General features: G+C 35.3%; 5 protein-coding genes across 7 annotated transcripts in view; 3 read left to right on the top strand and 2 right to left on the bottom strand.

Moving 5' to 3' along the window:
- Nucleotides 1-23,304: 23,304 nt before the first annotated feature.
- On the bottom strand, nt 23,305-26,238 carry LOC132316503 (E3 ubiquitin-protein ligase RMA1H1-like). The gene is made up of 2 exons (XM_059814979.1): nt 26,116-26,238; nt 23,305-24,149 (listed from the first exon to the last, which is right to left on the bottom strand). The coding sequence occupies exon 2, from the start codon at nt 24,103-24,105 to the stop codon at nt 23,422-23,424; it is 684 nt and encodes a 227-aa protein (XP_059670962.1). The 5' UTR covers nt 24,106-24,149; nt 26,116-26,238; the 3' UTR covers nt 23,305-23,421.
- A 9,065-nt stretch (nt 26,239-35,303) lies between these two features.
- Nucleotides 35,304-39,283, top strand: LOC132269498 (uncharacterized). The gene is made up of 8 exons (XM_059770743.1): nt 35,304-35,838; nt 35,941-36,030; nt 37,039-37,098; nt 37,203-37,242; nt 37,334-37,427; nt 37,880-37,939; nt 38,020-38,111; nt 38,202-39,283. Exons 1-8 carry the CDS (start codon nt 35,726-35,728, stop codon nt 38,286-38,288), a joined length of 636 nt encoding a protein of 211 aa, XP_059626726.1. The 5' UTR covers nt 35,304-35,725; the 3' UTR covers nt 38,289-39,283.
- A 9,355-nt stretch (nt 39,284-48,638) lies between these two features.
- On the bottom strand, nt 48,639-52,074 carry LOC132316490 (early nodulin-75-like). 2 transcript variants are annotated; one of them, XR_009483929.1, is made up of 4 exons: nt 51,498-52,074; nt 50,882-50,979; nt 49,812-49,921; nt 48,639-48,870 (listed from the first exon to the last, which is right to left on the bottom strand). XR_009483929.1 is itself a non-coding variant. In XM_059814965.1 (4 exons), exons 1-4 carry the CDS (start codon nt 52,030-52,032, stop codon nt 48,799-48,801), a joined length of 825 nt encoding a protein of 274 aa, XP_059670948.1. In that variant the 5' UTR covers nt 52,033-52,071; the 3' UTR covers nt 48,639-48,798. The 2 variants fall into 2 exon arrangements, 1 of the variants encoding a protein (XP_059670948.1); XM_059814965.1 differs by having other exon boundaries at nt 50,872-50,979; nt 51,498-52,071.
- A 1,349-nt stretch (nt 52,075-53,423) lies between these two features.
- Nucleotides 53,424-54,928, top strand: LOC132269424 (CASP-like protein 1C1). Its single transcript, XM_059770640.1, has 3 exons — nt 53,424-53,709; nt 53,825-53,927; nt 54,029-54,928. Exons 1-3 carry the CDS (start codon nt 53,555-53,557, stop codon nt 54,257-54,259), a joined length of 489 nt encoding a protein of 162 aa, XP_059626623.1. The 5' UTR covers nt 53,424-53,554; the 3' UTR covers nt 54,260-54,928.
- Nucleotides 54,929-60,775: 5,847 nt separating this feature from the next.
- Nucleotides 60,776-72,089, top strand: part of LOC132316476 (protein transport protein SEC24 A) — a 12,909-nt gene continuing 1,595 nt past the window's right edge. Inside the window, exons 1-13 of one of the 2 annotated variants that reach the window (XM_059814956.1) lie at nt 60,776-60,925; nt 61,196-62,354; nt 62,454-62,592; nt 64,612-64,802; nt 65,859-65,966; nt 66,067-66,270; nt 66,470-66,701; nt 67,448-67,597; nt 67,725-67,881; nt 68,445-68,572; nt 68,695-69,017; nt 69,111-69,299; nt 70,975-71,215. In XM_059814956.1, the coding sequence (XP_059670939.1) occupies nt 61,248-62,354; nt 62,454-62,592; nt 64,612-64,802; nt 65,859-65,966; nt 66,067-66,270; nt 66,470-66,701; nt 67,448-67,597; nt 67,725-67,881; nt 68,445-68,572; nt 68,695-69,017; nt 69,111-69,299; nt 70,975-71,208 (3,162 nt within the window). In that variant the 5' untranslated portion in view covers nt 60,776-60,925; nt 61,196-61,247 and the 3' untranslated portion in view covers nt 71,209-71,215. The remainder of the gene's footprint in view (nt 60,926-61,195; nt 62,355-62,453; nt 62,593-64,611; nt 64,803-65,858; nt 65,967-66,066; nt 66,271-66,469; nt 66,702-67,447; nt 67,598-67,724; nt 67,882-68,444; nt 68,573-68,694; nt 69,018-69,110; nt 69,300-70,974; nt 71,216-72,089) is intronic. The other variant, XM_059814950.1, reaches the window with a different exon arrangement.

The following is a 72,089-nucleotide window of genomic DNA, read 5'->3' as shown; positions in this document are numbered from 1 at the left end:
AACTCGGGAATCCACCTAGTGGACCTCTAATTCCAAATCTTTAAATAAATTTACAGAGTTTAAAAACCAAAACCAAAATAAAAAGGAAATCCTATGTAACCGGAAGAATGAGTGTCTGTATCTGCATCAACACGATCAACCTCTAAGCCTGGTACTGGCGAATACCTGAAAAATAGGAGTGGGTCAGGCCCACATGCAAGTTCCAATCTACTACAATCCGTACATAAACCCGATACGCAGATACATCCTAGATAGCTCAACAATAACTAAAGTAGTTCATATAGATATAAGTACACACTATAGGATGCTCACCAGCCTACATAATCATGTTGTCCTAAGGATTTTATCTAAAGGTCAATCTTATATTTTGATGATTACAAACCATTAATGATGTTTATGTAATAATATTTTCATTGAGTGATATATAGTTGATTAACATTCAATCCTCAATGATGAGCTAAAAGATCCATTCCAAGCATTCCAAAGCATTCCAAACATTCAAGCAATGGATTCAAGAAAGCATCAAAATTGCAAGAAATCAAAGAAAAACTCAGACTTCAAAGATCACACAAACCATTTCAAAGAAAGAAAGCAAGTCTTCATCAAGCCTAAACGATCATGGTCAAAGAATGAAGAAAATGGTGGATAGGACGGTGAGAGCTTAAGATTCAATGTCAAAGTATATTTGAATGTTTTTTGAAGCTCAAAATTATAGGACCATGCATATCATATATCATTCATATGCTCCTATGACCATTAGCAATAGACTATGAACTTCATTTATATAAATTGTCATACGAAATCTTTGCTAAGAAAGAGTTAGTCAAGCTTGATAAGCTTTGAAAGAACTCATTTTTTGAGCTAGAAATTCTAGGACCATGCACATTAATCATTATATTTATTTTGGTCTCTAAAAAGAAAAGAAAAAGGCATTGAATTAATTTTTCATCTTTAAAGCCTTTGTTGCCAAAATTTGGTAAATGACTCTAGGACACAATGCACTTGAAATTTATCATCTTCATATGTCCCTAGACTCTTAGAAACAGACCTTGAACTTAATTGAATCATTCATCAAAGTCCTAGGTGCTAGAAAGATGGATATCTCAAAAGAAGCTATTTTCAGCCTTGAAAATTTCAGACCAGCTTGCACTAAAACTACTATAACTATTTGTGTAGTTGGAATTTTTACACAAGGCCAGTGGCATTGGAAAGATGACTTCGAGCCATTGAGTTTAGACTCAAATTTCACCTAAATTGGATTAAAAATGACTGAGATTTGAGCTTCACAAAATACCTGATTTTGCTCTGCGAAAATTCTGACCAGGTTGCACTTAAATAGCCATAACTTTTTCTATGGTTAGAAATTTAGAGCAAGGAAGGTGGCTTTAGATAGCTGACTTCAAGACAATAAATTTAGACTCAAATTTCACCTCATTTGGAGTTTCATGGACTGAGTTATGTCCATTTGAAGTCATGCACTTTTTTCTGTCCAATTTAGCAGCAACCTTCAAGAAGCAAGAGCAGCCTCTATAAGAAATAGAGCCAGCTCTCTCAAAGAATAGAGAAGGCTCTACATAATTAGAGACGGCTCAGGAAAGTATAGAAGGCTCAATGAAAAACTAGAGAAGGCTCTACCAAAATTAGAGAAGGCTCAGGAAAGTAGAGAAGGCTTTACAAAACTAGAGAAGGCTCCAATTTTCTATTGAGCCATCTCCATTTCAGAAAAAGAGCCTACTCCACTTTTTTAATGGAGCCGCCTCCATTTGAAATTGAGCCGCCTCCACTTTTGCAAAGAGACGGATCCTTTGAGGGTTTTGAATTACAACGGCAATTTTTCTGCATTTATTTCCTCTAACCACTTCTAACAGCTATATTGAGCTATGAATTTCTTTATATATACAGAGGGCTTATCTGAAAAGAATATACGATTTTAAGAGACATCATATTACATTGCAAAGAGAGCTTTTGTTCTCAATCTTCTTATCATCTCTCTCATTTCACTCTTATTCTATCTTGAGAGATTCCAGTAAAGATTAAAAGGGCAGTTGCTCTTGTTTTAATCTTCATAGAGTTTTTGCTCTATTATACTACTTGAAAGAGCATTCAAGAACATTCATTCAAGTGCATCAAAGAGAGCTTTTGGCTCTACCATTATACAGAGCTTTTGTTCTGGTTATACTCACTCATAGAGCCTCTGTTCAGACATCGATCTTTATCTCATATACAAGTTTCCATAGTTGAATCAGAGTGAACTTTAGAGAGCATTTAGTGAGCCTTTGCTGAACTTTTGTTCTAATATTTCATCAGAGCTTTTGTTCTGTATTTTCCTCATCATCTCTCATACATTTCATACTTAGAGTTTGAGCTTCACTTGATTTCATATATACTCTATTGTGAGGTTTGATTTGTATCAATTCTTGAGAGGATTTCTTATACTACAAATTCTATCTACAAATCTGCTGTAAGCCTAGGAGGAAGAGTTTCTCTTAATAAAGAAATTGTAAGGGCTGGTGTGGCCTATGTAAAATTAAGAGAGGTGGTCTCTTAGCAAGGATACTGTAAAGGGTTGGTGTGACCCAAAAGGAAGCCTAGGAGAAGGGTGTTCTCCTAACAAGAAAGAGAAGCAAGGTCTTGCTTCAATTGAAGGTTTGCTCTCCACCATTAAGGAGAAGCTCTAAGGAATTTGGGAAGTCTCAAGAGGGATCTTGAGCCGAGGAGTAGAAGTTTCCGAACCTCGCAAAAATCGCCGTGTTATTGTTTGCAATTTCTCTTCCCTTATCTCTTTTACAGTTATGCTAAATTGATTACTTTCATATCTTGTTTATTACATAATTGGTTATATTGTTGATTAGAAATTGTACTTCTATAATTTGCGAAAATTAGCCATTGACTCTATTCACCCCACCCTCTAGAGTCAATTCTTGGGTAACAAATCCGTCTCAACCCGAGTAAAACAACCAGGGAAACATCATCAGGCCTAGTTATCAATCCTAGGCGATATACGCACCCTAACCGTGATCAGGAAACTCAAGCTCGCATCACGGTACCATAAATATATATATAAATTCCCATTCAAAACCAATGTTGTGCCGGTCAACAATTCGTCGCCAAGACACGACATATAATTAGGATTTAAATATTTTAATTAAATCCCTATCCTTCCAAGTGCAGATAAATAACAAACATCCGTTATGTCGTTCAACTTGTTTTAGTTGACAGGACATGCATCCATATAGGATTTAATTGTTTTAGTTAATCCATTTCGTATGGATAAAGGGGTAGGACTTAGCTTTTTGATCTAATCCATCCCTGATATGTCACCGTCCCATACCGGTACATATAATGCAAATGATCCACAAGTGATGCACATTTATTAGAACATCAAGTATATCCATGAACCAGCATAATAGAAAATAGGTATTATTAAGATCCTATTATGCATCCAGTATATGATTATAATCATAAAACTCCTGTTAAATTGTTATAGTACTGTTAAACAATTTAAATTATCCACATCCATCCAATTGACAAAACAGAAAACTAAATCAGTTCATCAATTAACAACCATAGCAGGGTATAATGATTATAAGAATTATGAACTGAGCACAATATACCATTCAACCCAAACCATACCCTCATACTAGTTCATTTAAATCATTAAAACAAAGACTACTAATGCAAACTTCCTTAACCCCTGACGGCATAAAAAATTATGTTTGCATCACATGACGTCCTTTTAATCCTCCAACTTAAAACCTGTGCTTGATATAGTATAACACAGAGAAGTCCAACTGTACCTCATATAAGTCCCCAATGGTACAATATACTAACCCATTTAACTGGTGAAAACAACCCAGTAGTTAGAACTTCCTCAACTCCTTACAGCATGCAACTATATATATTTAAAATTACATGTCGACCACAACCACAACCCAACCAACTCTCTTGAGACTCATATATATACTAGATATCATTGCTATAAAATCCCAACAATATCCGTTATATCAGTTCATTGAATTTGCGAAAACAACTAGCCTTTCCGTCTCCCTTCATTTCTTCCGAATAGCATACACATTACTAATGTTTATGTTCATGATGCCCCTTAGAATTAAAGCATAAACCAACTATTTAAAGGTTCCAATAGGTAAATTTTTAAGTATGTAGAACCCCCCTTTACTTTCCAGAAACTCTGTTGAAGACCCTAAGGTCAAAATAAATACCGAAAATACCCCCGAAAGGGTATCTGTTCAAAGGAGCCGGCTCTCCCTCATAGAGAGACGGCTCTACTTTAATGGGAGCCGGCTCCCTCACTTAGGGAGCCGGCTCTCTCCCCCTTAGAGCTGTCTCTGCTCCATGCGTCTTCTCTGCTTCGTCCGGTTGCTTCTGCACTTCCGGCGAAGCTTCCAGTCACTATCCCAACACTTTTAACATTCTTAGGGTCTAATCTAAATCTAAACAGTCCTAGAAACTCCTCACATTCCATTAGGAATTAAATTACAGAAGTTCAATACATAATCAAAACAGTTTATGCGTGAACCGATTTCAGTTATTTAAAACCGGCAAAATTCCAAGTCTCTGTCCGAATTGTTTTTAAACTTCTTGGGGTCTACTTTAAATCCAAACAGTCCTAGAAACTCTTTAAAACCCTTATGAATTTATTAACAAAAACTTAACACACTCGGAATAGTTTTAAGACCAAACTAGTTACAGTTTAAACAAAGGCAAACAACAGATTACAGTTTGATTTAATTATGCATAACACATCCACTTTTAATGTTTAATTAATGTCCTGGAGTCTATTTAGAATGCACAGAACACAAGTTTACAGGAAAGAGATAGACTGAAACTTGCCTTTAGGTTTCAGTTTGAAACCTTCAACCTTCGTCTGTAAATTCCGGCAAACCTAAGACCTTCCCTTCCTCCTGTTGTCATTGCCCCTTTTACCTCTGTTTTTCCTTCTCAAAACTAATACGTGCATAGGGTTTTCTAACCCTAGCAGACTTATTTTGTTCAATATATATAGGCCTTCATTCTATATTTAACCTACTTTTAATTTCGACTAATTTACAAGTCGGCTAAATACTCTCCATAAAAGAAAACCCTAACCCTAATCTATATCCACGACCATTTAAGATATAGACCAAATGAGTCACCCAAGCATAACTGTAAATAAAGCAAAGAAATTAAATAAACAATTGACAAATAAATTATATAGACTAACCAACAATACACGTCAATTAAATCATACTAATCAAATAATTAAATTAAACCACACATAAACAATTCGACAATTAAATTAAATACACATAATAGTAATTAAGCAATTTAAATTAAACACACACAACCAATAATTAAACAACAGAGCAAATACACATAAAATAAATTTCTCAAATAAAACAATCAATTTAAACAACTAAGTCATATAATCAAATAAAAATGAAATAAAAATCAAAATGCAAAATTAAATTCCCATTTTGTCCTTTTGAAAACTAGGGGTATTACATTCCTCCCCCCTAACAAAAGGAATTCCGTCCTCGGAATTCACGAAACTCTGAATTAATTACTGCGCAAAATTCATTTCCGTTTTCGTGTGGCACAGCCGTTTATATGAGCTCCACCAAAGTCTTAACATAACCAACAACATACTAAGTTTCTATGTAAAAGAAAAATAGTATAAATGTACAACTCCTAGGTTGTATCTATCAACACTCCAATCGTACCCAAAATGAAGTGAAGGGTAGCGATCCCTGTTCCTCCATGTTCAACAGAACAGACGCATAAAAGTTCGATGCATCCAGCGCTTAACAAGTTGGTAACGCTATAGTAACTGCCTAACTCAATTAACAAAATCCGTGAAAAGTCAGTGTAATGCGCAAAACCGACCTTCCTCCAAAACACATTGCTTCCTATATAGAAATCCTCCCAAATAACCATTTCCTGATAGAAAACTCATATGTATGAGTTCAACTATCTACTACCTCCGACTGCTGCCCTTTAACCCGCGCGCAATCCGTACCAAAAGAGAGTATTTTTCTCCGATGTATCCTTAAAGAAAACAAGGTCTTATTATATAACCTCGCTTCCATGCCAGACCAACCAGTGAGAGATCTGTACAACATACTATCCAAAATCCCAAACATTGTCGCACTAACCTCCTTGTGCCAACAACAGCACAGATAATAACTGAAAAGCTAAGTAACGCTTTCAATTACCCATGCCAACCTAGGATATATATCCTAAGCATATTTTCCATGATCCAATATTATATTGTGATTAAATTTCCCATTTAGAGATGCGAAGTATAGTTGTTGCTCCAACACGTTCAAAGACTCCGTTGCCATAGCAGTGTTTAACCCTTATAAGAGATAACCACCTACTATAACTCCGTTATCAGTGCAATGTAGAACTGACATAGCACGCCAAAACAAACACCACTAACAGTGATGTCCACCATCAAACTTGCTTATCCACAACTCTTAATCCATATAAAATTAAAATTCCAACCAAATGTCGGTACTTTCTACCAACCATCCACCTCCAGATTAGCCCTACTTCCCTGTTGATATAGGAAGTGGCTAAAACCTCTTTCAGTTCCCTAAACTCATCTGAGTAAAGTACGATCTCCTGTGGGGTCAGCTCAAATATTCTAAGTTGACCGCCTCCATTTTCCCGGTAACAGCAATTGTTAGTATTTCCACATGCTAAACTCAACTGACTCCAAAATAACCACCAAAGGCTTAATTACCATAGCGGTTAGTAAAGTCATCCTCCTCCCTATTACCTCCACTATGTCCCTCCTCTGACCTACCTCCAAACATCTGCTTCCCTCTGTGAAGCATCATATTTCCTCCAGAACAAATAAAGACCAAGAGTTACGAACCTCAGTCTTTACATCCTCCTTCCAATTCATCTAACGAAAGTATCATTAGTCTGGTAGCACCAGCTTCCATATTTAGATGTTCAGTCTCACCTTCAATTCTGTGCCATCCTACTTCTCTAACTCAAGTAAGTGTCGATTAGACTTCCTGTCTAACTTCAAAAGAATATGGAATCTTTCCATTCTCCAAATAGTCCACAATTCCCAGCAACAACTATTTGTTACGAACTGGGACCTAAATAAAAAAAAAAAAAAAATTCTATATTATTTGTGCAAATGAAGAGACTTGCTTCCGCCTTGATATGCAACTCCAGCAATGCCTCCTAATGACACCCCCTCATGAACCAAATTCTTGATCAAGGATTTACTGATGACTAGTTAGTTCGTCTACTATTCTCAGTCGGTGCCATTCTAATAAGTACTTAAACCAGTACAAAATCCTCCTATTGACTTGGAAACACCTGTTTAAAATTTTTTTTTTTGAGAAAATAATCAGCCACGTCAGTTCCTCCGATAAACCATCGTGACATTACAGTTTATCAAATGAATTTATATCATTTGACTCGAACTGCTGGTTTACTCACCCCATCCTGAAAGCGTACTATAACCTCACATGTCTAGGTTCATCAGAGTGGCTAAAAGTTGATATACCCACAAAATCCCATGACCACATGCCCAAAATCCTAGCGTAATTAACGTTATTCCTCCAAAATGGTAGTTGACTGTTCACCCTCTTATGTCCCCAACCAAACCGTATTCCCGATCCTGAATTATTAACTAAAAGGAAACACACAAAGCACACACAATAAAATATAATAAAACACGATAGAACCCTATGTAAAACATCGTTCCTCCTAGCAAAGAAAATCTTATTTTAGAAATCAACTTTACCTGATTGGTTCACAATCTCCCTTTTACAGTTTCAGAGGAAATCATCCAACCTCGAAACATAAGCTCAAATCATAGCTCAACACAATCCATTTGCTTCAGCAAATTCCAAAGGCTTAACCTTCACCCTCCTTATCCCCAGAATGCAAACCATCTAATGTAGCTTTGTAAAGCAACTTAGAACGTCCCAACCTAATCCCCATACTCCTCAAAACGTGATATAAAATCATCGCTTCGTTCAGAGAAGAACTCCATCCGATCCTAAACTCCTGAAGAGTTCTCTTTCTCTACCTCGTGTAAAGGTAATACAAAAGGTTAACTACATGTAGGTTGATCCACACCAAATCTACAAGTATCATTCACTATACTATTAGCGAACAAAATCACCCTCGCACGATCTTTGATTTTCAAGAATTCAATACCCTCCTTCTTGGGTATACTAAAATTTCCTCCACTAGAATCCCCTTCGGACTCCTAATCCTCGTTTGTCTCCTTTATGAGAACAACTAAAATCGTGTTGGTCCCTTTATACGGTGACCTAAACCACACTCCTAAATTCTTGCCTGGCTTATACTTCTAGAAGTAGCGTCAACCGGAACTAAACCTTCGATCCCAAGTTCTGCTTCTGATAGAGAACTCGATAACATACTCTTCTACTCCTTTGGGTCTGATTCGCCGTCGCCTTGGACCCCATCCTCCTTCTAGTGTCAATCATTCCATAATTATGAAACATAATTGACATATGTTCCTCCTAACATAGCTCTAAGTTTTTAAGAAACGCAACGCGGAAGACTTCTAACGAAAGACACTCTTAAGGACACTAGAACCTGGAGTGCTCTAATACCAACTGTGATACCCCTCGATTCTAGAGCCATGAGTGATCAAGTCCGAGCACAGATCCGAGAGATATCAGACAATCAATATGCAAACAAGTAGGAAAAAAAAACTTGATTAATAATAAAAGAATAATTCGCTGAAAGAAAACTAAAATGAAAATCCTCGAACCTTAAATAATAAATTAATATAATTTAAATCCATACAACCCGGGAATCCACCTAGTGGACCCCTAATTCCAAATCTTTAAATAAATTTACAGAGTTTAAAAACCAAAACCAAAATAAAAAGGAAATCCTATGTAACTAGAAGAGTGAGTGTCTGTATCTGCATCAACAAGATCAACCTTTAAGCCTGGTACTGGCGAATACCTAAAAAATAGGAATGGGTCAGGCCCACATGCAAGTTCCAATCTACTACAATCCGTACATAAACCCGATACGCAGATACATCCTAGATAGCTTAACAATAACTAAAGTAGTCCATATAGATATAAGTACACACTATAGGACGTTCACCAGCCCACATAATCCGTCTCAACCCGAGTAAAACAACCAGGGAAACATCATCAGGCCTAGTTATCAATCCTAGGCGATATACGCACCCTAACCGTGATCAGGAGACTCGAGCTCGCATCACGGTACCATAAATATATATATAAATTCCCATTCAAAACCAATGTTGTGCCGGTCAACAATTCGTCGCCAAGACACGACATATAATTAGGATTTAAATATTTTAATTAAATCCCTATCCTTCCAAGTGCAGATAAATAACAAACATCCGTTATGTCGTTCAACTTGTTTTAGTTGACAGGACATGCATCCATATAGGATTTAATTGTTTTAGTTAATCCATTTCGTATGGATAAAGGGGTAGGACTTAGCTTTTTGATCTAATCCATCCCTGATATGTCACCGTCCCATACCGGTACATATAATGCAAATGATCCACAAGTGATGCACATTTATTAGAACATCAAGTATATCCATGAACCAGCAAAATAGAAAATAGGTATTATTAAGATCCTATTATGCATCCAGTATATGATTATAATCATAAAACTCCTGTTAAATTGTTATAGTACTGTTAAACAATTTAAATTATCCACATCCATCCAATTGACAAAACAGAAAACTAAATCAGTTCATCAATTAACAACCATAGCAGGGTATAATGATTATAAGAATTATGAACTGAGCACAATATACCATTCAACCCAAACCATACCCTCATACTAGTTCATTTAAATCATTAAAACAAAGACTACTAATGCAAACTTCCTTAACCCCTGACGGCATAAAAATTTATGTTTGCATCACATGACGTCCTTTTAATCCTCCAACTTAAAACCTGTGCTTGATATAGTATAACACAGAGAAGTCCAACTGTACCTCATATAAGTCCCCAATGGTACAATATACTAACCCATTTAACTGGTGAAAACAACCCAGTAGTTAGAACTTCCTCAACTCCTTACAGCATGCAACTATATATATTTAAAATTACATGTCAACCACAACCACAACCCAACCAACCCTCTTGAGACTCATATATATACTAGATATCATTGTTATAAAATCCCAACAATATCCGTTATATCAGTTCATTGAATTTGCGAAAACAACTAGCCTTTCCGTCTCTCTTCCTTTCTTCCGAATAGCATACACATTACTAATGTTTATGTTCATGATGCCCCTTAGAATTAAACCCTAGCATAAACCAACTATTTAAAGGTTCCAATAGGTAAATTTTTAAGTATGTAGAACCCCCCTTTTACTTTCCAGAAACTCTGTTTAAGGCCTTAAGGTCAAAATAAATACCGAAAATACCCCCAAAAGGGTATCTGTTCAAGGGAGCCGGCTCTCCCTCATAGAGAGACGGCTCTACTTTAATGGGAGCTAGCTCTCTCCCCCTTAGAGCCGTCTCTGCTCCATGCGTCTTCTCTGCTTCGTCCTGTTGCTTCTACGCTTCCGGCTAAGCTTCCAGTCACTGTCCCAACACTTTTAACATTCTTAGGGTCTAATCTAAATCTAAACAGTCCTAGAAACTCCTCACATTCCATTAGGAATTAAATTACAGAAGTTCAATACATAATCAAAATAGTTTATGCGTGAACCGATTTCAGTTATTTAAAACCGGCAAAATTCCAAGTCTCTGTCCGAATTGTTTTTAAACTTCTTAGGGTCTACTTTAAATCCAAACAGTCCTAGAAACTCTTTAAAACCCTTATGAATTTATTAACAAAAACTTAACACACTCGGAACGGTTTTAAGACCAAACCAGTTACAGTTTAAACAAAGGCAAACAACAGATTACAGTTTGATTTAATTATGCATAACACATCCACTTTTAATGTTTAATTAATGTCCTGGAGTCTATTTAGAATGCACTGAACACAAGTTTACAGGAAAGAGATAGACTGAAACTTGCCTTTAGGTTTCAGTTTGAAACCTTCAACCTTCGTCTGCGAATTCCGACAAACCTAAGACCTTCCCTTCCTCCTCTGGTCATTGCCCCTTTTACCTCTGTTTTTCCTTCTCAAAACTAATTCGTGCATAGGGTTTTCTAACCCTAGCACACTTATTTTGTTCAATATATATAGGCCTTCATTCTATACTTAACCTACTTTTAATTTCGACTAATTTACAAGTCGGCTAAATACTCTCCATAAAAGAAAACCCTAACCCTAATCTATATCCACGACCATTTAAGATATAAACCAAATGAGTCACCCAAGCATAACTGTAAATAAAGCAAAGAAATTAAATAAACAATTGACAAATAAATTATATAGACTAACCAATAATACATGTCAATTAAATCATACTAATCAAATAATTAAATTAAACCACACATAAACAATTCGACAATTAAATTAAATACACATAATAGTAATTAAGCAATTTAAATTAAACACACACAATTAATAATTAAGCAACTAAGCAAATACACATAAAATAAATTTCTCAAATAAAACAATCAATTTAAACAACTAAGTCATATAATCAAATAAAAATGAAATAAAAATCAAAAAGCAAAATTAAATTTCCATTTTGTCCTTTTGAAAACTAGGGGTATTACACGATGTCAAGCCAGTGTATAGATCAGGCCAAGCATGACAGGTGCATAGAATTGAAAATGGCTTGAAAACCAAAAGCATCAAGCATGAAAGAATATGCACCATTTAGTCAAAAATACTATGTTAGACACATTTGTATCTACCCATAGAGAGATGTGTAAGTCAGTCAACCTGACCAGCTCAGCAAGATGGTTAGGAGAAGTCGTTTTCAGCTTACAACCAATTAATTTCTAGATAAACGGTTTGAAAGAGATAACACTAGATGAAGGCTTCTATAAATACCCACTCAGGGCTTACAAGGAGGGGTCCAAGACCATTTTCTAAAGTTTAACCATTAGCATTCATATCACTTAGCACTTAGCTTTTATTTCATCAAGTTCAACTTAGCATTATCAGTTTAGTACTTAGTTCATCTTTCAGCATTCAATACTTTAGTTTCCATTTCAATCAAGAGTTTGTAATTCATTCATCATTGTAATCAGTCAAGTTCAATGAAGAAGGGTTTGCAGATTCAGGTATATTTATTGTTCAATTAAGTTGCTTCTAATTGATATTTATCTTGAATGTTTAAAGTCCTTTCTTAAAGGCAATAACAACCTTAAGAAGAGGGTCATTCCTACTGTCCAACTTTCGCCTGAATCATCTTAGGTAGGTGACCCGACCCAATAGGAATAGTTTGGCAAGAAATATTCGAATCCATCAGGACTCTGGCACGCCTGCGTTCCAGGTCAGCCATTCATTGGCTAGCAACCTCAGACCACTTTGTGAGCCAAACAACAATATTATCATTTTTCATAAATATAGATCAAGCAATCATTTAAGCCAAACAATCCAATCAAAGTGTGTGATTTGCTCCTACAAAGGAGCCTAATGTATGTGCAAATGATTTTGAGGGTGACTACTCTATTTTGATTTATTCATTAATTTTTTCGTTATAGTGATTCCTCTAATGAATTTGCTCAATATACATCGATTTACTGTGTAGTCACGAGTCACACAACTTAGGAGAGGCTAAGAATCCGGTGAAAGTTCGTCACTATCTTTTTCTTTGATAAACCATATCATATTATAACAAGTTAAAATTATCATCCAGCTTTATTTTGATTTTCAATTGTGACATTTATTTTGACAGCAAAAAATGAAAAAGTTGACATTTTTTTTGAGTAGCATGTTACTTTTTTGTAAAATTTAATAAAAGTAAATTTTTGGTTTTTTTTTTTTTTAATTAAAATTTTAAAAACCATTTAACAAAAGTAATGATTTAGTTATAATTTTAAAATCATTGTCTAAAAAAATAAACAAAAAATATTTGCATGGAGCAAATTTTTGGTTCTAGTTTATAAATATGCAATTTATATTATTTTGCGTCGACCATGCTTTCAATTGATTTTGTTTATTTTTTATATATGTCCGATGGATTTTGTTACGATTCTTCTGCATTAATGTTCTTAAGGAATTTGGAAGTCCATGTTTTGAGTGTTATATGAAACCAAAAAGCAAAGCAAATGTGCATTTTAAAACGACTAACTTCACCACATGGTATGATACTGTCCGCTTTGAACCTGAGTCCGCACGGTTTTGCTCTTGAGCTTTACCTCAAAAGACCTCATACCAATTGGAGATAACACCACTACATCTAAGCACGTCACATTTCCCTTACCCAAGCGATGTGGCATTGTGCACCCGCAACTCGCCCAGTGTGGTAGCATGCCAGTATCTCGCACCCGCCCACAGAGTCATCACAATCCACCCTTTTTGGAGGCTCGACGTCCTTGTCGGCACACTTTCAGCTGGATCAGGCTCTGATATCATTTTTATATACCCACTCCACCATATGGTATGATATTGTCCGCTTTGACCTGAGCCCGCACGGTTTTGCTTTTGGGTTTTGTCCCAAGAAGCCTCAGATCAATTGGAGATAACACCACCACATATAAACACTTCACATTTCTCTTACCCAGGCGATGTGGGATTGTGTACTAGTAGCTCGCCCGGTTTGGTAGCCTACTAGTGTCTCGCACTCGCCCACGGCACACTCGTGCATAAGGTCACTACAATAGAGTGGGTCGTTATAAATGGTATCAGAGCCTGATCCAGCCGGAAGTGTACTGACGAGGATGTCGGGCCTTTAAGGGGGATGGATTATGATGACTCTGTGGGTGGGTGTGCCGTGGGCGGGTGCGAGACACTGGCATGCTACCACACTGAGTGAGTTATAGGTGCACAATGTCACATCACCTGGGTAAGGGAAATGTGAAGTGCTTATTTGTGGTGGTGTTATTGTGATACCCCTCGGATCCGAGACACAGGTTGATCAGGCCCAGGCCCAAACCCGAGGGAAATATCAAACAATTAATATGTTATAACGAACTGAATTTAAGAAATAAAGTTTAAGCTGAAAGAAACTAAAATAAAATCCTCAAATAATAAAGATTAAATAATCCAACTCCAAAACCTCCAAGGGTACAACTCGGAAATCCATCTCTAATGGACCCCTAATAAAAATCCCAAACTGAACGAAAATAAAGAACTGAAGACACAATCCAAATCTAATATCTGAAAAGAAGTCCTACGTCGTCGGTAGAATGGAAGATCGTCTTTGCTCAGCCCGAACAAGCCCAAAGACTAGAATCGTCTGATACCTGAAAAATGATAAGTGGGTCAGGCCTACTAGCAAGTTCTATAGTACTACAACCCAAGCAGAGACCCGATACGCATGTACATCCTAACCAATCCAACAATAACTAAATAGTCCGTAGATATATATATATATATAATCACACTACAGGACTCTCACTGGACTACAGACCCGTCTTAACCTGACTAGTAGGCACCATGCAAAACACACCTGAGGTGGCCATGACTACCTAGACCTAGCAGGGTACACATCTAATCATCATAGCCAGCTATGCATCCCAATGCATATACGCTCCCTAGCCAACGACTCTGAGACTCAGGCTCATATCGTGGCACCATAAAAATATATTTAAATTCCGTTCCAAACCAGAAGTGTCACTCAACTATTTAGTGATCTGACACAACACACAGGTAGGACTTAACCTTTATAGTTAATCCATCCCTCAATCCAGAGTAAGTAGGACTTAGCATTTTTGAGCTAATCCCCCTAGTATGACACCGTCCCATACCGGTGCATACAATCCATCCATCCAGTTGATAATATAAGTGACAGTAAATATCAACATATCCAATCTAAGCATAACAAGAATGTGTAAATAGCATGCTTGTTTAATACATCCAGTATATGATTCCCTGACAAGTTTTAAATACAAAGAATAAATATAACCATCCTGTAACTCACAAGAAGCATAATAACAATATTAACAGTAATTGCATGCTTCCTTGTAATACTTCACAACATCCCACAAGTTGACATAAACAATTCTTGGTCACCATCAACTAGTTCCGTATTAAGCATTAAGTGAAATTATATTAGTCGACAAGCTTAATCCCATAACACTGTTTCATGATTTAAACATAAACTTCTTAATTCAATTGCTAAGCTTAAAAACAAGCAACTTGAATTGTCTGCAAGAAAGTCGTCACACAAACTTCCTGAAGTGTTGTAAACATCAATTAATTCCCCGTTAAGCATAGCTGACATTATATAATTTGAGATGCTTAATCCAATACCACGGTCATATGATTTACACATAAAATTCCTAATTCAATTGCTGCCTTTAAAACAAGCAACTTGAATTATCCACATCAACGTAAAACTAATCACTTCCTAAGAGTCTCCGGCTATTCCTTGTTTAGCTTCTTATGGTATATTATGAGTTACCATGCCTTCTTAGAATTTATCAAGAGTTTATTCATTACAAAACACCCCTAGAACCATTCCTAAAACCTTCTGGAACTTCAAAATTCCAAATACAGTAGCCTAGATTCGTAGGGAAAACAAAGAAAATAATAAATAAAAAAAAAAAACTGAAAACCTTGGAGGAGCCGGCTCCACACAAAGTGGAGCCGCCTCCACTAAATCCTAGAGCTGGCTCCACTTAAGGTGGAGCCTACTCTACGTTGTGGTGCATCTGTTCCTCCTCTGCGCGTTGTCTCCTTCCCCTCTGGCAGTATTAGACTGTTTTGTTCCACCAAACCAACCTCTTTACTGGTTAAAACTAAGTCCCAAGATGCTCTAAAGTTATATAAATTCATTACTTGCCAACCAAAAACAATTAGAACAAGAATTTACAAAAGCAGTCCAAAACAGAAGGGAAAACATATGTAAGAACAGAGACTGTTATGAGACAATATATTTGTGCAACCAAATTAATTTAACTTAAATTCTTCCTGGAACTGAATTAGGGATGTAAAGAACACAGGCCAAAGAAATTGAGTAAATATAAAACTTGCCTGTGAGATTTGGTTCAAAAATCTCAACGTCTTTCCTCTAAGTGTTTCCAGAAATCCTTCAGTTTTGTCCCAGACTTCTCTCTACGTTTCTTGTTTCCAGTATGCCGTGAATAGGGTTTTTAAAAAAAACCCTAGGCAGATGCTCATTACATATATTTATAGGTTTTCACAAAACCCTAATCCATGTCTAATTCAGCCAATAAGTAAACCTAGGATATACAATGTCGGCTGCCTATGAAAACTATAAACCCCATGAAAATATATTCACGTTGCCAACTAACTAAAACGAACTAAATGTAATTTAACTAATCTAATTTAATTTAATTTTAACTTAACACAATTAAATCCATAAGTAAGACAATTAAATAAATTAACTCAATTACATGCAAGTAACCTAAACCAGTAATCAAATGAAACAATTAAATCCATCACCAATCCAATTAAATTAAAACAAAACAAATTTATTAAACAATTAAAGCCAAAATAAAAACCTAATTAATAAAGTCAAATAATACAAATAATTCAAGTAAGTCAATAAAGAATTAAAAATTCAATTTAAAACAATAAATTAAATACCAAGACTATCCTTTTGAAATTAGGGGTATTACAGTTATCTCCAATTGGTATGAAACCTTTTAGGGTAAAGCCCAAAAGCAAAATCGTTGGGACTTAGGTCCAAAGCAGACAATATAATACCATGTAGTGAAGTGGGTCGTTACAAATGGTATCAAAGCCTGACCCAGTCGGAAGTGTGGTCAACGAGAACGTTGGGCCCTGAAGGGGGTGATTGTGGCTACTTTGTGGGCGGGTGTGCCGTGGGCGGGTGCGAGGCACTGGCAGGCTACCACACTAGGTGAGGTACGGGTGTATAATCCCACATCGCCTGAGTAAGAAAGGTGAAGTGCTTATATGTGATGGAGTTATCTTTAATTGGTGTAAGGCCTTTTGGATTAAAGCCCAAGAGCAAAATCGTGCGGGCTCTGGCCCAAAGTATATAATATCATTCCATGTGGTGGAGAGGGTCGTTACAAATGGTATCAGAGCCTGACCCAGCCGGAAGTGTGGCCAACGAGAACATTGGGCCCAAAGGGCGGTGATTGTGGTGACCTTGTGGGAGGGTGTGTGTGAGCGTGTGTAGGTGGTATTAGTAAGCTACCACACTGGGCGAGCTATAGGTTCACAATCTCACATTGCCTGGGTGTGGATGGGGCAAGTACTATTTGTAGATTCAATACCCTTCTATGACATAACGCGTTTTAAAGCTGTGATGGCCATGAACTGTAACGACCCAAACCGGGGTCCGAATCGCTATCCGAGTCTTTAACCAAACCCGAGGACACACTAGGGGTAAAATGATCATTTTACAATATAAGAGGTTAATCCATCCTTAAACTAATCAAATGCAGTTTAAAATAATCATTCTAGTCATCCCATGATACTCGATGAGGTTCTACGGTCATCGGTTATGAATTCCAAAAAGTACCCTTACTTGGTTCAAGGGGAATTCCAACACTGTTCTACTAAAACAATCATAACTCTCAACATGAATAGAATTTGAAGATGAGGTTGCTCTCATTGGAAATCTAACTAAAAATTCTTGAAAATGGACTCAAGAATGACCCTATTTGGGTTTGAAACGAAGAAGTTATGACCACACGAAGTCAGGTGATTCAAGCTGACAAAACTGTGAAAGCCAAAAAGTGCACCGGAGGACTTGAACCGGTTCCCAAATCCTGGTACCGATTCCACATGGGCAGAATGCCCAGACATGAACCACTAACACCCTTGAACCGGTTCCATAAAAGTTGAACCGGTTCCAAAAGACAAGAACCTTAAAATCAGCCCAGAAAAGCCTAAAACTGAGTACTTGTGAACATGAACACCCCTTTAGTCCCTTGGTGATCCTATTTAAAGTCTAATCATGTTCCCAAACAACCATAAACATAAATGCCTTAATAAGATAACATTTGTTTATCAATTTCGGAAATAAATTGTATCATTGACACATCAATGGTGATCCGGTTACATCTTTAAATAATTCAAAAGTTCAAAGTGGGTTTGAGATCACAATGTGATCGTAGGAGATGGAAAAATGGCTTTAAAACCTTCTACAACCAAATATACATATAACTGGTCCTCAATTACAAATTATAGCCAAATTGTGCATCATTGAAACACATTTTGCCACATACATTAAATTTTACATGCTTCAAATTAAGTTAAACATCTAATCGACGAAAGAAGTCCTCAATGCATCAAAATAGGGTGGTGAATCATCTGTTTCTCCTTTTTTGTTTCCTGAAAAAAATAATAAGTAGAGGAGTGAGCATAACGTCTAAGTGAGATTGCCTAAGTGGCATCTCCTCAAGCTAGGTAAGTAATCATATGCCTTACACACAATTAATAGAATTAAGAGCAAAGGATCATGCAAGGGTATCCGATTTTTATAACCATCATTTATATTTATATGCAATAAATTGTATAAAATGCTCAATGCACCAATCCACCAGATCCATGCCCTCGTATACCCCTCCACCACATCCACACAACCCTCATACCCAAGAACAACATCATGTCATGCGTATAGAAATGTCTAAATTCAATTATTCAATTATTATCATACTTTCGTAATACAATTGACATTTCTAAAGCCTCAACAAGATAATTTGACAATTTTTTTTGCCATACTTCAACATTCAAGTATTCTTTAGCATGTATATAATAAAAAACATCATAACAACCACATGAGGGGAATTAAATAAACCATCTTATAGAAACTCAACAACATATCACTTGCAATTTAAACACAAGATAAACACCTAATCACTTAAAACACCTCAATTCACAAATTCTTGTGCAAATCAAAAACCCTAAAATTAAATCATGCATTTTAACTTCAAATTGACAAGCTATAGAAGGGAAAAAACATCCAATTAGCTACCACAACTAAGGAATTTGACAATTGAACAAACTCTACCTTATTTTGAAGCAAAAGCCCCAATTCAAGCCCTAATTTTTTAAATTCCAAGGGTGCCCAAATGATGATTTGCTCCACTCAAAATGTAGATCTCAACAAGCTATCCGATTTGCCACAAACGACACCAACAAATTTCAAAAGATGAGAGAGTAATTGAAATTTGAAGTTTGTTAAGAAAAGAAAAAGAAAAAAGGAAAATGAGAGGGAGGAAGAGAGAGTGCCGGGTAGAGAGAGAGAGAATGAGGCCACAATGGCCTCTTGGCCACTAAAATGAACAAGTGGAAAGTGGGTCCCACTACTTAAAAAAAATCTCACTTTTTCTTTTAATTTTTCCACCACAAAATATAATACAATCATACAATATAACACAATACCATTAAAATATGGACCAAATAATTATGCATGGTATGCCATGGACCCGTGATACAATTCCCGTACACAAAAATTCTAGTAGCGAGTCCCACCCGGGACCGTCCAGCTTGAAAAACAGAAAAATATCGAAATGGTAACCATTGCATTTGTAAGAGTCCTGAACTCAAAAAAATGCCCCAACCAACTCTCGGATACACCCGACACACCCCCACGATGTCTAACACACAAAACAAGAAAAAACAAAAATACTCTCGAAAAATTGAAAAATTCCAGAAAATAAAAAATAACGAAAATTAGAAACATTACATGAACCTACCAGAACTCCAGAGTTAAGCGTGCTTAACCTGGAGTAGTATTAGGATGGGTGACTCCCTGAGAAGTCTCTGGTTCGAGGGAGCCAAAAGCAAACAATATTGTGTCTGGTTAGGGTGAAAGTCATTACACATTCTCAACAACCATGAAGATGAATCCTAAATGAAATTTCTATTTAGTTTTGTATCTCATAAATGTATTTGTAATAATGAACCGCGATCTCAAAAGATATATCTTACATGTATATATAAATTTTTGGTGCCCACAAGAATAGACCTAGGATATTGAGTAAGGGGCAAAAGTGAATTTTTTTTTTTTAAATTTCAAGCGGAGCAATAGTAAAATTTCAAAAGTATATAACTGAAAATAAATTAAAAAAAATTACAAGTACTTAATGCTAAATAATAATAATAATAATAATAATAATTAGGGGGCAATTGCCCCCCTCTTTCCTTTGTAGGTCCGTCCCTGGTGTCCATAATGCTGTTAGGAGACTCCGACTCTCAACTTTTTCAATTAATTTAGAAAGTCAAGACTGCATGGCAGGTGAATTTTCATTACCGATTCACACGAAGTGACTATCCCGAAGAATTTGACCACTTTTTATACACTACAAACACAATGCTATACTAGGGGTGCAACTGGGGTTAGGCAGTCCCAATCCAATCCGAGTCCAGTCCGATTTTTCGCGGGCTTGAACAATTATTTTTACAATTATAGTTAGATCTGAGTTGAAAAATCTCAACCCGAATTTAATTAAGGTTGGACTTAGGTTGAGGTGCTAACAATCCAAGTTAACCCGAACCCGAATTCTAATATTATTTTCATATATATTTTTAATTTTAAATACATTATATATAATATTTAAACTATGATTACCATTTTTCCTTTCAACTTCCTTTATTAAATATTTAACTTATTGTATGTTAACATTTAGGAAAATTAATTTTTAAAATCTATTTATAATTTATTAAAAATTTAGAAAAAGCTTTTAAAACTTTTTTTTGTCTAAGAGTAATTTAAATGAAAACTAATTCAAGATCATATTAAATTTTCGGTGAGAAGATTAGTCATATTAATAACCCAAATTTTTAACCTAAAATCTAAGCCTAAGTTGCAAACCCGAATTTAAAAGTAGAAGGATGAATTGGGCTCAAATTGAATAGTTAGAGTTGAAAATATAATTGGAATTGAACGTGAGTTTAACATTTCATATGATAGGTTGGGTTAAGTTATACTTCAAATTTCAACCCACCCGAGGTTAGGGTTGTAAATGAGCTGAGCCGAACAGAGCTTTGGGTTGTTCGGGCTCGGCTCGTCATCTCCAGAGGGGTGCTCGGGCTTGGCTCGGGCTCGAAAGAGCTTGGTATAGCCATGCTTGGGCTCGGCTTGTTAAAGTTTTCGCAAACTCGGGCTTGGCTCGGGTTCGGTTACACATTGACGATCACCTATTCAAAAACCCATGAACGCCAATCTTCATTTCTGACCAGGGAAAAAAAAAAAAAAAAATTTTCAAGGCATATATTCAAGATGAATTCAAACCTTACAAGCTTTTATGGACTCAATAAAGAACAAAAATTCAAGATGAAATACCTGGTTTTGTGGACTCGATCTATAGATATTTCAAGATCCATTAGAGAGAGAGAGTTGTGGCATGGAGGGCTACTGACAGATTCAAACAGTGGAGCTGATCCGAGAGTGAGAGAGAAAGAGAGAGAGAGAGAGTTGTGTAGTAGAGGGTTGCCGGCGGAATCGCGTGCTGGAGCTGCTGAAGAGGATAGCCTTCCTTAACTTTTAGTTTTAGGTTAATTCTTATCTCTTAACATGAGTAAAGAAAGCAACGGCTCAGATGAAATAAAATTAATTATTAGGATTTGAGAGAAATCCTTATTTGAATCATGGGCTCAAGAATTAAACTCTTTGGGCTTTTGTGAACCTTATTAATAAAATGATAAGTGTTAGGCCAAACTTATACTTATATTGACCAAACTTTTTAATGTAAAATAGTAAACATATGGGCTTGTGTCTTAACGAGCTTGTTCACGAGCCTAACGAGCCGAGCTCAATGTTGCTCAAGCTCGGCTCGTTTACTAAATGAGCTTGAAAATGGAACTCGAGCTCAACTCATTTACTAAATGAATGAGTCCGAGCCGAATTTTTAACGAGCCAAGTTCGAACTGTTCATGAATAACTCGGTTCATTTGTAGCTCTACCCGAAGTGAGCCCTATGCTATACAAACTCTTTTTAAAAAAAATAAAATAAATACTATACACAAGACAATGGGGGTAGTGGAGAAAAAAAAAATTAGGTCCCACTTTGTTGAATTTTCATATTCCCCTTCGATGTAATAAAAAATTAGGTCCCACTTTGTTGAATTTTCATATTCCCCTTCTATGTAATAAAAAATTACGTCCCACTTTGTTGAATTTTCATATTCCCCTTCTATGTAATATGATGTTGAAGTCAACGTGATGTTGAAGTCAACGTGATGTGTAATTAAAACAGAAATAAACTCGGCAGGACTGATAAGGGCCACTGTGGTTAAGTTAACAACACCATGTTTGGATTGAAGAAATTGATTAAAAAAAAAAAATTTGAAGAATTGTGAGGAATAATAATAAAAAAGAAAAATTATGGAGAGTCCAAATTCGGCACTCGAAAGTACTGTGGACTGTAATCCCAAATTCACTCCCTATGCCCACTTTAAAAATAATAATATTAAGATATATATATATATATATATATTAGAATGTAATAATATTAATATTTTATTAACGGGTCAGTGGCCTAAAAGTATTAGTCTCTTATCTCCCAAAAAGAGGTTAGGGATTGAGGTCAAGGATTGATAATTTATTAAAATTTCAGTCTAGACTTTTATTAGAAAGTAATCCTTTTATACCATTAAGACTAGAATCTCAACAAACAAATATCATCACTAAAATCTCGACAAAGAAATATCATCAGTATTCATTTTTAGAAAGTAATCCTTTTATACCATTAATACTAGAACCTCAACAAACAAATATCATCACTATTCATTTGGTTGCGGGTTTTTGCTTGGACTCTTATTTATATAGACATAGTGTATGCTCATATTTATAATCTCTATAAAAAATTTTATTGTTCTAAAATATTTTTTTAACTCTACAGAATATTTCACAAAATAACCACCTCGACTCGACAAGTAAGGCTACTAGACATAATGTACTAGATACCATTAAGACTAGAATCTCAACAAACAAATATCATGGTTGCGGGTTTTTGCTTGGTCTCTTATTTATATAGACGTGTTGTATGCTCATATTTATAATCTCTATAAAATTCTTTATTCTTCTAAAATATTTTAATAACTCTAGAATATTTCACAAAATAACCACCTCGACTCAGACCAGTCAAGCTACTAGACATAATGTGCCAAGAGAGAACCAACAAGCAGTGATATTTAACTTAAATGCAATATTGAAACAAAAGCAATGTCTAAAGCTCTATGATTTTAATAAAAGACAAGCCTAACCACACAGTTGTTGGATATGGTGTTTTCGTAGACAATCCTCTCATCAAAATATAGTTGCATTTGTTAAGAAACATGCGCAAAATTTATAATATCATGATCTCATTTATAATAAATCTAACATCATCTATCCGTGCATTGTTCATAATATTTTACAGTCTACAAAAAGGAGGGAGAAAGACATAATCGGTAATTAAAAAAGGAGAAGGCACAGAAGAAAGCAACAAAGGAGGAAAATTGAAATTCTGTTTAGAGACCTGTCAACCTGCATCTCCTGCCTTCTCAACCTTGGGCTTCTACTCCCCTCCAAGTGATAGGAATTCGGGTATGTATACAAGCTCTGCGAGTTCCCAAACACCCTCGCATAAACCATTTCTCCATACATCCCAAGATTATATAGTGATGGTGCAGAATCTTCTTCGTAACTGCTGTCAGGATGAGCGGAGTATTGTTGATTCTGATAAGGATTATGATATTCAAGCTGCTGACTATCTTGAGACATAGAGGTCAGAATTTTGGTACCACAAGCAGGTGGCCTTGGGGGTATAGCCACCTCCACAGGGGATGCCTTGGCGTCGAGTTCAGCTTCAGGCGGGGTTTGGCCACGGCCATAGAGGGGGACAACCGTATTGTGGGATATTTCAGCTTTGCAAACCGGGCACTGTGGGTGCCCTTCTGAAGCAAGGGAATCACTCTGGAAGTAGAACCATTTGTAGATGCAAGGCCAACAGTAGAGGTGGCCACATAGGGTAACCACAGGGTCATGTGCAAAGTCCAAGCATATGTTGCAATCGAAGCAGCCAGGACAATTGTCCAAGTCTGAGGCTGCAGCTGATATGGACTTCCATTCCTTAGCTAAGTAATGGTCAAGAGCCATGCCCTTCTGTCCTCACAGTTTAATGTAGCTACACTCCTCTAATTCTGTAAGACAATAAATGAGTAGGAAGGTGAGTGCTTGAGAATTGATTCCATAACTACATAATGTAAGACAGTGAGACAACCTCAATTATTTGTATGAAATTAGACTTGTAGTTCATCTGAGCACCAGAACATCCTAAAAGAAACTGGAATATTCACAAACATGCACTACCAATTGTCCGAATATAAAAATTTTATGTGTTTAGATTTTGGAAATCAGAGGAATCAAAAAGCACATAACGTTATATAATTTATTTTGCTTGATTTGTGGCCAAAAGCACCACCAGATAATTTGCCTAACGTATCTAATGAATACTGGAAGCAAAATAATTGAATGGAAACAGATATTTTGTTAGATAAATAATGACAAGTACTAATAATATATGTATATGGGTCCAGGTTCAAACAATGTTTTTGCAATTTTTATTCGATTAAAAAATCAATTTTCCATAAAGTACTGTTAACCAACAAACTATCACCCCAAAAAAACCAAACTCTGCCAACAAAATACGGAATGAGTAACGTAATAATATTTCATTAGTGCATCACTTTAATAATAAGCAAAAACTATTGCTTCATTTAGATTACAACTGGGTTAAGCATGAAACGAAATCAGAAAATAACCAACATATATAAGTAATCTGAAGCTTCCAAGCAAAGTTCAACAACCTACCCAACTAAAAATTTAATAAGGTGGGACATCACAGGGGAGGAAATTTATTATCTTCTAGAAATTTAAATAGATCAATCAGAATTCAAGTCTATGCTTCTCATTGAATGAGATACAAGTTTACAACAACCATATCTAGACCATTAAACACGCATCCTTCTTGTTGTTTTTTTCTTCTTCTTAATTTAGAAAATGATTATTCAAGCTTCTCACTGCTCTTTTGCTTTTCCTCCGTGCGCAGTCTTGTACTTCTGATTTCAGAGGTTACAATCCTATATATAGTTAGTCACTAATACAATCTCTGATTGCAAGGATGAAAGAAAGAACGTTAGGATGAACAGGTAAAGTTTGGCAACAATTTATTCACACGGACACGAAAGATGAACCTAGATCCCCTCCCGTGCTGCATTTGAATTGCTAGTGCAACATATTCATAAAAACGTTGTCGTTTTGTATGAAATTGTTGCAGAAGTAATATAATGGCAGCAGCAAAGGATGAAGCTCCACGGGAGGGGATCCGGATTACATCAAAGATGGTCTTAAAAGGGGAAATAATAAGTCCTTATCACCTTTTTTTTTTAAGACTATCTGTGTAGCTTCCCATTTTCTCCATATAATTTATGTTACGAAAATAATATGGGACTCTTTTACATTATATCAACCCGTGGTTGGTCCATGAACACTCCATGTTCCGCTATTTATTAACTTTATGAAGTCCATGTTCCACTATTTATTAATTTTATTTATCATTAAAAAATATTAAAACTTTCCAGGCAATATACAGATAGAATTAAAAGCGAAAACATATAATTTGTTATTTTTTCTATAAGCAATTTTATTGTAAACTAATTTTCTTTTGTCTGAGAGACTCAATTCAATTTTCCTGGAAACCAAACAAAAGAAAGATGGTAAACGAAGTTAAGGAGAAATGAAACTTTAGGGAAGATTTAAAGCATGCAACGCCACAAAGGTCCTCTGTAAATTAAAGAAACACAGAAAGAGTTTAAATCTATAATGAAATGTTAGCTGAGATAAAATCATCAAATAATGAAGCTTTCTTAGTCTCACAAACATGGTAGATACAGAGAAAGAGACTTTAATCTTTGCAAAATTAAACAATTAGATTTTCGGATCCACTTCCAATGCAATATCAAACGTCAGATCAATTTACTAATTAACCACAGATATATACAAAATTAAGGCTTCACATACCAAAACAAAATCAAAATTTTCGATAAAGAATTGAAAAAAGTTGAATATGAAGAGTTGTGCATATCAAGCGAGAGAAAGAACACATACCCAAGTAGCGAAAGATAGAGATTGACTCTGTTAATCTCCGGAGCTTTGGTGTACGTTTGGTGGTGGTGGTGGTGGTGGAGGAATGGTGGCTGCGAGGATTGTAGGGGGTGGTTTTATAGGTGAAACCGAGGAAAGGAAGGTGTCACAGATTAGGAAGCGCCAAATCCAAAATTGCTTACGTTGTTGGGTCACTCGTGCGGACGGGTAATTAATTAACTAAGCAAAATAATATTTATGTTAATTAATTAAATTTTAAATAGGGTAAATTGTACCTATCACCCCTGCAGATCGAGCAAATTACAGTGTGACTTCTTCTAAACTTGTTAGTTGATTGTGAAAATATGCTTTTGAATATGTAAAATTAGTAAACTTCTATTTTCATATAAGAAATGGCAAATTTGTTATTTTATAATATTTGGTCAATAGGTAGAAAGTTCTAGCTCAAATCTCATGAATAGTCAAAACAATAAATTCCAAACGATCTACTATTATGTAATGAGCAATGCTCTACGTTTCCAATAAAATTTGAGGTATGTATTTTGAATTTGATATGTATTTGTGTGAATTATTCAATGAAGGAAAAGTGAAGATGAACATTAAATTGCGAGGGAGAAGTGAAAAATGAACATTAAATTGGGGTAAGAAATGAAAAAAATATTATTTCATACGAAATAATATATGATAAATAGGTAAAAAAATCAAAAATGTCGTTGAGAGCGTCAAATCTCTAATATATGTTGAACGATTTGATCTATCTTTATGTAATTTAAGAGAATGGTCGTAATTTATCGTTTAAAATATTAATTAAAAACTTGTTTTTATTTCAATTGGAAGTCATATTTATCACTGGTTAAGTGCAAAAAACCCCCTTTTTAATATAGGTTTTGTGCACAAATAGTCCCTCTTTTTTTGAAATGTGTATTTCAGTCCATAAAATTTAAAAACAAAAATGTGCAAATAAATCTCTGTGATTACTTTTTGATCAAAATTAACATAAAGTAAATGTAAAAACCCTAATTTGCCCTTTTCTCAGTGTGTCATCAAACAAAGCCACATTGCAAACCCGCTGTTGGTGGCTATTGGCGACGGTGAAGGACAACGAGCTCGGGACGCCATTAATGTGTCACCGGTGATGACAACTGATGAGAAGGGTCTGGATCTGTTGGTGTTTGCCGTCCGGTAAGGATGAGAGCTTGCCACTAGAGTTTGGTTAACGGTGAAAGGTTGAGATCTCATTCTACGACGATGAGACGGGGACGATGAACCTTATAAGGTGATGAGACGGGGACGATGAACCTTATAAAGTGGGCAGACGGGAGTAGTTTCGTCGTCTATGAGGAAGATGCCAGTGGGGTTGGCCAAGTACAGTCCGACGGTGACGAGGGCCTCTGCGACAGCTATGGGCTTAACCAAAGCCCTTTATTCCTCTCCCTCCATGTAATACCCCTAATTTTAAAAAGGATATTCCTGGTATTTAATGGTATTTAATTTATTATTTAAGTACATTTTATTTGATTATGTGTCATTCTTTTTTTTATTAGGTGCTTAATTGTTTTCTTTTGTGGTGATTTAATTTATTTAAATGATATTTATTTTTAGTTATTTGATTGGAATTACTTGTTAGTGTTTTAATTATTTAATTGGCATTAATGGTTTAAGTGTAATTGGTTTAATTATTCTATGTGTGTCTTATTTTATGTGTCTCTTATTTGGTTTAATTGGGTTTACTAATTATTATTTTGTTCAATTAGATTATTTGTTAAGTATTTAATGGTGAATAGGGTAATTAGGTAAATACATCTAACTAGAGTTTTAATTACAGTATAAATTAGGGTTTTATATTATAGCCGTCGTAGGTTTCTACGTTAATTAGATGGGCCGGTTAGGATTGTGAGTTGGACTTAAATGAACCTAGGGTTTAGGAAAACTCTATAAATATAAGGTAGATGTCTGTGTAGGGTTTTTTTAAACAAAGCACACGTTTTGTGGAAGTGGAGAAGGAAAAACGCAGTTTTTCACATTCTGCCAAGGTTTGATCAAAACTCCGACCTGCTTCATCCGTGGTCCGATCGAGCTGAATTTTGGAGGAGAGGTTCATGACTCAGTGACGCACAATCTGAATAGTGGAGATTAGAGTTTGACCTCGGGAACAATGATTCGTACTCATGAACAGTAACTGGGTCGCACAGGTTTTTCCATTCTGCCCAGATTTCATCAAACATCCGATCTCGCTTCGTCCGTGGTCCGATCAAGTTAAATTTTGGAGGAGAGGTTCACAACTCAGTGACGCACAATCTGAACGGTGGAGATCAGAGTTTGACCTCGCGAACAGTGATTAGTACTCGTGAACAGTAACTAGGTCGCACAGGTTTTTTTCCATTCTGCCCAGATTTCATCAAACATCCGATCTCGCTTCGTCCGTGGTCCAATCGAGCTGAAATTTGGAGGATAGGTTCATGACTCAGTGTCGCACAACCTAAACGGTGAAGATCAGATTTTGAGTTCGGGAATAGTGTTTCGTACCCGTGAACAGTAACCGGGTTTTGGAACTCGCCGGGATTTTTTTAAGAAGAAGACGTTGAAACTTTGAACAAAAGTTTCTGAGGCAAGATTCTATCCTTACTCTTTCCCTTAGGCTTCATACTCTTTGCACTCTTAAATGATTCCAGGATTAATGAAGATTAAACCAAATTAAAATGATATCTGTTTTGCTATGAAACTAGTAGTTGCAGTAGTGTTGTATGCTTGTTCAACCTAGACTAAGCATGTTTGTGGATGCATTGTGGTTTTGTGGTTCACGTTTTTCCTTACCACTGCTAGTATAAATTATTGGAAGGATGGGTCTAGATGATAACTATCTTAACTTTTGTAATAGCAACTGTTGGAACTTAAATACTAGGAGGATTTGAGTTTAACACTAGATCGGTTTTGTGGAATACTATAATTTGAGCATGTCTACATATATACTGTGAATATTGTTTTGATGCTTACATTATCACAGTTAGTATCAACTGCGGAGGTTTGGATTTTGTGATACATACCCTACATATCTGTATGTCATTTGTAAGGTGTTAAATGGAAGTTTTAATTAATTCTGTCTTTATATCATACTAAAGGGAACAACTTAAATTGGGCATGTATATGTTGTTGTTGTGACCCTGTTTATCAATGCTTATTTTATCACTGCTAACATTGAATGTTGGATGTTGGAATTTAGTTGATATATACTTGAGTTATTGGTATTATTGACTACTGGAGGATTGGAAAGTAGGCACCGGTATGGGACGGTGGTATACTAAGGATGGGTTTGGTTTTTAAATCAATACCATTACCCACCTACTTGGAATAAGAATGGGATTAACTAAAAGTTAAGTCCCGTGGATTTTTATTGTCATGGCAACTACTTGTTGAGCGGCAATACCAGGGATTTTGGATGGATTTTATATATGTACTGTTATGGTGCCTCGGTATGAGCTTGAGCTTCAGGACCGATGGCTAGGGAGCGTATATGCATCGGGATGTGTAGCTGGCTACGATGGTTGGAGGTGTACCCTGTTTAGGTATAGGTACATATGCCCACTTCGTGTGCATTTTAGCATGTTACCTCTATTCAGGTTGAGACCGGCCTGTAGTCCAGTGAGAGTCCTTTAGTGTGACTATATATATATTTACGGACTATTAGCTATTGTTGAATTGTTTAGGATGTACATGCGTATCGGGCCTCTGTTTGGATTGTAGTAGTATAGAACTTGCGCGTGGGCCTGACCCACTTCTATTTTTCAGGTACACGACAGTTCCAGGCTTAGACGTATTCGTGCTGAACAGAGGTCTCTATTCACTCTTCCGACGATGTAGGGCTCTCTCTATAGTTTTATTTCTGGACGTTTATTACAGTTGTTCTATCTTCCGTTTGGATGTTTAATAGGGGTCCACCAGAGATGAATTCCCAAGTTGTAAACTGATGGAGTTTTGGAGTTTGGGTTTGATGGATTTTAATAATTATAATATTTTGCGGATTCTATTTTTAGTTCCTTCCAGCTTTAATTTCATTTCTTAATTTATTTTGTATTCCGTATTCATTATAAAATATTAATTGTTTGATATTCCCTCGGGTTTGGACCTGGGCCTGATCAACCCGTGTCTCGGATCCGAGGGGTATCACACTCCATCACCTCGGCCGCCTCTAAATCACCACCACGACCTACAAATCAATCAACCAAATATAAAGAGTAGAGCTTTAGTTTGTGTTTGGGGATCTAGTAACTAAAGTTCAGATTTTGGGGGTCAATTTTGTGTTGCTGGTGCAAAAATTAGAGCTTTATTTCGTGTTTGGAATTTGATTAAATAATTAAGAGGAAATAATTGGTGCAATTTAACAAGAAAGGCAATACTTTTGGTTAGCCAGTGAAAGGAGCAATGGGTCGCTGTTGAAAAAAAAAAAAAAAAAGAATAAATTATTTAAAATGGTAATTTTACATTGCTTAATTTTTTTAATATTATTTTATTTTATTGACAAGAGAATATTAATTTCTTTTTATGCAAACAGTATAATAATTATACCAAATTAATAATATAAAAAAAAAAAATTATATCACAGAAACCTTTTTTGCACTATATAATACTAGATGGATTTTTTTGCACCCAACCCTACTTATCACTTATGAAAGTTAAGAAGTACTGAACATGCGAACATGTTTTGCTCCCTTCCTTTTGAATTCATGCCAACCTTGTGTATTATTATTACTATGACGTATAGGATGAGTCCATGGCACATCACATGGGGCAATGTCGTGACCAACAAATGATCTAAAGATTGTTTGATGGGGTCCATATCGATTAAAGAATCTAGCAGACGTCGATTAAAACGTTTTATTCGATTTCAATCAAGTGTTGGGTGTTACTGGTGCATACCATGCTCATGATATAAAATCTTTCTTTTTCTTTTTTTTCACCAAGCAAGAGAAGAGAACTAACTACTTTTATTTTGATTCCAAAAGTCATTTCCAAACAAACAAAGTTCTAGAAATATGTTTAAAATGTTCTAGTGCCAAACAACTCTCTCAATCACTTTCATTACTGAAGAAAAATCCATCAAACCTATAGGGTTTTATATTCTTTCTCATACCAAAAAATAATAATAGAGATGTACTGTGTAGTCACAAGTCGATATAACTTCAATATATCGCCAATAGTGGTAGAAACTCTCATCACTTTAAAGAAAAATCTTAAACTTCTATCTTCGTGGGGCCACACAAGTGTTGATATTGAAGGCGATAACCAGAGCATTATGCCACTCCATTCGGTAGATGGATTTTCCTTTGTTATTGTAGAGGATATTGCTTGTATGATTCATCTTATACACTATTGAAAACTCCTTTGGTCTCCTAAAATTTGCAACAGAGTTGCAAACTTCATTGGCAAATGAACTCTCAGGTCTAAGTGCAGTGATTTTCAATGGAATGTTTGGCTTCCTGGATTGATCCAAGCCATTAAGGCTAATTTTTGGTTTCTGGTCTGTGTTTTTTTGTAACCTGGGAGAAAAAAAATGCTCTAATTTGATTTTGTTTTTTTCCCCTATAATGACTCCTCTAATGAACTTGCGCAATCAATATGCATGCATGTACTGTGTAGTCACAAGTCACAACTTAGGAGAGGTTTAGAATCCATACAAAAATAAATAAATAAATAACACTAATTGGGGTATGATTTGATGGGAAAGGTTTGTTACACTTTAAAATCACAATTTGGTTATATTCTAAAAGTTGAAGGATTTGAATGATAAAGTGGTAAGGATTATTTGTTTTTACCTATTTTATTTTATTTTCCTTCAAATGATTTATCATATTCTTTTCCAATTTGAAGAATAAATTCTTCTTTTCTTTTCTTATTTTACATTATCTTTTTCACATAGGTCACAGATGAAGTCAGCATGGGTCTAAAGGAAACAGGTGCCCCTTGGCGCATTAGAATTTTTTAGTTTTTATACATGAAGTTCACTAAATTATATATGTAATAATGTGCTCCTCCACCCCGAATTAAATTATTCGCTCCATTCCGTTTACAATAAAGGTTTATCACTACCTTTTTCTTTCTCAATTACTATATGACAAATTAAAATTTTCATTTCCTGTCTTATTTTTTTATTCAATAATACTATCATTTATGTTCATCTTCCTCATATTAATTAAAAATGCAATTTAAATAAAATATTTGTACAGTCAACTTGGTGTCTAAAAACATTGTAGTGTGATATAAAGATTAGTTTTTTTTTTTTTTTTCTTTTTCTTTTGTTAAGTAAATCACACATGCGGCCTTGATATTGAACTATTTTTAATAATTTTATTTCATGTTCATTTTGATTATCTTTTTTGTGGCTTACTTTCCATCCAAATGTTTTTTTTTTTTTTTTTTGTATGGGATGCAAAAAAAAAAGAATTAATAATACTCGGTATTCTCAAGTAAAGATGGAAGAAAAGTAGTGGATTTGCAGTGATTTGATGTCGCAGTATTGATTGGACATTGAGAAAAAGACATCCACCGTGTTCTTATCCACCACCGTTGGATTTGTGATTTTTTGTACTGTTCATTGAATCATGGAGAAAAGGCATCCACCTATCGTTATCCACCGTCGGATTTTAGTTGGAATTACCCTCGTGATAGAGATTTGCGAAGACGCAAGTCATATTTTGACGGTGTATACGTACACTTTAGATATATAGACTTATAGAGTGTAACTTGGTCTAGAAACCTATGGGTGGCAAATTGTCTCTTATGGGTCAAGCACGTGATGCGGTTGAGGTCTTTTGTCACAATTGGGAAGACTCGGTCACTTGCCCCCAACTTGGGAAGAAAAGGCATCCACCTATCGTTTTCCAACTATACGTACATACACACATTATATATTATATAATATACAAACTTCCTAGTTCCTATGTCACACTTTGGACAAATAAAAACTTATTATTTATTTTTTTAAAAAAATAATTTTTTAATAAATCAAAGAAAATGGAGAATTTTTACGACTTTTCATTAACAGGTAATACTACATTTAAACACTCTGGATGCATTGTATACTTTTTTGTATGCTAGATGGTTGAAATGTCCTATAATTTATTTTTAATATTATTTTTATAAAACAGAGACTATGATGTGTAATAGGTGAACGTGAATGCATAGTAATAAAACATACCTACGCTCACGTAAAATTCAAAATGGCTTTCCGCAATCATGATATTTTTTCACATCATACCCCATATATCTTATCTTTGCACAACACAATATAAGTACTATTAAGGGCGTGTGAATTTTGTCACTTTAATGTTCCATACAAGAGCGATTATGGTAGTAGTAGCCGAAAACATAATTGAGTCCAAAGACAGAATCTCACTCTACATTTTGGAGTTTAGAGTTTGAATTTTTTAAAAATTGCTTTCAAAAAAATTTCCAATAATTTCTTCGTGCACAAGTATATGTGTGTGTATATATATATATAGTAGTATGAGTAGGAAAAAAGTATGCTCACTTTTTATTATAGTCTTCGGATCAAATCTTACGACAATAAGTTAATCAGCCATTCTTTTCCCTATTTGAATAAACTTGCCATTTTTTTTATTACCATTAAATATAATTAAATTAAAAATGACAAAATTACACCCTTCATTAAAGAAAACAACAATGAAAGAATTTACAACTCAGTTGTTCCTCCTTTCCCTCAATTACTAGAATGATTTGATAGATGAGTTAAGATTTCATTAAATTTTATTTTCTGCCATCTCCATTCTCACGTGGAGGAGTTCCCATAAATTTTCAGAAAATTCTTTAGGAAAAAAAAAAAAAAAAAAAGAAGAAGAAGAAAAGAACATGATAAATGAATGTTACTGAAAAGATGGGCTGATTAAAATTTTAGAAATCATAAACAACAAGTAGTTTTTTAATTTTAATACATACAAAATGAAAATATGAAAAGAATTAGGCGAGGGCAAGTGTGGGGCTGTTTAAATTTTTTTATTAATACAAGATTAAAATATAAAAATTATCGAGGAAGAACACCAGCCCCACGTAACTTTAGCAATCGTTGTCATGTTTTCTCGTAACATTTCTTAAATGGTAAAAAATAAACAGGCAAAGGAGTAGTCAAATTATTTCTTTCTTTCTTTCTACTTTCTTTAATAAAGGGCCTAGTTTCGCCATTTCATTTTAATTATATTTACTGATAATAAAAGAAATGGATAAATTTCTTAAAGTAGAAAAAAATAACTAATTAACTCATTGCTGTGGAATTTAACGTCATAGATATAATTAAAAGTGGGTGTGTGTGTGAGAGAGAGAGAGAGAGAGAGATACTATACACAACACAATAGGGGTAGTGATACTATACACAACACAATAGGGGTAGACTGGTAGTACTTACCTGGTGGAGGCAAAAACAAATTAGGTCCCACTATGTTGAATTACACGTTACCTTCCAAGGAGGGGATCTAGACATTTGAAGTCAACGTGATGTGTGTAATTGAAAGAGAAAGGAACTTTAGCAGGTCCGACGAGGACCACAGGGGTTAACACTTTGTTTGGATTGAAGAAATTGCGAGGAAAAAATATTATAAAAAAGGGGAAATGTTGGAGAGTCCAAATTCGACACCCTACACAAGTCCTGTGGGCAGATAGACTCCAAACCAACTCTCTATCACCACTTAAATAATAATAATAATAATACTTTAAATAGTGCTTTGACGATTCTTCAGAAAATAGAAGAAATAGTTATCGGTTTTGTCTTGCTTTTACCATTTGTTAATTTGAAATTTTATTTTGCTCTTAATTCTTCCTCGGAAAAATAATCAAGCATTTTATTTTTACTTACTCCTACTATTTACGGTTTCAAAATATAATGAAAAGTTAAAAACATTTTTTTTTAAAAAAAATGTTTTTCCCTCACTTGTGCAAAGTGTTTAAAACTATGATTTTTTGTAGGTAAAATGGGTTGAAGAGGTGAAGCCAGCCCATTTAGATGAGAAAAAATAAAAATGGGCTCTACCGAACATGGACCCATTTGTCTCATTGCAATTTATTATCCCAAGTTTTAAAAAATGTTTTTCCCTCACTTGTACAAAGTGTTTAAAACTATGAACTTTTGTTGGTAAAATGGGTTGAAGAGGCGAAGCCAGCCCATTTAGATGAGGATAAATTAAAATGGGCTCTACCAAACATGGACCCATTTGTCTCATTGCAATTTATAATGTTATTTTTAATTGTATAGAATTGATGATATCCATCTTATTCCAATTTCAAAGTATCAATTTTACATGTTCAATGTAAATTAGCCTATGACAAAAAAAAAAAAAAAAAAAATTTGGTAAATTAGTCTGAGTCACTCAAAGGACATGTATCTTGCGCACAAAAAGTTACGTGTCAACTCGTTGGACTCAGTTATATGCTCAACTCGCTGAGTTTTCTTTTAAACCAATAAAGAATTCCAAAAAATTTAAATTCAGAATCAGATACCTATTTGAGCGCGCAAGAACTCCTTCCCTCCTCTCTCTCTCTCTCAAATTTCGAGTTTCGTCTGCAAAAAGCTCACTCTGAAATTTCAGATACATCATTTCCGTAATTCAAAATGTCGACAGTGAAATCAAGCGCAAAGAAACGAAGTTCTGAATCGGAGACTCTAAAATCTCAGAAGCTAAAGCGAGTCGTAATTGAAGACGATTTTGATGCAGATCTCTCCAAGTCCGTCTTCGTATCTCTGTTTGTTAGTACATGTTCTTCTGTAGTTTGATGTGGATTTGAATTTCTGTTATTTAAATTCTTTTAAAATTGATGAAATTTCAGTGATATCAAAGGGATTATGTCCGCGCTACACCAGATCAGAGAAAAAGCGCAAAAGGACGGTCAGAAGAAGAATGAAGAGACGATTTCAAGGTGAGTCTCACAGATTCGATCAGATCTTAAATGATATAATTCCTTATTTACATGTGTGTATGCGCGTGTATTCATGTATATGTTTCATTGTTGGATAATGTAAAAGCTAGAAGTATTTGTTGTTGTAAGTGAACGGTTTTTGGATATCTTTGATAGTTTTTGTTGAGGATTTTCTGATTAAATTTTATTTTTTATTTTTTATTATCATAAATGCTTTTGTTGAGAATTTGCACATCAAATATCGCGTATCTTAAACAATTTATGTGCATGTATATGTTGAAAACGCGCAGATAATGTAAAAACTGGACAAGTTTTTGATTTGTTCATAAATAACTTGCCAATTTTGTAGGATTTCGCCTTAAATTTGTATATTCATCTCTAACTGGTATCTGTTCTGATATGTTCAAATTGATTTGATATTCAAATTAATCGCAAAAGAATAATTTGAAATAGAGTTGTACAGCTAATCTGCTTGATCAGCTTCAGATTGTTTGAAATTTAGTTGTTAGACTTTGGTTTATTAGTAGTGATTATCATTCAGAGATGTCAATTGTATCTATTAGTAACTGATGATACACTCGATATGCACAAACATGCCTCCATGTACATGGCTTCTTTTCAGCATTTTGCGTTTAAGGTATCTACTACTCAAGTGAAGGTGTAATTTACACAATCAGTTCATAGATTCATATGTGAATTCGTTATGTGAAAGATCGCATATCTAAGCAGTTATCTGTGTTTTATCTCAAATTCTGAATATACTCAAATTTATGAATTACCAAAGTAATTACAATTATATTGAAGTGATTGGCTAATCGAACCATTTCAGCTTAAGATAACATTTTGTAATGAAACAGCTGCTCTTATGTGTAATACGAAGCCAATTACCAAGTGCTTATAGTATATGCCATATGGCACAATCAGCAATCAGCTTACTTTGTTGGCCACTGTTTATTAATTATGCTTTTCTTAATCAATCCACTTATTGTTAACTGTGCTTGCTGGCAGTGTGGCTTCTGACATCAAGACTAAGCTTGATGAGCTGAAGATAAAACTTGAGAAAGAAAGGTGAGAATGAATCCCCCTATCACATGCAGCCCAAATTAAGCATTCTTGTAGGTGTTTGTTCTATGATGTTTCTCTGTTATGAACATCATTTTTTTACTTGTCAGGCAAAGTTTTGCAAAGGCACTTTCAAAGAGCTCAAAAGAGGTCTGCAGAGAATAAAGGGACTATAATGGATCACTTTTAACTTTATTGCATTGATCTGTCAGTTTATATGTATGTGATTGCATACCTGCAGTGTGAAAACTTGTTGAAGAATGAGGCTGCCAAGTTCCAAACAGTTCATGAGAAATTTAGCAAGGAGAAAGAAGCCCATCTGCAGGCCTTAAAAGGTATATTCCTTGTTCATTTTAGGTTTTGGGTAAAGAATACCATTAATACAATTGCATTTATTTTTTTCAGTAAGTAACAGTAGCATTTCTTCCCACACTGGTATAATAACTATCAATACTGACATCCATGAAAAATTACTTTCTGACATGATATTCCAAAATAATAGTAAGTAATAAATGTCAAGTACTACTAGTGATAAATTAAATAAAAAATTACCAAGGGTTGTAGACTAATGCTTGAAAATGCAACACTTGATGTAATTCTTGATGAGCCTAATTCTAACAAACAGAATAGTCATCCACCTTAAATTGATAAGGATAGCTAAGCTGCAGAAGATGATAACATGATATCAGATTGTTTTTGGTTCGCCAGAATTATTGATGAAGAATTTTGGACTGTAATTGTTGCTTTTAACTTGCATTTTGGCCTAAATATCTCTTGTTTTTGTTAGATGCTATTTCCAAATTCGAAGAAGAGAAAGAGAGGCTGTTCATTAGATATGAACAACAGAGTAAGCAAGAAGATTTACTTCATCCCTTATACTGAAAATTTGAAATACAAGTCACTGAGGCTGTAATGACTTTATTTCAGGGAAGAAAGAAAAGAGCATGATTTCTGAACATGAGAAAGTCTGTGCTAATAGAATTGCTGAATTGGAAGAGTCCTTGAAGAAAAAGAAGCAGGTACTTCGAATTGATGAGCATGAGAATGTGTCTCTCTCTCTTTCCCCCTCACACATTAATCCCTGTATGCTATTTTGATTTTGGAAACAGGATGACAAAACTTTCAGCATTTTGAGAAAGACTCTTGGATCATTCCTGGACAATGCCTCGGATGAGGACTTCCCACCGGATGATTGAAAGTTGCTTCCAAAGGCCAATGCTGCAAGCATACATCTATAACACTTGCATTAAATTTTTTAAAGCATTTTAGCCACTGATATTCTGTCCCTGAGGAACTTCGAAACTCAATTTTCTGGTTTCTCTCCTTTTCCACTCTCCAGCAGGATTTTTAATTTGAGTTCATAAATCATCAATATAGTACCTTTACCTTATATCTTGTCTTATAGTGCATCCTTCACCATTGGAATGGTTAATGGTTACCAATACAATCAAAATTGCATAGAACGTATGTTAAAACGAGGTTGCCAACTATAAATCAGGTCAACCTTGGATGGCAAAGCCTAACCCCTTAGCAGTCCAATTTTCACAATATCAGGAGGTAGAAATATAGAATGATGGATGATCTTCGTCTTTGAATGTCATGAAGCAGATAATTGGTCCTCTGTAAACTTAACTAAATTCCTTCGAGTGTTTGCCTTGCTGTAGTTGGTATTCAGAAAAAATGATACAATGCAAGTCTTAATAATTCAAATCTTATGCTGTTGGTTGAGAATACTGTTGGATTGTTTTCTGGTGTGTCACAGTTTGTTTTGCTTGTTTGATGGTTGTGGCTTTGTGGTGATTGCTGTCTTATGGATAGCTGCAGATGTGGTTGTGGTTGCAGGTGCAATAGGGTGTGTTGTTTTGATGTGTTTGTTGCTGGTTGTGTTGCTTCTCGTGGTTATTGCTTGGGCCTTGTTACTTCAGTTCTGTTTGCTGGTTATCAGTTTCTGCCTGCAGTTTTGGCTTGCTGTGTTGATTTTGCTGTGCTGCTGGTTAGGTGTGGTTGCTCTGTATGGTCTGGTGTCTGCAGTGATGTTTGTAGTTGATGTCTTTTGTTTTGTTGTGTTGTTGCTTTGGCTTTTGGATTTTCATGGTTTAGTTTGAGGTCTTGCTGCTGTATGGTTTCTCAAGGGTATGCCCTTAGTTTTCTCTGTACCTTATTGTTCATATTTATAAAAATAAAAATAAAAATTCCACTCTAGGTTGTCGCTTCCCTTGATTTAAGTAATAGGCAATTAAAAAAAATGCTTATATATATATAGATAGATGTTCGAATCCATTTTATTCTTGCACAAACTCAGCAGATGAAAATTAACATGGATGCTGGCATGTAGAAACAGAAAATGCACATGAAGGTCAGCAATATCGTGCTGGGGAGGTCATATAATTAGTTTAGGAAACTCTCATCACATATAATCCATAAATACACTCCACAGAGATGGGTTTAATGTTGCTAACAGGGCATTGAGGGCTCTTTTTTGATGCTAACGCTACTATGCTAGTCCATCTCCTTCCACTTCTTGGATTCTTCCTGCGAGGGGTAAATTGAAACGCAATGTTGATGCTGATTTAGATAAGCTTTGGATGGAAGTAGGAGAGGGTGCTGTTCTTTGGGATGACAGAGGAAGGTCTCTGAGAGTGGCTTCATTTTTCTTCTCTCATGCATTAGGGACATAATCACAATTGTGCTACGATTATAATGTGATGCAAGTATGGCGATGCAGTAGTTGGGGTTATAAATTAAGCACCATCAAAGGGAAGGGATGCATCGTGATCATGTAAAAAAATAATGCATCAAAGGCCACGCACAGAGTAAACATTGGGAGCACAATCATCAGTTTTACTATTATTAGTTATTATGTGTACAAACAGCCAAATATGGTATTCATAAGTCAGGAGGATGTTTGTACCATGACCTCCAAGTTCCAACAATCTTAAACTCATGTTATCTAGAACTCATAACAAAACCAGCGAAGGGATGCCGGAATAAAATCCAGAAAACTCAGATTCATATACCATATTATTTGTATGAACACTAGTTACAACACAACAAAAGCAAATTTTGATATAGCACAGCAGAATGAACATGATATATTGGTGTACAAAATCATGTATTGATGAAAATCAGAATGAACATTATGTATTGCTTCTAAGTAACCCTTCTCCTGATTAAATCTTCAAAGAGTAATTGTAGAAACTAGACATGCCTTTGCACACTATTTGTCCCATTAGTGATACTATTTATGCCAAAAGAGAAAAACACAAACTCAAGTTTTCTGTAAATCTCCAAAAGCATAGAAGGATTAAAAAAAAAAACCCCACACAAGTCTCAGTCCTACTCATTGACAGTTAGAAAGGACAGCCTCAATGAACACAACTTTCAAGTTTGTAACTATATTGACACTGTACAGAAGAATGCCAATAAGCCCAGCAGCTCAGCATTTGTCATACTTCAAGTTATCCCTGCAACGAAAGAATATATGTCCTTTTAGCATATATCATCTCTTTAATCAATACACTCACCACAACAAGCTTTGAATTTTTGGGTTGGGGAAAATAATAATAATAATAAATTTAAAAATAAAGCAAGCAAGGTCAATTTATATATAGATATCTTTCTATATAGGAGTAGTTTTGTAACAATTTATTTCTCTTAAGCTTTTAAGTTGAAATAATTCTTGTGTTCATTGATCTAAATAACTTTTTTAGTCATAAAACATGCATGTGTTAAAGCAGAGAAATGTTAGCAACAATCATGCAAACGTTGTGAGCGGACTATAGGTGTTGGATAACATGAACTTTATTGTAAACAAAAAACATTATTGAAACTTAATAGTAGCAGCATACAACATGTGTGACAGTTGTTATTCTCTTCGGGTGAAATTTTAAACTTTTCAAGAAGGAAAAAGCACTCAACATGTTTACATAAAATTTGCAACACTTCACCATTAGTAATGAATATATAAATATCATACCAGGCAATCAGATATTATTTACCATGTCTATAAGCTAATGCCATTGAAAAGTAACGGAATGTAATTTTGGGATTGTATATAATACTTACCAGCACGCTTCATGGCTGACTGAGCACTCTCCACAACTGACTGAGCACCACCCTCCACAAGAGAATGAATACCTGCACTAATAATCTCCTTCAAGTACTAAAACTACTAACACTACACCATCAGTAATGAATATATAAATATCATACCAGGCAATCAGATATTATTTACCATGTCTATAAGCGAATGCCATTGAAAAGTAATGGAATGTAATTTTGGGGTTGTATATAATACTTACCAGCACCCTTCATGGCTGAGTGACCACTCTCCACAACTGACTGAGCACCACCCTCCACAAGAGAATGAATACCTGCACTAATAATCTCCTTCAAGTACTAAAACTACTAAACACAACCTTAGTTCTACCACAAAATACATACATTATACGAATCATATGCAATCACGGGACAATACTAGAATACTAACCGGTATCCTCCACATTAGACTGAGTACCCTCCACCGTTGACTGAGCATCACCCCCCATAATAGAACGAAAACCTGCTGTAATAGTCTCCCTCAGGTACTGAACTGCTTCAGAGAGACTATGAGCAGGGTGATGGCCTCCTCCGTCAATAAACTAAAAAGAAAGATGTAAGATAAATTAATTAAAAAAATAGGGCTTGGCAGATGTCAAAAGTAGATCACACGTCGAACCCACCATCACAAACCAAGAAATGCGTCATTGCATATCAAGAAGCATATATATGCAAATGTTCATTCACATGACCATGTACTATAAGATACCAAAATGAGTTAAAATGAAATAGATTATAAACAGAAAGCATATCACTTTAGCATTCCAACAATTCAGCCCAGTGGTTGGCAATGAAAAAAAATCAAACCCCTGATTTAAGCAGAACTATCTCAAGATATTTCAGAAATTTTTTGTGTTTATCATATAACCAATAATACAAGGTTTATAGAACTTAAAAGGCTGAAAAATCACCTCTAGAAAAACTAATATCAAAACAAAAGATTGTAACCCAAATAGGAAGAGAATATGAGTAGAACAGTCCAAGAAAGTGGTTGATTTACTAGAGCAAGAAAATAATGAGATGACAGAGAGGTGACAACAATCACTGGTGAGAAGACCATAAAATATTTTGTAACAACAGTGCATAATACACTTCTTCATAACATAATCGTAACAAAGGGGCTTTTACTGCTGTAATTAGAGTGATGTTGAACAAAGTGAGCATTGTTTTGTGTAAACAATCATACAAAAATATGAGAGAACCATTTGACGATAAAGTTCTACCAACCAGATCACTTCCAAGAGAACATAACAACAGGGATTAAAGTACATCATACACAACCAACCATGGTTCTTAGCATGCAAAGAGTCAAAGACTAGGCATACCAAAGGTGTACAAAACAGGCAAGTCCAGCACCATTCATACAGATTCATGCCTTATACACAAAATACTGTAAAGCTAAATTTCTCTAAGGAGTCTGCTATGATGGGAGGTTGAAAATGGTAATTGCAGTGCTGTGAATATGTGGTAAAGGCTGGCCTGACATTCTCTAATTAATTTTATGCAGATGCAGATGATCTTATTATTATTGCAAATGCTAGCTTTAGATCTCCTAATTGCATTGCTGAAACAATTTCATCATTATTCTGGGCTCAAAGTTAGTTATGAGAAGAGCCAAGTCATTGTAACTAAATCTGTCCAAAAGACTACTGGTCTACTCCGAATTCTAAAGATGAAACAAGGTCAGCTTCCTATTACTTACCTTGGTCTGGTTATGGTGGATAATGGATTGAGACATAGGGATGGTAGTGAGATGATAGATAAGATCTCTAACAAAATAAATGGTTGTGGGGCCTTAAATCTTTCTTTGGCTGGAAGGGGGAATTGACAAAGAACTGTCTTCATTCCTATATTATTGGTGTGCTTCCTTCAAGGTGCCTGCTAAAACTATTGCAGTGGTGGAAAGATTGTTTAAGGGCTTTGTTTGGGTTGCAAAGATAAAGCTAGAAAATTACGTCTTGTGAAATGGTCTAAGGTAACTAGACCTAAAGAGAATGTGGTTTTGGGATTAGAAGAGCCTCTGATATAGCAAAGCTCGATTTAGAAAATTCGTTGTAATGGCTCATCTATCAAGCGTCATCCACAAGCGTTATGGAGGGCAGCATTCCCAAGCCTTCACATTTGGTCAAACTCAATTAGGATCATTAAATAATTAACAGTGAGAAAGACATACAACGAGCAAGCAGCAGCTCACTGATGCGAAGCCATACAATAAAGCAATTTCGATGCTGACTGATTTGTCCATCTCTTCACCTTTAGAAGTCTTTTTCTTCATCAGGAGATCCATAAAACACTTTGTGGAAGCACTTCCAAAGATGGCACCAAGGATTTTTAGGAGATAAAATGCATCTCTGTAGAAGAGTAGGAAATTCACTCCGATGACAGTGAGGGAAAAGTATCCCAGAAGAAAATGGAAAATTTCCGCCTCTTCAAACAGAAATTGAATGACCTGCTTTACAACAAAAGCTAGGAGAGACAGTATCCATGGGGTGTAACCCATTCTACTCCATATGACCATGATGCAACCAAGCAACGGTAGAAGTACGATTGAGCCAGCAAGGGCAGCCATAAAGAACCCAAAAACAATCACAGGTGTGGTCAAATGTTGAATTTCCTTGTCATTTATCAGATAAGATATCATAGCAATAAAGAAATTCCCCGAAACTATTACTGTCTGTGTAGCCATGAAAAGGTTCACCCTGGGGTTTCGTGCGGCTAGCCCATTGAGTGCAGGAATTGCAACCTCAGGAATATTAATACGGACATCTGTATTAAAAGCAAACATAAAATTATGAGCGTATTATGTAGGTTAATTGACATAATGATCTATTAAAAAGCAATTTTCAGAATTATGTGGCTCAATGATTTATAAAATTATTTTTAAAATTCTTGCTGCTCGTTTATCTTTGGTTCTACCTAATCTAGTAAGCATGGAGCAAAATGTTTTTATAAAAGGCAGAAAAATTCAGGATGCTATAATTATGGGTCATGAGATGGTGAGTGATTTTAGATCTAAACATCCCATTATGGCTTTGAAGGCAGATATTTCAAAAGCTTTTGATTCTGTTTCCTGGAGTTTCCTTCTGAAAATTTTGACTGCTGCTGGTTTCAGTTCAAATTGGTTATCTTGGATTTCAACTTTTTTTCACTCCACAAGGTACTCAATTTTACTGAATGGTTCTCCTACAGGTTTCATACAGCCTTCGAAAGGATTGAGACAGGGTTGTCCTCTCTCTCCCCTTCTTTTTACTTTGGTAGCTGATCAATTCTCCCATCTACTCAATACAGCTGTGTGCAATGGGAAGATTCAATTATCCTATACTGCTCTAAAGGCTCACTCTACAACCTGTCACACCTTTTTTGCAGATGATCTGTTGATTACTTGCAAAGCCTCAATTTCAAATGCTAGATCTATTCAGGAGATATTTCAGGTTTTTGGAGCTGCCCCCGGACTGCAAGTTAATTATAGTAAGAGTAGTGTCATCTTCTCCAAATCTGTTAGAAGGAAAAGAGCTGTCTTGGATATACTTCAATGTAAAGAAGAAATGCTTCCTCTAAAATACCTGGGAATTCCTTTATGTTCCTCTGGACTTAAGAGATCCCATTGTAATGTTCTTCTGGATAAAATTTCTAAAAAGCTCACTGATTGGAGTACTAGACTATTATCAGTAGCAGGTAAAGTTGAATTGGTCAAGACTGTTTTAACTCCTATTTGCCTACACTGAAGCAGTGTTTTTCAATTACCAATTGCTGTCATTAATCAAATTCAAAGAATGTGTAGAGACTTTGTCTGGGGCAGCAAGGATAATTTTAAAAAGATGCATCTCATGAGCTGGGATTTGATGTGTAGACCAAAAGCTGAAGGAGGTCTGGGCATTAGAAAATTGAAGGATTTGCAGGTTACATCTCAATGCGTTTTGGCTTGGGATTTCTTGTTAAGCAAGGACAGGCTTTGGGTATCTTGGTTTCACTCCAGGTACACTTCATGTTCCTCTTTCTGGAATGCAGTTCCTAAGGTCACTCATTCAATCTTGTGGAAGAACTTGCTTAGTGTTAGAGATTTAATGAAGAATAAGGTTAAATTTTCTGTTGGTACTGGTCATCTCTTCAAAATACTGACTGATCCTTGGTGTGAGGGTGAATCAATGTTGCAGAAATTTGGTCATAGAGTGGTTCGAAGGCTGGGGTTTTCCTGGGATTCGCCATTGGCTTGTCTTACAGTTAATGGAGATTGGAATTTTGATTTGCTGCAAGATGACATTTTTAAACCTATTTGTGATTTTTTACAAACACAGCCTATAACTGATAGGCCGGACAGATTAACTTGGGATGGATGCAATTTTAGTTTCAAGATTGCTTGGCAGGGCTGTAGAGCCGTACACTCAGAGGTTGATTGGTATAAAGTTTGTTGGGGAAAAGCGAGACCTCACTGGTCTGTCCATGGAGTATTTCTTTTTCAAGACAGCTTGCCATCTATGTATAATTTGCAGAAGAGAAATGTAAGTTTGGCTCCAATATGTTCACTCTGTTTTCAAGCTATAGATACTAGAGATCACGTATTTGTGGATTGTACCTTTTCAAGGAATTTTTGGACGTGGTTGGATGATACACTAGGATGGAGGATGATTTTTTCAAACGCAACCACAGTGGATAGTTTATTGAATTGGTTTTTACATCAGCCAAGTAAACTGATGCACACTCTCTTTATTGCTGGCTTATGGTCTATTTGGCAAGAAAGAAATAGAAGATTGCATGGTCCTACATCTAGCACTTTGGCTGAGGTCGATCGACACATCTTGTTTGTTAACTTACTAATTTTGATTAATTGTTTTCAGATTCTAAACATCTTCAAATTTATGTAATTATCAAATTAGTTACAATTATATTGAATAAAATTTTGAATACGAAAGGATGGATGTAGAGAGCTACCATGCTCGTCATTGACTACAGCTTGATCCACTTCATCAACTTGATCTTCCTCAATCGCACTCTGTTGATCGACTTCAATCACAGAATCATCCACCGCCAGAGGTTGATGTTGATTGAACGCCATCACACTGTCTTCTTCCACGGCCAGGTCTCGATTCATCACATTCTCAGCCATAGCGAAAGCAAATGGAGATGAAACAGAGTTAGAGAGAGAACGTAGGAAATGAGAGAATGAAGTGTATAGAGAGGATTCTAGGGTTTATATGGAGAGGTTGTGAGAGTGGATGATACAGGACTACGTTTATATAAGCTGTTTTGATTTCCGAACAAGTTGAGTGTAATTTGAATTTAATAAATTGAGCGCGAAATAGCCTAATCTCTCAGGCGCAAAATGTGAAGGTCTGATCAGTCCACAGAGAGTGGATCCTCTGCACTTGCTGTACTGCATCAGAAGGTCCATATTCCTCACACGTGTGGATCCTAAGAGGTCTGCTGGATCATTGAAGACGATTTTGATGCCAGATCTCTCCAAGCTCGTCTTCATGTTTCTGTTTACTAGCCGAGGTTCTTCTGCAGTTTGACTCGTCTTTGAATCTTGTGATTTAAATTCGTTTAAAATTGATCATAGGGATTTTGTCGGTGCTACACCAGATCAAAGAGAAACCGCAAAAGAACCGACGGCAGAAGAATGAATAGACGATTTCAAGGTGATTCTGGCAGATTTGATTTATTTATATGTATGCAATATACGCCTGTATTCACATATAGCTTTCAATGTCGGATTATGTAAAAGCTAAATGTATTCAAATATTGCGTTTATTAATAATTTATTTTAATGTATTTTTTGAAAATTAAGTTTTTGGAGGTTAGCAAACCAAGGTTCGGGGATCGAGTCCCGAGTGTTCTTTATATCTAGCTTCCATGTGACTTACCCAACTCGGATTAGGGCACTTTTCTAGATCCTCAAAAATTAGTTGAGTTGTCGAGGGGACTTAAAAACCCTGACACTTCGGGTTTAACTTAAAAAAAATAATAATAATAATAATTTGCTCTTAACTTACTAATTTTGTATAATTTGGCCCAAAATTGGTATATTAATCTACAGTTGGTTTCTGTGTTTGATTTGATATCTCAAAAGAATACTTTGAAATAGAGTTGTACAAATTGGCTAATCTGCTTTATCAGCTTCAGATTGTTTGAAAATTTGATGTTAGACTTCTCTAATTATTAGGACTAATTAGCATTCAAAGATGTTATTAGTAACTGATGATACTCTCAATTGCGCACACATGGGCCTCCACGTACTTGGCGGCTCTTTTCAGCATTTGTGTCACGGTATCTACGTGGATATAAAATTGTGAAAAGCAAATACGTTATTACTTCTAGAGTGAAGTATAATATACGTGATTGATTCATAGTGCTTCATATGTGAATTCATTTTGTGAATGATCCCATATCTACTTATGTATCTGATAATCTGTTCACTTCAGCTTAAGTTAGCATTTTGAAATGAAACAGCTGTTCTTGTGTCTAATATGAAAGCAATTACTAAGTGCTTATATGGCAATCAGCTACTCATATGGTTACTAATTATGCTTTTCTTAATTGTGGCTTCAGAAACTACTGTACTTGTTTGGCGGTCATAGATGTAGAGCCATTTATTTGAGCAAGACCAGTCAATATAACGCATTTCAGTATGAAAATTGAAAGAGGTGGGAGAGATGTTTACAGAGAGTAGTAATTTATTTTTTTGATGACGTAGGAATTCTCGCAACTATCCGTCATTTAAACTTGTAGCTACCAAGTAAACTCTCGGCTACGCACTCCGGCCCCACAATGTAAGAGCAGGATAAGTTGAGGATAATAATAAAGGTGGTAAGGTTCGAAATTTGGACATATAGACACTCCCAGGATACTGGGGGTAGTATTGTTTGGTCTAATTCTCTAATTCCCTTCTTTGCTCATTTTTTCAAACTTAACGGACTTATATACCCAATATAAGTCATTTATTCATTTTTTCAAACTTAACGGAATTATATACCAAAATAAACTATAAGGGTGTTATTTGTCCAAAATTAATAAAAGCCCTTCAAATCCTATTTTAAATCCAATTTGTTCCAAACATGTAATAAATGGAATTTCATTAATTCCAATCCCTACTCTAATTTTGATTCCTTTTCCAAATCCTAAAATAATTGATTCCAAAAAAAAAAAAAAAAAAAAAAAAAAAACAGTATTCTTCATTTGTTTGAAGCACATGCACTGAAAAAAAATAAAATTACAATTATAGACATCAGCAAGCCACTTCAACAGCACCTGATCATACTCGCAACCAAAAAACAGATACTACGAACTCTATTGCATCATCTCCTTTCATGCAAGTGTGACAGACGGAAGCCACATGTATATTATATGCCCCTTTTTAGGAGGTTGAAGAGAGAAGGGAGTCTTGACTTTTGAATGATCAGGTAAGAAGTAAAACTTGCAGCTGGTCTACCCTTTTCCCAACTCTCATCACATAATAAAATCCATAAATACATTCCATAGAAAGGGTTTAATGTTCGTAGCAGGGTAATCATGACAACCAGTAAGATAGATACGAGGATGATACAACAAATCTCTGTCAAATTAAATTCAATCATTTTGTTTCAACCTGTACAAATATTAAATATAAGAAGTCTAGTGAACAGGGTTGGCACGAGGAAATCTACGACTCTGTTGCGCAGACAGAGGAGGTCGCCTGTTGTGCACCTACAAAATTCACAAGAAACACAGTCAATGTCACTAATTTGATCGAATAGAGAACATCTTGAAATAAAAAGATTGAAGATAAAACATAAACAATTATAATTTTATCTTTGAAGGTCTCAAAATGTGTATTATGGTATACATGTTCAAGAACATGCCATTAAATATCATTATTCCAAATACATTATACTTTCTCATAATAATCATTAATCTACAAGTGAAGTGCAAGATGTTCCATAACAATTTTTATGTATAGTATCTAACTAAATTTGCACATCATCTGTGACAACTTTGCAGTAAAACTGTTGGATGATATCATACTTCAGACCATTTATTTCAGAAGCATCCACAAATCCAAACTTTTTATCTTATATATGCAGACACCCAAAATGTATGCGCGTCTAGAAATATAAAACACATCGCATGCACAAATTGATAGGAACATGAAATATCTATTTGGTCTATATAATTGGATCAGTTCAAAGAAAACTTCAAAATTACACAGCTGAGCTAGGCAAGTTCTTTGGTCCATCTTCATTGATAAAACCCAACAGGCCAACACTATTATCAATCAAGTTCTGGCATGGTACTGATTTGGAAGAAAATGGGCATCAAGATGGAATGCCATGACAGTCGCATGCAAGTATTCTTAACATGAACCAATATGCTATAGCCTAGATGGTATAAGCTCTCCTCTCCCTTTGGGGACATTGAGTGAAGTCTTGGTGGGGGCAAAAATATATCGTGGGTGTGTGTGTTTGCTTAAACTTTCAAAAGAACAAAAAAAAAAAGGTATTCTTAACTTAATCTACAAAATCCTCAGTCCCTTGGTAATTATTTTAGACTAGGAATTTGAATAGCAGCAATCTATGTATGAAGGCTAAAAATTTAACAGAGGCAAATAGGCAATATCTATATATATTTGCAAGGAATAGTTCACATACTCCAATTTCTGTCACAAAACGGCAAGAGGAACACCTAACTGATTGTGCTCCATATGGGTACATTAGCAGCACTGCACAACTTCCGCACTTAACTTGTCCAACTTGATGAGCTACAAAAGTGGAAGGTTAGAAAATTTAGTGGAAAAAAACCTTTGCTTAAAAATAGACAAGCTATTTGCAGTGCAGAAGGAGAGAGCAACTGAACTGGCCAAGAGACAGATGGTATTTCCATTTTAGTGTTGTGTATGTAAGGACAAATATTTACCATCATTTTCATTATAAATGAAGCCTTGCCTGCACTTTTGAATTCAAAATCTGGTCTCGTGTCTTGTGGCTTGGTGATACCGAGTATATATCAGATATTACAGAATCAAGTACAGCAAGATATTCACCATATTCTTGGTCCTTTGTTTTCTCTTGCAAGAATAATATGTGGGATCTTGTGTCATGTTGGCTATGAGATAGGTCCGTAGTAAAATTACAGGGGAAAGAAATGAAGATGAGTATTGAATTCATATCTATGCAAGAATGTAGATATAAAATTGAAATTTTATGTAAAAGTCAAGACTTCATTACTGTTGAACTTGATATTTGACATGAATTAACAATGAGAAAAAATATGTATACATATGGATGACACATGAATGTATCATACCTGTCAGAGCACTAAGTGTAAGTTATGTGCTAGTATAAGAATTGGAAATCTAAGGATTTATGGTGGCCAAATGGAATGGAATTCCTGATGCGGCAAATATGTGATAACAATAACAGGTACCACGAAGCTCGTTCATAGGCCAGATAAGCAGCAAGTTGGAGTGGATTTACAAGTGTCGTTGCATAAAACAAGAGAACTTTATATGGCAAGATATAGATATGTGATTTAATCTATCTAGGGCTCTATCTTTCATCAACATTGTAACAATATAATTAAGACACATCTTTTAAGAAAATTCATTCTGTAATGTTTATAGAACTAAAGTAATTAGAATCTGGACTGCTAAACAACCAGGGAAATAGGTCTCAGATTAAAAAGAAGGAAAGAGAGAAGGATGAATGAAACCTTGTAGTACCAAATTGACAGTCTGACAGCATGAGCACTGAACATGTTTGGCTTCTCGCTGGTAAGAAAGCAATTGGCGACAAGAACCACAAACCATTTGAGCCATTTCTGCAGTGAAATTACATGCCTCACTGGGTGAGAAGACACTTAAAATACTAAATCATTGTTTTGAATGCATTTAGAGTTCGATAATGCCATCTAAGTAATCAACAAATAAAAATAAAATATATATATTAAAATACAATGACCAATGAAAAACATATGTGCAGAAGAATGAAAATTGTAAGAGATATTAGGTTGTAAATTTAAAGGAAATCCATCGAGTCAAACACAGTTCCAAATTTTAGTTTCTTCTCTTGTTGGCCAAAAGCACTGACTAATTTGATACTGCATAAAGTTGAAGATTTGTTTTAGCAATTCAACTACTATGTCTCTGGTTTTTTTTTTTTTTTTTTAATTTTTTTTATTAAGGGTGCATTGTTTTTGCAAAATTTAAATCTTAGGATTTGGCAATTTTTAGGTATTTAAAATTTAGGTCCCAAATGGGACTTGAACAACTCAAGCAAATGCTTTGTGGTAAAAACAGATACAGATTAAATATGTCTCTGGTGGTAAAGAAGATTCACCTGAGGGAATCCCTGGTAGTGATGGTGGCGGCGGCACTGATTGTGGTGGAGCAATAGATTGCCATCCGGGTGGTGGCCCTTCGTCTTCGTATTCGTCTTTGACTTTATGTTGCGGCGGCGGAGGTTGAGCTGGAATCGATTGCCATCCAGGAGGAGGCCCTTCTTCTTCTTCTTCTTCTTCTTTTTCTTCCACCTTTGGCTGCGGCGGTTTCGCCGGAGTGTTGGACTGCCAGCCAGGCGGAGGCCCTTCTTCTTCTTCTTCTTCTTCTTCTTCTTCCACCTTCCGCTGCGCCGGCGGATGTTGCGCGGGAGGGATGGACTGCCACCCGGGCGGCGGCCCTTCTTCGTCTTCTTCCTCGTCTTCTTCCACTTTTTGTTGTGGCGGCGGCAGTTGCGCCGGAGGGATGGACTGCCACCCGGGGGGTGGCCCTTCTTCTTCGTCTTCCACCATTTGTTGTGGCGATTGGGCCGGAGGGATGGACTGCCAACCGGGCGGCGGCCCTTCGTCGTCTTCTGCTTCTTGTTTGATCTCCATTCTCTCTCCTCTCTCTTCCCTGTGAGAGCTGTAAATTAAGCCAAACCGAGCTGAACTAACTTGGGCTTGCCTCCTAAAACCCAATTTGGACCAACCAGTCCATTTGTTATACTAACTTGGGCTGGCCTTTTAAACTAAAACCCAATTATCCAAACGGACCAATTATATCAACGCTGACCTTGGAAAACCCAATTATATATCAAGTTATCAACTTGGGCTGGCCTCGTAACAGTGAGAGCTGGAGTTGCCACACACAACCCACCAACCCAGAGAATGGGGCATGAAGACCTCAACCGGAAAACTTAGGTCATGTTTGGTTTGTAACTCAGAAAATAATTTTTAGAAATTTAGAAAACAGATAACAGTTATCAGAGAACTATCAAAGATTGTTCTCTAAAATAAGCATTTTTATAATTGAGTTTTCACAAAACAATTTTCAGAAAACTGAACCAAAGCATAGTTTTTTTGTACAACTTTCAGAAAACTGAATCAAGCAGAGTTTTTTTTGTGCACTTTTCCATTTTCTGAGAATGAAAAATCGTTTTCATGGTTACAAACTAAGCAAGTCCTTAATTTGTCAAATTTCCCAAACCATCCAAAATGAGAGGAAAAATATTTTGATAAAGATATTACTCATTAATATCATTATAGGGTTATTTGCTTTCTAACTTAAAAATTTAAACGATTAAATAGTATTGAATACACACCCCATATAAGTTTCTTTGTCCCGATTTGATGTGTAATTTCTAACACCTAACTTGTGGGGGCATTTGCAATCACCGTGAACTACTCAAAAAGCCAAATTTTTTTCTTCTTTTGGGAAATGTTTTCCTTATGTGATGTGGTGGTACTCTATTGGCTTACTATTTGCAATAATTAGGTAGATTATTATGCTAAAATCACAAATATTACTACTATATGCAATACTTAAGTGTTTGTTTTTTACTGGAATTAGTGTTTACCTAAATTTCTGGCTCTTCAAATTGACATACAACTACCCATATCTGGGAAAGGGCACTTCCTCCCATTCGCAGGAGAAATTGCATTCAAGGTCCACGTAATTAAAGCTGGTGAGAGACGTACAAATTCAAGTGATGGGTAGTTGAACTGACAATTGCATACTTAGTTTCATTCCCCCAAAAGGTCAATGGTTCTAGAGGCACCAATCTCCCATGCAACAACATCAACACTACACGTGTAATAAACAATAAATAAATCACACAATCTATCTATTAATATAACCCCTAAAAAATAAGTCTGATTTATTGTGATATTGCACAGGAGTTCTGTCCCTTCACTGGATTCACTACCAAACAAAATGTCCTATGAAATTGGAAAGAACACTCACTAGTTCACCTTCCTTTATCTGTCTTTCCTAACACACCATTTCTCTTACCCTACCATTCTTTGCCACACAATTTATGTATTGCTTTGTTTGACATTTAAAGCCTCATTTGTCCCTCTCTTCTTCATTTTTCAATTTCCCATTACACCCATTGTCCATTGAAGCTAGCTAATCTCCATGACTAAGGCCAAGAAGTTTCTTACTTTTCTTCTCAGGCTCTTAGCCTTGGCTGCAACCATCTCTGCAACCATTGTCATGGTCACCAGCCACGACTCCGCCAAGGTCTTGAACATGTCATTCCAAGCCAAATACAACAATTCTCCCACATTTAAGTAAGTTTTTTTTTTTTTTTTTTTTAATTCCTCAGAAACATTGTCATACAACATAAATCATGCTTACTATTTTTATTTTCTTCTTATTCTTCTACTACTAAAATTTCTGTTATAGGTATTTCATGATCATAAATGCAATTGCAAGCGGCTATGGCCTTATAGTTCTCTTTCTTCCTTCCAAGACTTCACTTTGGCGCTTTGTATTGGTCTTGGATTTGGTAATTAACCATTTTTTTTTCTTTTTCATTCCTATTTTAATTCTATAATTATTTGAAAGTGGTTTTTATTTCCTGTTTTTTTTCCCTCTAATCTTCTTTAGGTTATATCATCATTGCTCATTTCAAGCATATCAGCTGCTTTGGCAATAGGTAATGTGGGCAAGAATGGCAATTCTCATGCTGGTTGGCTACCCATTTGTGGGCAAGTTCCAAAGTTCTGTGACCATGTCACCGGAGCTCTCATCGCCGGTTTCGTTGCTTCAGTAATTTACTTTCTGCTGCTTCTCTATTCTCTTCACGGTGTCGTTAATCTTCTCACTTTAAAACCGTAGACAACAAAACCTCCTTTAATTTTTCTCCCTTGTTTTAAGGAGATCCTTAATTTTTCTTAGAGTAATGTTGAAAGTCCAAAAGTCACAAATCCGACTATTAATTTTATGTGAGTGAGAATTGATGTAATCATGATCTCCTACCCACATAAATCGGTAACAATTGTGAACTTTGAAACTCTAAATTAGTATCCTTTTTCTTGAGCATGAATGTACTATGTTTCAACTTTATAACTAATTTTGTCTATCATTATGTAATTTAATTAAGCGTGCAAGAGTTTGATTATACAAATGCAAGAGAAAAGTAGTATTGTATTAGTTGGGCTTTTAATTTGTAATTTTTTTTTATTATTTTTATTTTTTTGTATTCATTGTATGTGCAGTTGATTCTGAGTTTAATCAATCTCTCTAAATCTAAGATGAACAGATGTATCTTAAAAAATATAAAGTGTGTTTTACATTTTATGAACCAATCCATGTCACTTTTGTCACTCTTAATGCAGCCAGCTTGGGTGGGCTAAATTCCCTCATTTCATTACTCACCTTTAATTAAATCTCACCATATATGGGTAATTTGGAACAAAATATTTACGTAAATACCCAAAATGGTTCCAAAACAATTTTTTATAAGTCTTGATTTTTCACTTCTCTCTCTTTTTTTTTTTTTTTTTTTTTTCGAACTAAAAACTCAAGTCTAAAACTATGGGGAAAACAAAAACAACACATCATCGTCATCTTTGTTTGAATTAAATTGTGTGTGAAACCAAACACTATGCGTCACAAATGATGATGTGGCATGGTTTTGATACTTGGATGGAGGCTTGGAGAGAAAAAAAATTATAGGAGATCCAAATCCTCCATGCATGACTATCATGAAAATTTCATCCCATTGCTAATTATAGTCTTCTAATTTATTGCTTGCATTTGTCAAATGCCTAAAAATGAACAAGTTATAATTAATTAACCAAGAAATTGACTTCAAGGAAAACACAAACATAAAAGGAGATTGACTTCAGATCAAACTTTGAAAGAGAGAAGGCCCTGTACGCTGTAATGCATGTGAAAAAATTTTAGTCGTCAAGAAAAAGAAAGGCAACAAATTTGAGGGCTATCATTTTCTTCATATAGACCATGGCTAACATTGGACAATAAATGTTGCACATAACAAAGCCATCAGTATATTAATAAATAGTTTAATAGATAATAGACAAATAAATGCTAACAGACTAACAGTTGAATATAAAGGAGACAATGAAAGAGCGATTTGAATCAAATAAATGTAAAGATTGTTGAGGGATATTTTATTATTTTATTTTTTTTTGTCTCTATCGTTGTATTCTTCTGCTTTCATTTTACTATTTTAGGCACCTAATAAAAAAAAATCCATAAACATGGTTATTACAAATATACAAAGTTTGACCTTTGTATATTATGTTCTGAATAAATAGTTTTCCAAATTTGCCCCAAATGAGGCGGGTCCTTGCCGGAATGGGAAATTTTGTTGTCGCTAATATATATACTTGACATATTTTAGTAATATATTATAATTTGTAAGAGTAATTTAATAAATTTATAATATAATTGGGACGGGACAAGTGGGCCAACCATCCCTCGAAACCGTCCCAAAAGGATTTTTTAAAAGAGCCTTCATTTCTATCCCTATTTATATAATTGATTCTTCAAAATCACTCTCGAATAGGGTGGGGCGGGACAGAGCTAGCTATAGTGGAGATTTTTGCCATCCCAACATGAAAGAAAACATGCATACTTTTTGTTACTCCAAAAGTAATTAACTTAATATATTGGAATCGAACAAAAATTAGATAGGGAATGAATTGAAATTAAAGAAATTTTAGGATGCATGGGTTGTCTTCTTACTTTCTTTCTTTTTTTCTTTTTCTTTTTTTTTTTTTTTTTCCCTTCTACTCCTTTAAATATATATATTTTTTCTTTACACTATGCCCCGTAAACTAAAATCCTGGCTCCCTCCTAGGGGTGGCCACGGATTGGATTCTGTAATAACAAATTGGATCGGGTCGGAATTTTAACAACCGAATCTGTGAGTTACGAATTTGATTTTTTTTAATCGGCCACTGATCTATGGGTGTAGCAATCTGATTCGCACGAATCGGATCAAATTCGCAGATTATTTACCCACCCCCTATCCGCCCTTGCTCATAAATGAAAGGCACATTAGTCAATAAAAATACCCATCACGGCTTTTATCATTTTCCTTTTTCCCTTCGTGAAATATGAGTTACAAAAATAGAACTCTATTATTTTTCTATTTTGTAATGGAAAATGATACTTGCACCAATTACTCAAGCGCAAAACTCAAGCCGATGGTGATGTGTCACTATAGCTGTACTACACTTAGAAAGATACAATTTTAAAGACAAAACTATCCTTGCAGAATCCCATTTAACAATATCTTCATCCATCTTTATCCCATAATCAAATCATTCTTTATTTTCTTCTCTCTCCTTTTTCTCCATTACCATATTGATTGCTGATCAGGATACACAAATGTATCACTTTACAGTATAAGGTTTTCTTCCTGTTATCTTCGGCATCACCACCGTAGCCGTCACTGATCCCGTTATCTCCGGCATCACCACCCTATGTTGTTATGATGAAAATTTTAAAAACTTTTTATTTATTTATAATTATTTTTTATGTTTTGCGAAATTTTGTATATTCTTAAACATATATATACACACACATATATACATACATAGGAGAGGGTGTTAGGAAGTCAGTACCAATTGGTACTGGTTTGCTAACATAGGGAGAGTGTTTTGATAAAAATTTTAAAACAAAATTATGGAGATTAAATTACGGTATGCTTATATATATATTGATGATTTCTTTTTAGAAATTTATATATTATTATACATCTATCTAGAGAGATATAATGTTCTAATAAAATTAATAAAAGGAATTTTTAATTATAGTTGTTTTTTAATCAATGATTTTAATTAAGTGATTCTAAAAAAGGGAGGATGAATACAAGAAGACAATATAAAGATAATTTTGTTTCTGAAAATTTATATTGTTTTAATAGATATGCTAATGGGACCATTTGATTGCCATATTAATTTATCTTTTTGTGCCACATATATCCTGCCTAATAAATCGGTCTAATTTTTCTGCCTGAGTATCGCATGCATGTATTTGTGATTGAACCACATTAGCGGTTAGTAAGGATGACCTGCTCACCTGTAAGTAGGTCAGTCTTGTCCTATGGGATGTATACACCTCATAATATACAAAATGTGCCATTACCACCTATTGTTAGAAAAAATCCCTACTTTTTTCAATTTGTGCAAATAAGGACAAATCATAATTTTGGTAGTAAAATTACTAATTTAACCTTACTTTATCATTAACAAAAAAGAAAAAAAAAAAAAAAGAAAAAGAAAAAGAAGGCAAAAGGCAAAATGTCAAAATTTATTTTAAAAGTCATATTTTTCTTTTCCGCCTACCATGACATAACAATTCTCTATATAATTATCGATGTATATATATATATATATACTCAGTATCTCTCTTTAATCTCAATTCTCATGTTTAGCCATCTTCCTTGTATTTGTACATTTTATTCACGCACCTACCAGCCATGTTTTTTATTCCATAACTATAAATAAACCCAATTATTTACAAAAGATTGGGACAATATTGCTTAACTAGTAAGGAATAGCATGTTGTATTTGTGCACAAACTTAAAATTTGAATAAGGAATATGTAAGTGTAAAATTTGCATAAAAACTAAACAAATTCACACAAATGAAAATACTCATAGAATTGATCCAAACTTAACACAAGAAGTAATTTTCTATCTAATTTTCCTCTATTTTTTATATATCCATTTTTTTTTTCTTTTTATGATTTCTATATATTTATAACGAAAATTTGCAACTAATTCTTAATTTTTTCTTCTTGATCTTCTTGAAGAGATTGAAATTGAATTGCTGATTTTTGGAGCGATCGTGCTTTCTGGCTCTCTGTTGATATTATGAAATTTCTTGAAGCTTGTTAATTTCGGGCAGGGACAGAGCCAATGAAGGCCTAGGGGGGGCACGTGCCCCCCTGAATTAGCCAGCAACCTATAATATATGTGGTAATTTTTTTAAAAAAATTCCATATATATGACAAAATTTATATAATGCCCCCCTCAAATTTGTAATTCCTAAAATTATATTCTTATTTTTTCTTTATTTTCTCTTTTACCCTTCAAATCCCTTAAATTTCCTTAATAGAAAAAGTCAAATTTTTCTTTCTTAATTGAAACTTTTTAACTATTTCCTATTAAAGTTTTTTCATTTTCATTTTCCTTTTATATTTTAATAATTTTCTTCTTCTTTGTCTTTTTAAATTTTATAGTTGTTATATATATATATATATATATATATATATATATATATATATATATATATATATATGTACTCCGTATTTTTATTATTATTTTTTTGGCAGTGTACCCCCTCACTTGAAATCCTGACTCCGTCACTGATTTCTTTCTCCTGTTTTAGAGAGAGATAACACAGACAAATTTTAGAGAGGAAAATGTTTCTCTCTATATTTATATTGAAATAAATAATATTCTAAAAATTAAAAATGATGTACATGTGCCAGAATCTTACTTGACAAATCAAATAAAATATAGTGTCATAAAAAAATGAAAAATAAAATAATGGCTTATTAGAAACAAATTGCTAAACGGCAACATAGAGATATTTTAGAGAGAAAAATAACATTAGAGATAAATTTTTCTTTAGATAGTTTTCATGTACATGCAAACAAATACATTCACTTTTCAAATATAAACAAAATTGGTAGGGGCATTCTTGTTACAAAAAATTGGTACTTTTGGATTTTGAGAAGAAAAAAAAATGACATCACTATGACTAATTTTCATCAGATTTATTTAATATGGGGCAATTTGCTCAAATAATGAATAATATAGGGAATTATATGTATTTTTTTTTAATTTTATTTTAATAGAGGTATTTTTTGCACATTTTTTATATAATAAGGATTTTTTTTTTTTAGACTTAACTCTTTCTCTCTCTCTATATATATTAAATGCAAAAATGCAAAAATGTTAGATTAGAAGTTATAAGTTGCAAATACTTGAAATCAAGATAACGGAGAGTAACCAACTGTTAAAATACGATGACATTCGCAAATTATGAGATAATATAATCATATATTTCTACTATTATGAAAATGGATCTAACGTAAAGCCTTTGCTGCATCTGCCTCTTTGTATAAATATGAGTACGCTCACGGCTAGGAAAAAAAAAAACAGAAGAAAAAGAAACAAAAAAGGAAAATGACAGAATTTAATTTAAGAAAGAAAATTTAATTTTTTTTTAATTTTTTTATGGAATTAAAAGAAAAAATAACTAAACTTAATAGATAGTTTTGAAATTACGGAATAATAATTTTAGGGGGTATTAATTTAAAATTTTCATATATTTGTGCATAAATATTTTTTTTTACCATATATAGGCCAGGTCGGGATGTTAGGTAAGGCTGCATACCCACCCATTTATACCCAATCTCTTTCCCATCCGATTCCGATGTGGGACAAAATGACCCTTGTTACATTCTCTCCCACCCAAACTCGCAACGCCCTCGTTGCGGTTGGGCCACCCTGCCTATCCGGGATGACTCACCCGGACGCCTTCCGGGCCGGGCGCTTGGCGTAGCACCGAATCAAGGACTGGGTCTGGCTCTGATACCAAGTGTAACGGGTGGGCGCTTGCCCATTTACCTAAAAGCTCGAACTGTTAGGTAAGGCTGCATACCCACCCATTTATACCCAATCTCTTTCCCATCCGATTCCGATGTGGGACAAAATGACCCTTGTTACACCTGGGCATGCACTACACTGGCTCCGCCCCTAGTATATTATTTCAAAAAAATAGAAAATCTAAAGATTAAATAAATATAAGGTGGAAAATCTAAAGATTAAGGCTCCTTTGGTTAGTTGGAATCAACTAGAATAGAAAGGAAATAAAATAAAATATTTGAATTTTTTTAGAATTTGATAGAAGGAAAAAGAAAGATAATGAAAAATTTTGTTTTCATAAAATTTTTTATTTTTATACTTGCTTATTTTTCCAGGGAGAGGATTGTCTTTTTATTCGATATTGATCCTGTTCAACTAATAATTAGTTCTATTTCTGATTAAGAAAAAATTATGAAGTGTTATTTTAAATATAAATAATTATATTATTAAATTTAATTAATAATCCATCATTTAATTATTTCTTTGTTAAAAATAGACATAATGAAATATAAACCCATTTACACACACATCTCCTCCCCCAGTCGAACACCACGTCAGCTCAAAAAATGGGACCGCCTATAATTAATCACGTCATCGTATTGTTTTATTGTATTTTCTCTTTTACTTAATCTTTAATAGTAATTAATTTTTCTCTGAAATTAATTAATTTTTTTTTTGGGTTAAATTTCTCTGAAATTAGTTGCTATTAATAATTATACTTTTCTTCATTGTTCTAATCGGAGTGTAAGTGTAACTCAACCCGCTCACCTCTCTCTCTCAATAACATCTGGATGTCTGCTAACCCTCTGTTGTCAATCGTCGACTCTCTCTCCGACTTCCGTTGACGACTCTCCGGCGAGATCTCTGATCAGGTAAGTCTCAGCATCTCTACTACACCGCTGGTTGACAATCATTCGATGCGAATTTGACCTTCTCAGTCTTTGATTCACCACTGTCACATAAGTTCATTAATTTCCTCTCAAGCGTTGATGTTTAGTTGGATTTGATATTGCTTCCATGGTCAATTGGCTCAATCCTCGTTGATGCTATCATGATTCACATCAAAATTGGTTTGACTGTTTAGGTATATAGATTTTTTGCTTTATCAACAGTGAGATGTTTTGAATTGCATGTTCTTTTAGGTTAGGTTAACTCAGTGAAGTAAAACCATTGGAAGGAGATCGAGCGTGAGATATGAGAGCCATGGGGACTGAAAATCCTCAACGTCCCAATTTTTCTCCACGATCTGCTGCTTCCCCCTTTGCTCCTCCTCCTCCTCCACCTCAGAGTGCGACGCCGTTTTTGTCATCTGGCCCTGTGGCTGGCTCAGAGGCCTCTGTTTTTAGACCTACTCCACCAAATGCTCCACGGACTGCTGTACCTTTCTCTTCATCTGGGCCTGTGGTTGGATCAGATGCCTCTGGTTTCCGACCTGCACCACCGGGAAGGTCTAATGATCCATCTATGCCGCCTCCACCGTCATCGTATGCCCCACCTTCAGGAGGACCTTACCAGCGTTTCCCAACACCACAGTTTCCGTCAACGGGCCAAGTACCCCCTCCACGCAGTTCACCCATGGGGCAAGCATTTTCATCGACAATTAGACCTCCGGGGGGTTATGTTTCTTCCCCACAAGTTAATTTTAATCAACAGCCTCAGATGCCACTGGTGCCAATGGGATCTCCACCTCAAAGCATGAGCTCCATGCCGTCAACCATGAATGCTCCTCGCCAGTCGTTAGGGCCACCCTCGCAGCCATCTTCACCCCCAACAGGGTCGGCTTATCCTGCTGCCAATGCCAAATTTCAGCCAGCTTTTCCTGGGTATCCCAGTAAGCAGTCTAATGCAGTTACACAAGCTCCACCTATACAGTCTGCTGCCTTTCCTGCTCATCAAGGAGGTTATGTTCCACCCTCACTGGCACCACCTGGTCCTTTTCTTGCCAATCAAGGTGGTTATGCTCCCCCAGCTCCGTTAGGCATGTATTCAAGGGAACATATGCAGCATCCAGGCTCTGGACCTCCTATGGGATCTATGCAGGGATTGATAGAAGACTTCAGCTCTCTCTCTGTTGGCTCTATTCCAGGATCAATTGATCCTGGACTTGATTCTAAATCTCTGCCGAGGCCATTGGATGGTGATGCAGTGCCAAAGTCCTTTGCTGAAATGTACCCCATGAATTGCAGTTCTAGATTTCTAAGGCTTACTACTAGTGCCATACCAAATGCTCAGTCATTGGTTTCAAGGTGGCATTTACCACTTGGAGCAGTTGTTTGCCCTCTCGCAGAAGCTCCTGAAGGGGTGAGTATTACACACTCATAACAATTGCAGTTTATTGATGTTCCGCTTGGTTCAATTATAATCTGTGCATATCTTTAACTTTCAAACTGTTTCATTCAGGAGGAAGTTCCAATAGTAAATTTTGCCACAACTGGCATTATTCGTTGTAGAAGATGTCGCACATATGTGAATCCCTATGTGACCTTCACAGATGGTGGAAGAAAGTGGCGTTGCAACATCTGTGCTTTGCTTAATGACGGTAAATTAACAACTAACTTGTTTACTTAATCACTGCACATTTACAATCAATCCGTAAACACAGCAATATGATTTATTATTTGGAAGTGCTGGGGCTTTATAGAAGCAAGATTTTTGAACATTGAATTCTGTCATGAACATTTTTGGGTTCTTCAGAAAGTAGCGGAGGGTGCCTTGTTTAATACCTTTTTTTTTTTTTTTTTGTACATTCATTTGTAATTTCTGTGTGTCACCAATCACATAAGGAATATAATGAATGTTTTGGGACCTCCTTTAAATTTTTTTTTGTAATGTATACTTGTCATTCCATCCACATGCCTATTGTGCACATACACTTCCACATCATATTTCAGTTTCATCTGCAATAAGGATATTAATACCACACAATTTTAATCTAGATGCTAACAATCCAAGTTTTACCCTTAAGGTTAACCTACGTTGGTTTACATCCAATCTACCTAACACTTGTCTTCAACAAGTCTAGTAGCTGTGGATCACTGAATTTGTCTTTATGTGATTTGCCCTTATTGTAGTGAATTAGTGCTCCTTTGTTGACTCATGCTCTTTCACTGGCCGTAGGCCGTCACAACTCTTACAAAGTTAAGGTTCTTACTGGAATGAGGTAGATCATTGCTCCCTCTATGCAGTTTTTCCATAATTCGATCCTTCATGTGTTATAGAGAGCGATTCATTGTCATTCCAAATCCAACTTGATTTTTTTGATCTTTAATCTATTATAAGTTCTGAACTATCAAAACTCATTATTTTTAAGTTCAAATACTTATTACATAGGTTCAGGGAAGTCCATCTAACTAATAATTTATCCAAATTCCAATCTAAACGCTATGTTCGCTAAGGTCTCTCTGACCTTTACTTAATGTATGCTTCAAGTCTGATGAAGTATTTAAGTCAATTTCCTGTTCGAATCCTTTCCTTTCCAATCTTCTCTTAATCAATGCTCTTTCATGGTAATCTGGCTCATATGGGACACGCAGTGACATTTTGTTCAACATCAAAACCATTTTTGAACAGAGTTTTGCCAACACATAAGACTCAAATCCTAACACGTGGCATGCGATTCGTTCTGATATTTGATATGCTTTGAATTTTCTCCAGGTTTTGTGAATTTAATGATGCTTGGGGATGGTTGTAGAAAAATATGCTCCCTCTTTCTCTTTTACTGTAAACCCAATTTTTGTGTTAATATGACTATATAAGAACAGTTTTATATAATTGAATCTGATCCTGTTTTGTTATTATTATTATTTTTTCTCATGATGGAACTTCCCATCTCTTTCCCTCAAGAAGCTGTAATAGTTACAGAACAATACCAGCTTATTGAACTGTCTTGTCCCTTATTTTCTTGCCTGTTCTGATGGACTTTTCTATTTTAGTCATCCATATTGTATATTGTGATTTTTGAACCATCAAAAAGTTCTTTTACTCATTAGTTTTTTAACTCTTAATACTAGCTATTAAACTCCCCAAAACTACTTGTTTTTTGATTGGCCGGTTTATGTGTGCTGGACCAGTTTGCTTCAGTAGAAAGAACAAAAAAAAAAGAAAAAAAAAAGAAAAGAAAAGTTGTTTGATCAAGAGACATTTGGTATGGCTATGTTTCTCATTTCTGTTTTGGAAAAAGTAGGTGTTCCATGCATTGCAACTTATTTCATGGTTAAAATGACTTAAGGATTGTTGGCCTGCTGTATACAGTTACAGCAGATTGCAGTGCATCATTTACATTGATTTCTCCTCTATTTTTTATGGTTTGGCTCTCTCCCTCTGTGTGTGTGGATGGGCGTCATTTTTGTTGTTATTGTAGATGGGTGATATCTGCAATACGACCTCGAATCACACTGCTTCACCTGCTGCTCGGTCAATTCTGTTTTCTGAAACAATATTTTTTTGCAATTGCAACTTCTTAAGGGTGGTAGAAATTGAATGACTCTCACAGTAGGTATATTCATTCTATATATTTTTCGAGGCATACATGCTGATCTATTTCAACTATCGTGTCCAGTTCCGGGTGATTATTTTGCCCATTTGGATGCCACTGGCCGAAGAATTGATTTGGATCAACGGCCAGAGCTTACCAAGGGCAGTGTTGAGTTTATTGCTCCAGCTGAATACATGGTGCGGCCTCCAATGCCACCTCTATATTTTTTCCTCATTGACGTTTCAGTATCTGCTGCTAGAAGTGGAATGCTTGAGGTAAGCGCTTTTAACTAGCAAGGGTGGATTTATAGCAATTCATCTTGCATTGTACCATCCTCAGGCGTGTATTAATCTGAAACTTGGTTGTTACACAGCCTTAAAGTTCTGAAATACCGTACACAGTTGCCTTTGACATATTTTTTAATTGGTGAACAAAATTATTTTTGCACATATTTTTTATTTGGTGAACAAAATTATTTTTGCATAGGAATGCAATGCTAAGTCCATTTTTCATTATCTGCCAGATAGAATAATGAAATTGATTTGTGGATGTATGAAATTTGTAATTAGGGATCACAATTGTAATTTGTTTAGAAATGCTTTTTGTACGAATCATAGTGTTTATACTTACCAGAATGGTACATTTGTGCTATGCACTGTCGCTGTTAGTTGTATCTCCCGACTCTCCCAAAGAAGGAGGTGCAGGGTTCAAAGTGCTAGCTGGGTCACGCGTATTTGTCTTGTTTTAAAAGATTAATAAGTAAAGATGTCATATACATGGATAAGGTTTACTACTAACTAACAAAAAAGAAAGATAATGTTTACTACTACCTCATCAAAGTTGGTGTCATGTAGTTGTGGACTTCCTTCTTAAGGTGAGATCGTCAGTTATTATTTTTCATTGTCTTTTAGTTGATCAAGACTTGAATGATAGTTGTGCTTGCATGTGATCTTTGGCATGGCTTATTTTCTTTGTTAATTGGAATAGGGCACGTGTTGTGTCGGATTTATTAAATACCCAAACATAAGAACACTGGGATGCAGCTAAAAATTGATAATTTTTTTAAAAATATTATTCGAATAAAATAGTGTTTTTATATAGTGTGTTTAGTATGGACATTTATTTTGTGCAAAACTCAAAGACGAGGTTGTTAATGTAGTGAACATGAATTATTGGATATGCATGCTAGATGCAAGTCCAACCGGACATCTCGGATACATATCCACCTGTTTTATGTCATAGTCTCGTGTTTGACACGAATTATTTACACACTTAGGAGAGTTCGTGTAAGTTCTCTTGAATCTATGTTCACCTTCATTGTTATTTTGCAGGTTGTTGCTCAAACAATTAAGTCTTGTTTGGATAGATTGCCTGGCTTCCCCAGAACACAGATTGGTTTCATAACTTTTGACAGCACAATACATTTTTATAATATGAAGGCAAGTGAATTGTGTTACAACTGATTATGTGGCACACCTCAAGTTCCCCTGCTATAGCATTAATCCTTGTTGAATAATTTGTGTGTTTTTCTTCTGCCAGTCAACTTTGACGCAGCCCCAAATGATGGTGGTGGCGGATCTGGATGATACATTTATTCCGTTGCCAGATGATCTGCTTGTCAACTTGTCAGAATCAAGAAATGTGGTGGATGCATTCCTAGATAGCTTGCCATCCATGTTTCAGGACAATTTGAATGTGGAATCCGCTTTTGGTCCAGCTCTTAGAGCTGCATTCATGGTTATGGTGTGTTAGTTTCTTTATATAAGCACCTTTTAAACTTTGACTTGTGACCATTGTTGAGTTATTTCTTAATTTTTAAGTAGTCTTTCCTGTTCTAATTAATTGGTTTTTAATTTACTTATTTCTTTTTCAAGGTAGTTTTTTGGCGTATTGACTTTTAGACCTAACACTACTACTCCCCCCCCCCCCCCCCCCTTCGCAGAACCAACTTGGCGGTAAATTGTTGATTTTCCAGAATACACTGCCATCGCTTGGTGTTGGGCGCCTAAGGCTGCGTGGAGATGACCATCGTGCTTATGGAACAGATAAAGAGCAGGCATTAAGAATACCAGAAGATCCATTTTATAAACAGATGGCTGCTGATTTTACCAAGTATCAGATAACGGTGAATGCATATGCATTCAGTGACAAGTACACTGATATAGCCTCCCTAGGTATGTGACTATGGTTTTATGCTTGGTCATGTTTCACATCAAGTAGATCAACGCTGAGACCAAAATTGAAATATAAGAACCTTTTATTGACACTTTGTAACTTATTTGAGTGTGTAATGAATTTTTTCGCCTTTTATGCCTGCTGCTATGACTAATTATTTTGTGTTATTCCTTGTGTTCATTATAAATTTTTGGACTTCTGAGGTAGTTTCATGTCCGATGCTTCGCGGTCATCTGATTCACCATATGTAGAGGACCTGAGCTTGGAAGCAACACGTGGCCAAGTAATCTTGGAACCAAGTGTCAAGACTTGGGCCTTCATCACTAGACCTATTTAATGTGGAAAAATTATATAACTAAGCCCAAAAACAAAGCCATGCAGGACCATTCTACTGCCAAATAAATTTACCAAAATACCCGAGATTAATGTAAAAAGAAAAATATAAAACAACAATTGAAGTTAAATATAATAAAATGTCTTTGGCAAGGTATATATCATAATCTTGCTGAATAACCAAATAGCCATGCTTTTCGCTTGTCTTCTATAATATTTAAATCTTCACAGCGTGTTCTTTAGCACCAGTTTGCAATTTCCCCATAAATTTCTATAAAGCTTCCAACTTCTTGGGCTATAGAAGTTTTGAATCACTGAGTTTATATTCTCTCATTCTAGCTTTTAATTATAATACACTTGATATTTATGTACATGTGACAATCACATTCCCAACTTTGATTTTTCTATATAGGAACTTTGGTAAAATATACTGGTGGTCAGGCATATTACTATCCAAGTTTCCAATCAACCATTCACAAAGAGAGGTTGAGTCATGAATTAGCCAGAGATCTTACAAGAGAAACTGCTTGGGAAGCTGTCATGCGCATAAGATGTGGAAAAGGTCATCTCTCTTGATACCAAAAAAACTGCTAGTCTCAAGTCGTTTGCTTATATTTTCCGTTCAACTTCCTAGTTAAGTTTCTTGGTTAATCATATGGATACTGAAAGCTGATTTCATTTTCCGCTAGGTGTTCGCTTCACAACTTATCATGGGCACTTTATGCTAAGATCCACAGATTTATTGGCACTTCCAGCTGTAGATTGTGACAAAGCTTACGCGATGCAGTTATGTCTTGAAGAAACATTACTGACAACTCAGACTGTATATTTCCAAGTTGCATTATTGTATCCTTTAGTTAATGAAAATAGGATTCAAGCATACCTGCCGACTCTGCTCTTGCGCGTGTGGATGTCACTGGCAAAACAATTTTCCCTTTTATTTTCAAATTTTCTTTCCATTCTAAAATATATTTTTATATATAAAAAAAGAACTTGATTATAATCTCGTGTTATTTTGTGCTTCTGAATCATCTGCTCGTGTCTAGTTGGTCTCTAACCCCCTCCCCCTCTGAAATACATTGTTCTCCTCTCTTCAGAGCTGACAAATTTTGACTCAAATGGCTTTGTAGGGCCCTATCTCTGATACTTTGGGGTGACCATATCTATTAGGTAATTGAGTGTGAAAAATCCTATCTTGGAGTCATTTCTCATAATCGATATCTCACAAAGGATATATTCTTTTCAAGGCTCTTTCCCAGTTACTCTGCTGTTCTAGATTGTGTGCTTTATTTGTATTTTTTCCTGCTGGATATATGCACTAGCTATTAATGTTGGATCCCAGGCTCCCAGTGCAATTTTATTGGAGTGGGGCAGTTTACAAATGTCTAAAATTTCTTAACCATCAAAAGATATACTTCATCTTCTGGAGAAAGGCGTATTAGAGTACATACAGCAGCAGCACCGGTAGTTACAGATCTGGGAGAGATGTACCGCCAGGCTGATGCTGGTGCCATTGTTTCTTTGTTATCCAGGCTAGGTACAATAAAACTTCCTTCCCTCCCACCCTCAACCTGGTTGATTGTTTTGCAATATGTAACTGTGAAACTTAGATTTAGGTGGGTTGTTATTTTTCTTATTACGAAGTGAATTAAACTGCAGCAATCGAGAAATCTCTGTCCTACAAACTGGAAGATGCTCGAAATTCTGTTCTTCAAAGGATCGTCAAAGCCTTAAGAGAATATCGAAATCTCTATGCTGTGCAACATCGTTTGGGAGGCCGGATGATCTACCCTGAATCATTGAAGTTTTTGCCTTTGTATGGTTTAGCTCTCTGTAAATCAACACCCCTTCGCGGTGGATATGCTGATGTTCAGCTTGATGAACGATGTGCATCAGGATACACCATGATGACTCTACCTGTTAAAAAATTGTTGAAGCTTCTATATCCTAATTTGATTAGGGTTGATGAGTATCTATTAAAGGTATATACATATATATTTTTCATTCGACTTTTCTTCAATAATGTGGTTAATTTTTCAAATATGTAAAGTCACATCTGCATATCTTATATGCAGGCATCTCCTCAAGCTGATGAATTTGTCAACACTTGGAAAAGGCTACCACTTACTGCAGAAAGCTTAGACTCCAGAGGACTTTATATTTACGATGATGGTTTTCGGTTTGTTATATGGTTTGGCAGAATGCTTTCACCCGATGTATCCATGAATCTACTTGGGGAAGACTTTGCAACAGACTATTCAAGGGTATAAGCTATAAATTTGAAACTATTAAATGCTTTGTGCACATTTTTATATGGCCATTTTAGGTTTTGATTTATTTAATAGGCATCAGGATGTTTATGTTCAACGCTGATAAGAAGCATCTGACATGAAACATGATTATGTCAAAACTGAAAGTATTCTGGTATAAGAGTAGGTGGTTGGGATGATGTATTGTTGTGGCCTCCTAATGTTGTTGTTGTGTTTTTTTTTTTTTTTTGAAATATTATATATGAAATATTGACATTTCAAAAAAAAAAAACATTAGGAGGAATGGCTAAAATTGTAGTGTCCTTGTAGACTGAGAACATGGTAGCTGCAACCATACCTTGACTATAAGTGGTCAAGCCTGTTCGTAATCTAATCAAATCGGTGTTAAAACAGTCGCTTTTTTGAAGTTACACAAAATTGTGAAGATACAGATGGATGATGTTTTGGTTAAATATGATATTAACCTCTATTTTGCTTCTGATATGCTAGAATAGTCATTAACTTTGTGATCTGCATTTGACATTACTTTTGGACATGGATGGAACTAAAATAAGGTCCCTTACTCGCATGATATTGTCAAAAATATTGGAATTTATAGAAGGTTGATTAAAGATAATTAACAATACGGAATTACCTGGTATGAACGAAAGAAAAATCTTATGAGTTCAGTTTGAGTCTGTCACCTTTATATAAAACCTTATTCGGCCAATTATGTAGTATATATGCAAGACCATACTGATTCTCATGGTTATATTAATACAAGAAAGTTTTATCAAAAGACTTGAATGCTCTGTGAAGATGAGCGTTCGAGAAATTATTTAGTTGAGTATATGCAAACCGTCAAACTTCACAAGGGGGAATTTTGATTTTAAATCTCTGGAGTTGCTAACACTTTACTGTTCAATTTCCTAAGACGTAATTCCTCGTGCACATGAAACTTTGAAAATGAAGTTTCCAGGAGTTTCAACTTTTGTTGCTTGAGTTGCACTCTTTTATCTCTTTCTTGCATGACTTGAGTCAAGGTCATTCAAGCGTTCTTTTTGCCGTAATAAAATTCATCCTATATTATATGCCATGGAGTTTTGGGCCGAGCATTTGCCTTGCGAGTTTACAATTTGAACCTATTCTCTTTTATTCGAGCGAATCCTTAATTTTAGAACAAGTTGCCAATTTCTTTGGGCTAGATGCTCTGCATTTAGGTCTAATGAAGCCTCAAGCATTCATCAAACTCAAAAATGGATATGATTGCATCATATTGGTCAATATTCCACCATGGTAAATGTTTTACAGAGAAAACGCTGAGCTTCATATTTATCTTTTTCTTAGTTATTTATGAGAATGGATGTTGCTGGACTAAGCAGTACAAGGTTCTGAATCTAATAAAGAACCGTTCCTTAACTTGTTTTGGTAGATTTGATTTTAACAATTATTTCCAATAAATTGGATGAAGAGTTTGAATGCTTCTGCATCTTGTAGGATTTCACTGAAAGAGTTTCGTTCCTCAGCATACCTGTTGCAAGCTTAAATATTCTGTTCTTTTTTTGGTTTAGCTGACTTTTTGTTACTCATTCTACTTTGTATTGGCATTACAAGTTTGGTTTGACAGTTAATCCTTGTTGGTAATTGACACTCTCTGATGCTGTATTCTTGTTTTGTTCTTGATAATCAGGTTAGCCTTTCTGAGCGTGATAATGAAATGTCAAGAAAGCTAATGGGGTTACTCAAGAAATTTAGGGAGAATGACCCTTCGTATTATCAGCTGTGTCATCTTGTAAGACAAGGTGAACAACCTAGAGAAGGTTTCTTTTTACTTGGAAATCTATTAGAGGACCAGGTTGGCGGTACAAATGGCTATGTTGATTGGGTTCTGCAAATACACCGACAAGTGCAGCAAAATGCATAATATACAGGTAACATTAGTTGTTTAGTGGTTTTTAGTTGATGTGAGATTTTGATTTTAATTCTGTTATGTCAAAATCAACAGTTCAGATAGAAATCCTCTTATGTTTGAAAGAATCGTTTGGGGCAGACTAAAGCTCTTAAAAACTAATACATCAAATGCAGTTTGGACATGTAACATAGAGATGCTCATATAGAAAATACTGAGGGATGGGGTAGGTTATTTCACCACCATCTGTCCGTTATACTATGACCAAAACTACTTAATGTTTAAGTTGCTATATTTGATTAATGTTTTATGTAAACTGTTTCATGGACCAGCAGGATATGTGTTTTTTTTCTCTTAAAATAAGCCCACTTGGAGTTCTATTCCTTTTGGCAAAGCCATGCATCATGCTTTGTACTTCCAGTCAAAAGGTGACACACCCTTATTCTGCTGTAACGGTGGAAAAAGAAGAGAAGTGTTGAAGAAGAAATGTATTTATTCATGAGAATTGGAAGTGCCTCAAAAAAATGAGGCGAAGTGTGTACATTTTCTTCCATTTGTTTGCCACATGATAGAATTAGGAAACTATGGTTGGTGAGGATGTTGTATAGGATGCTCTCGTTAAGAATATCCTCATTGCCACTAGCACTCTTTAATATTCCACAAATGAAGGCATATTTTAAGGCACCCGATAACTACTACATCTGTGATGTTTTCTACTTCATCGAGCACGTTACCCCTCACAACAATATCTAGGAAGGGAGCATTGTTAGGCTATGTAATGAACGTTTATTGAATACGGATGCTGGAACCATGATATTTCTTTTTCACTGGCTCAACTACTACTAAACGTCGCAATACCCTTGTTTTACCCCCCAAATGTTACGAGTTGTAAGTTT

Source organism: Cornus florida, unplaced genomic scaffold (assembly GCF_030987335.1).
Source record: "Cornus florida cultivar Cherokee Brave unplaced genomic scaffold, ASM3098733v1 CherokeeBrave_3.0.0_Hap2_Chr01, whole genome shotgun sequence".
NCBI lineage: Eukaryota > Viridiplantae > Streptophyta > Magnoliopsida > Cornales > Cornaceae > Cornus > Cornus florida.
The sequence above is the reverse complement of the archived record's forward strand: the minus strand, read 5'-3'. Positions and strand labels throughout refer to the sequence as shown.

Coding starts and splice junctions, on each gene's coding strand:
- LOC132269498 (XM_059770743.1), top strand. CDS start 35,726: ATGTCGACAGTGAAATCAAGCGCAAAGAAACGAAGTTCTGAATCGGAG. Junction 35,839..35,940: donor TTTGATGCAGATCTCTCCAA/GTCCGTCTTCGT, acceptor ATGAAATTTCAG/TGATATCAAAGGGATTATGT. Junction 37,428..37,879: donor CCATCTGCAGGCCTTAAAAG/GTATATTCCTTG, acceptor TGTTTTTGTTAG/ATGCTATTTCCAAATTCGAA.
- LOC132269424 (XM_059770640.1), top strand. CDS start 53,555: ATGACTAAGGCCAAGAAGTTTCTTACTTTTCTTCTCAGGCTCTTAGCC. Junction 53,710..53,824: donor AACAATTCTCCCACATTTAA/GTAAGTTTTTTT, acceptor TTTCTGTTATAG/GTATTTCATGATCATAAATG. Junction 53,928..54,028: donor TTGTATTGGTCTTGGATTTG/GTAATTAACCAT, acceptor AATCTTCTTTAG/GTTATATCATCATTGCTCAT.
- LOC132316490 (XM_059814965.1), bottom strand. CDS start 52,032: ATGGAGATCAAACAAGAAGCAGAAGACGACGAAGGGCCGCCGCCCGGT. Junction 50,980..51,497: donor ACTACCAGGGATTCCCTCAG/GTGAATCTTCTT, acceptor ATTTCACTGCAG/AAATGGCTCAAATGGTTTGT. Junction 49,922..50,871: donor TGTCAATTTGGTACTACAAG/GTTTCATTCATC, acceptor CCACTTTTGTAG/CTCATCAAGTTGGACAAGTT.
- LOC132316503 (XM_059814979.1), bottom strand. CDS start 24,105: ATGGCTCTTGACCATTACTTAGCTAAGGAATGGAAGTCCATATCAGCT.